This window comes from Thermobia domestica, chromosome 13, assembly GCF_964235325.1.
Source record: "Thermobia domestica chromosome 13, izTheDome1.hap1.1, whole genome shotgun sequence".
NCBI classification, from domain to species: domain Eukaryota; kingdom Metazoa; phylum Arthropoda; class Insecta; order Zygentoma; family Lepismatidae; genus Thermobia; species Thermobia domestica.
This window is the reverse complement of record NC_137466.1, coordinates 40,215,088-40,287,176: the sequence shown is the minus strand read 5'-3', so window position 1 is coordinate 40,287,176 and position 72,089 is coordinate 40,215,088. Positions and strand designations below refer to the sequence as shown.

Below are 72,089 nucleotides of genomic sequence, written 5' to 3'. Positions count from 1 at the left end.
CCATCATCATGAAATCTGTTCTCAACAAGAAATACTTACTTTAAATACAGTAGAGTGTCGATTATCCGAACGTCGGTCAACCGAACGACCGCTTAACCGAACTGTGTACTCGCTCGCTTAAAGGATTTTTCTAAACGTTAATTTTGTGTACTGTGTGTATTGTTTATGCAAAATGCGTATGTAATATGTACATATTTTTGTTTAATAAACTGTACCCCATACTATATATTTAGTGTTGCCACGAGACGAGACGGAACCCTTTTAGACGAGACACGAGACGAGACGAGTTACTTGTCCCGTCTCGAAAACGAGACGAGACGGGACGTCTCGTGAAATGTCTCGTCTCGTCTCGTGTCTCGAAAATGAAAACGCTGGCGGGAATGGCCAAGATTGAAATTGCCAGTGGTCATATAGATTGCAAAAGGAAAATCCCCTTTGTGAGAAAACATGTTGAAAAGCCTTCATAGAAAAGTGTCCTCTGTCTATTGAATGAAACAATCGTGATACATGAGCTTCCAGGAATATCATCCTTAATGTCTTGTCCCCAATTCCCCTTGCTGTAAACTGAGGAATTCTCATTTTTTTCATTTTTGGCTGGAATGATGATAAACAAAATCAAAGACAGGGAAGATTTTTACAAGGTTAAGAAACCGAACTACCACCACCATCTATTCAATTTGAAAACTGGATAAGGTCTACACTCATTACAGGCTGTAGTTAAAAGTTCTGGTTGAGATGGCGGATTCTCTGGTGGCGGTATTCTTTTTGCTATATGAACCGAAATTAACCGAAAACGGCAATTGAAGTACGTCATCTTGCAACCAGAGCCGTAGCTAGAGATTTCGGCGCCCGGGGCGAAGTAGAATTCAGCGCCCCTACACTCACCTTACCAATCATTCTCTCTCTCTCTCTATATATATATATATATATATTTTGGAGAACAAAACGTGTAAAAAGTTCCTTCACTAAGCGGAAACTGTGTTACGCGGACAACGGAAAGAAAAATAAACATTTAACGGAAAATTCTGAGTTCCGGACTACAGCGTTTAAAAGATGTTTAAACATTTGGTGAGACATATACATTACACTGTCTGCGATAAAATGTTCTTTCTTTTGTTAAATATTTCTGGACAGTGTTGACCTTCCCCAACCACTACTCATATTCACCCCTACAAATTGTCCTTAATCCTCGCAACTTAATCAAGAATCATACGGAATGTCGGAAAGAAGAAAACCAGATAGAGGAAGAAGAGAAATACGATACCGAGTTCGAAGAAGAGTGTAGAATAAATACATATCAAGATGCTCTCAGAAGTTTAAAGGAACTGGAAAAATTTGCCTTACGGAAAAATGATTCTGATTCACTTAGTATAATTTTTCAGGCTAAAGTGTATGCGGAAAGTCAAGCAGTCAAGCAGCAATGTACACAGAAAACCCTGCCTGGCTATTAGAAAAATAAAGAAGACGTGTGCATAGTATATTTTGTATTGATTTTAATTTTTTTGTGTGTATTTATTCGTAGAAGAAAGAAGTACTGTAATCGAACAATGTACGTACAGCAATATATTTTCTCAGTATGCCCCTTTATAAGCATATATATATGTATATATATATATATATATATATATATATATATATATATATATATATATATATATATATATAAAGGAAAGGGCTACCTCCACTAAGCGGAAACCTGACTTTAACGGAAATTTTTGCAAGTCCCGCTCGATTCCGCTAAAGACAGGTTTCACTGTATATATATATATATATATATATATATATATATATATATATATATATATATATATAAGAAAAGCAGCTTTTGTTGTTATGCTACGCTGAATTTTTATTAATCTTCTTGGAAAGACCATTGCAACAACAAAAACGATCATTATGTATCCTTTTTCAAATAAGAGCTGTTTTCAAGTCTTATTTTGGACTTTTTGTTAAACTTGACTAAACTACCTTTGGTTGTATACAGATTTACTAGAAAAACAGTTATGGAAAGTTACTACTATTTACAACGTTTCATACTATTGATAAGAAATGAAATTTCAATACATTAGAAACTATGTGCTTTTAAATTGTTCGAAATGGGTGACAGTATTAATTTCCAGCAATAATTGTAAACTTTTTAATTTTATTCTGTATGTGACCACATCAATAGCATTTTAATTTCGATCATTTTACGGTAAAAATATTTTGTGAAATGTAATGGAAATTCAGAAGAAGTCTTCTTTGTGAATTTCTAAGTATTGATCGATGGAGGTGAAGAATATGTTCAATGTTTGTACTTAAAATCCAAAATATACTTTGGCTACTACATATGTCTGAAATTATAGTAATTACTTAATTTCTTATTAATGAAAGTTCCGAATTTAAGATACTTATTATTGATTAACATATTAAAATGCACTAACACGTGCATGTATAAAGAATGTGTGTACTTACGTTTTGTATGTAGGTAGATAGATAAAAACATCACACAACTAGACACGTATGCACAAAATAATATGCTGGCGATACAAAAATAGTTAATGAAAAAATGACCCCAATAAATTCCTCCAAATTGGAAGCATTTGATATGTCAATGGAATTTAAAAATAAATCATTGGCAGTGATTAGTGTCTGAAAAAGTCGAATTCGTTGGGCTAAGTTCTGATCCCTTAAGCACCTATTCCACAACTGCTTGAAGTTCGAAAATGTTATTGTTCACCCCATTTACCTTTATTTTTAATATTCCCGCGCAAACAGCAGCTTGAATATGTCTCTTCATTCTCCTCATTTTCATACCTCCATTCTCACCGTCGCACAGTGGGGCCAGGTAATTCTTAGCAAAAACTCGAAAAATGAAGTAAAAGATTGACTCGATATAATTTGTTATAAAGAAACCTTAATAGTTTACACATAAGATAGTGCACAGGAAAAGAAGTGATAGCAGTTTACAATGAACTCATGGGACAAGTAAATTTGGTTATCTGCCGAAGCCGGAGAGGCGCTGGTTTGTGACAGAAGATAGGAAATTGACTTTGAAAGCTACTATTCCTACATTGCGTGTAGATATTCAGTGGCTGGTAAACATGGTGACACGACCGACATGTATGTATCGTTTTGTATATTTAGAATGTTGATGTGATGTGTAGTCAATAATCATATTTGGAATGATGATAATATCATTATCATATCCCTATGATAATCCCCTACTTAATATCATATTTGGAAAATGCTGTGGTACTGAAAGCATATAAACTATGGTCAAACGATAGAATGGCATTTTAGTAGAAAATATGTCTGTGATTTTTTTATATGTCTTAGCGGAAGCTGTTCTTACTGTATGCAAAAAGAAAACCTGCACATATTTGCACTTTTGGGAAATATAGCGCATAAAAATGTTCCGCATTCTGGATGCAATGTTGCTTTTAAATTGAGCTGGGATGAATGTGAGAACAAGTGTTAGGTTATTAGACGTGTGTTCCTCATGCACGTAGTGACAAAGTTGAGTATAGGTCGATTCTGGAAATTTTGCCCCCGAACTGCGTTAGGGGCTTCGCCCCCAGGACCCATCTTGTTTCCAACATCTAGTCATACTTCTCTGGCATTCACCAACAGAACTAAACTCTAGTCAAACATATTTGATTAATGGTGGCGACATTTGGAAACGCCAATGTTTGCTAAACAATCTATGGACCATAAGGTAGAACCAGATTAAAAATGGTGTTAATCAACTCAGTATTGTGTTTTTTGTGATGCGTGCGCAGAAGTGACATTGGAATCAACTGTAATGAGCCTCCGTTCGCTCCAGTTCAGAGTGTTCCAATCAAGCCCTGAAATGAGCTCACATAATGCACGATGCAATAAATGAAACAACCTGAACAGGTTACTGATGCTTGTAAATGACAATATGTTTAATATATCTGATAATATATTCATATCGAGAACTTGTGATGAGATAATTTTTATGTATTGAAGCATCCTTGCATCTTCATTGTCACAACGAATCCTCTACAACTTTGAAATAATTTTGAGAAGCAAGAACTTTTCTTCAATTTTATTACTCTTCAGTTGTAAAATGAATAAGTACACTTTTTTCCTTTCATGACTAAGAATGTAAGCCAATCGTAAATTGCCAAATCAAAGCATATTGCCCACTCGTTTGTTTATGCCAGTCATATAATGTGTTATATAATTTAGGCGCGAATATAAGGAATATTTCCTCTTATGATGTAAAACTCTATGTTTTTGATGAAATAATGTCGAAATAACATTATTGTAGCCACTGCACATACCGAACTAATTGGTTTTCTTTCAATTTTCTGCTTCATATTACGAATTCTTATTTTTGCCAAGAATTCAGTGCTTTGGCCCCACTGTGCGTCGTGATTAATCCGATTGGCTAGAAAAACGTTTTGAACTAAGCAAACTCATCACTTTCAAACGCCGAACACAACTTTGCTCGTTTCTGATTTTTAAAATGCTCCTGCGTACACTGGGCACTTTGTATACCACACGTCATTAAGAAATCATCTATAATAACTCTTTAAGTAATAAGTAAAAAATTGTTGTAACTTATTTAAACTCTTGGATTGCGAGCGAAGCGAGCAAGAAAATTTTTAAGAAATCTACGTATTTCATTGATAACCGACAGCAATATTGATCTAACAGGGCTCCAATACATTCTGGGGGCGACTTGTCTTTTACTCATGTCCAACATCACTTTTTCTTTCTCCTTGCTTGTTCGGCGCCCCCTTGCTATCAGCGCCCGGGGCGAGCGCCCTGCTGGCCCCCCCCTTAGCTACGGCTCTGCTTGCAACTAAAATTTTGTCTTCTCTCTCGTTCTCTCTCTCTCTCTCGTTCTCTCTCTCTCTCTCTCTCTCTCTCTCTCTCTCACACACACACACATACACATAAATATACACTTTTACCATTTTACCAATCGCTCGCTTATTATACAGCAGTCATGTTGTAAAATTCACCTCTTCGTTTGGAAGGCGGGCGAAGGACAAAGAAAGCAGATATTATCGACGAACCCTTCAAATTATGTGCTTTCAGCAAATTTATGATACTAACAATAACACTTTAAATGAAGAGGTTTTACAGGGGGACTTTCGTTTTGTTACGCGGAAGTGTTTGATCTGACCAGTGTGCGAAATTGCCTTCTGCTTCCAAGGTTCGTCGACCCTACTGTTCCTTTCCTCTTTTAAGGTCGCGTCATAACTACCCTTATTTGAAAACCGAAGATGCAGTAAAATTGTGACGTCACGTCGGGAGCAGAAACAGCTTTCGCCCAAGGTCCTTGTCATTCACCCTTGTTTGTTTCTTTGATTTTTGCAGGAAAGTGAGTGATTCTTGCTTTCCTGTATTAAGAAAACATTAATTACTGTAGTTCTCGTGTTAGCCTATAAGCATGTCGAATTCTACACTAAGTACTTGTCGCAATTATAGTAGAAATACTACGGGTTCCAAAGTTATTTATCATGTATTTCCCTTGGTTCCTTTGCGGAAAGTTTGGCAAAAGAAATGCTGTCAGAAAGACATCTTTAAAGTTGAAAATGCCAGCGTCTATTCCGATCATTTTATTCCCGAAGCTCATGGACATAATTTAAAATGTGAGCTTCTAAATATTCTACCCAAGAAAAAGTTTAAACAAGACGTGCCTTCATTAAACTTACCTTTACTATACGGAACCGTGTTGATGTAAATAATGAAAGAATTAAATGTACGGAAGTTAGGTGTTTAAAGAAAAAACAAATCAGACATTGGGGTGCAGCCTGATGAAATAACTATTGTGACTGAAATAAAAAATAACTATTTGTTTATGTCATTTTTCGTTTGTTTTGTGGAGAGTGAGGGGAATAAACAAAAGAAGAGCTCTCCTTTCTGCGTAATGAGAACGAAAAACTGAAGTCTAACAGTATGTACAAAGCCAAAATAATATGTTTACAAACGAAGTTAAAAGAATTGGAAAGCAAATATAATAAAGAATTAATTTCAAAGGCCAGTTCTAAAATATAATATTGTGATCGTTTCAATAAAGTGGTTAATAACCGATGGTGGATATATTACGAAAAAGTTGTATACAGGGCCAAGTAAATATGCTAATGAATGGCAAGAAAAAACTAAGATGGATTGATTAAGATATCATTCGTGCATTAACACAACACGCCTCATTGATAAATTATACAATTATCTGCGGTTACAAGTTCGAATCCCCGTACCCAATGTGTCAACATTTCGACGTTGTATGCAAAAATTACCGTTTTTTCCTGGTATTCCTACCCCAGTTTTGAAAATTTAGACTTAGCAAGGGCGCTACTTAAAGAGTGCGGAAAAATTTTTAGTGCTTATATTTGATGAATTGAATGTTAATAGGCGTGTATGCTATGACCAAAACGTTTATTTATTTTTAGGACCACACAGAAATGTACAGGTGCCAATGATTCGAGGCTTAATAGATGTGTGGAAACAGCCAGTGTATTATGATTTCGATAAGACTATGAAAAGTAAAAATTACTCTTCGAAATCATATCGAAAGTTGAAGTCTCAGGATTCAAGATAGTTGCGATTCTTTCGAAGTTCAATGGTGGCAATATGAGGCTATGTGGTGGTCTCGTTTCACCTTCCAGGTGGATGGAAGCAATAAAATAGTATGAAGTTATATTTCGAATATTTCACAAAAAAAACTGTGAACCGAAGAAAAGAAAAAGAATGTGATTGGCTGACCGTTTTATGTCCTAAGAAAGACACTTCGATCTTGAAACTATTCGACAAGGCTAAGACATACTTCAGAATTCGGTTTTTGAGTAGAAAAACACAGGAACACCGCAGGAGGAATGTTCTTTAAGACAGTGGATGCAAAGCTGTTCTTCAAGTGCTACTCTATGCTATAGTGAGTACATATTGTATCTGTATGTAGTCTTTAGTTTTATTGCATTTAAAAATTTGTTTTCCTTTGCAAATTGCTAAGGCGGAACATAGGCTTACCACACGATATTTGTCCGTGCTTCACCACGGTGACGTCAACTTATTTTTCGTCTCGTCCCATGGGCAACACTACTCAGAAAATTCCAAAATGGATGTTTTACTGTTGCTGTATAATAGTATAATAACATAGTATTGTTTTGTTATTGCATAGTATAATAACGTAATAAAATGAGTGCCAGTTATTGTTGGATAATAAAAACAGCTTATAGTGAAACATGCACTGTACATTTCCTCCTATTGCGAATTCAGTTTATTGCACCAAGACAAAACTTTGTTTCTTATTGTTGTACAGTATTCATTGCTCTACTTATTATTCGAAGTTTACTACGCGGTCGGCGTTCTATTAACCATGGATATAAATGTATTGTTGAATTTGCCCAATGGGGCGAAGAAAGAAGATAAGTTGTGTGTGCGCAAGCGAGAAAATATAAAAAAATGAATACAAGGTGATATAAGCAAGCGAATACGTTTATTTTAAACACATCGAGTGTTTTATATATAAAGAAAAGACTAAGTAAATAAAAAGACTGCAATTGAATTTATTTACAGCCACAATTGTGGCCTCTACTTGTCAGTTCACATAGTAGCAGTGACTGATAATGGACAGAAAAAGTGACCCTGAAGACCTCCCTGGTCCATCAGGATTGAGACGAAGGACCGAGAGACATCGTCAGCAGTTGCCTGATGAACGTAACCCAGAGCCAGACATTCCACACGTGCATGAAGTTCCAAGCGAAGAGGAAGTATTGCAGGAATTCGATTACACGTCGTTTCCACAATGTATCCGCCGTAGTGTACAAAATGTTCCAGTTACTCCTACAGATATAGTAAACGTACTTGGAACCGTTGCTACCCTGACAGGAGCAGAAGCAGCAAGAGCTGTTGCTAACATGCAGGAAGGATTGGCTGGTCCTTCTGCCGTTATAAGTACAGTTGGAATGCTGGTACTTTCTAGTGTAATGAACTTAGTTGAAGCCAGGACACGGGCCTCTATTAACAATATTAATGATGAAGATCCATTATATGTTGGAATGGACATAGATGTAGATCCTTCAGATCAACTAGATGTATATTGGCCTGTAATTAGAGAAGCATTTGAACGCAGAAGACGCATTTTGTACGTAAATCCCGAAACTCCGAGAAATCTTCTGATAGAAACAATTTTTATTGGAGATCGATACCATTGGACATCGATAACTCTTGGAATCAGTGCTTTGATGTCGTGCTCTATAGCTAGTGAAAGGAGTTTATGTTTTGGTATTTGCAGTCTTCTAACATCGGTTGCCTGCAGTGAGCATTTCAGGAACACCCATGAACCATTAGAAGATTATTCTGTTTCAGAAACTTCTGTAGATAGAGAAGTTGAAATAGCTGGTGAAGTGGTTGTCAGAAACTATGCTGTTATAGAAAGAACCCATAAGAAGATTCCGAGATTGATTATAGCAGTGAGTGCAGTAGTGCTAGGATCATACTTCTATGTAAAAAGACGGTGGTTATAATCATTTTACTTGTTGTTAGAAAGGACTAACTTTCTTCTTGGTGAAGTGGTTATGTTTACAAAAGACTTCCTTGTTTTAATGAAGCATTTCCCTTAAGGAAACTCCCAGTTGTTTACAAGTTTACATACATATATATTAAATATAAAGTACGCAAACTTCGTTGAAAAAATTATGTGTATTTATGAGCTACCGTACAAAGGCAATCAGTTTTGTATTTTAGTTACGCACTTGGAAGCATTAATTCGTCTTACTTCAAGAACACGTTGATGAACTCCTATCTAAATTGCAACTATGTATACCTATATATTGTAAATAATCATTGAAGCAAATATGAAGAACGATTTTTAGTGTAAATATTCGTTGAAAGCAAATTAAATATTGTCAAACATATATAAAATATTAGTATTCAATTGTAGCTTCAAAACAGCTTATTTATATATAAACAATATTCTTTTATAGTTACGTTAAAGTTTGCAGTCACGTTTACAAGAATCATAGATTTTGTTAAGGACTTTCAGTATGCTTCTCTCCACTTTTTCTGATTTTTTACCAAACGACTACGTAACAACATACACTCTGATTATATAATTCTGAAAAGTGGACCATTTCATACTTCTAGATTGGTACTAAAATTCTCTAATTATATTGGTTTCATGATCTTTGATAGAATGCAAAAATTTGAATATCTGACATTACGTCGTTATAAACTGTGCACCCGAATTCCTATTTTGCAAGAAAGCAAAAGAAACGGTAGTCATCTTCACTGGCCGAGTGGCTAGAGAGCGTGCCTTTGATAAAGCAGTTCCTGAGTTTTATTTCTGGTAGGAGCATTGAACGCATTACAATAACTCAGATATTTAAAACTTTGGGTCTCATGATATATGGCCTACCCACTATATATATGGCCTCATGATATATATATATACAGACACTATAAAGCAAGTGGGCTGATAGTATACGATAGTGTCGCGGATGGTGACACCTTTACATCGAACTTTGCTTGTCGTGTAAACATTATTTGACATTAGTGGCTTCATCTTCGACGTACCTATGAGCAATTTACTGTATATTCGTGTATTGAAACTGGTTAAACAAATTTCAATGTTTCAGAATGTAAAATAATAATAATAATAATAATAATAATAATAATAATAATAATAATAATAATAATAATAATAATAATAATAATAATAATAATAATAATAATAAATAAAAAATAAAAAAATAAAAAAAAGCCAGGGTCGAGAAGCCTCAGACAACTAACAGCAGAGATATATTATCTTGTAAACTATTTGTCCTTGCCTTGTGAGCTTATTTGAATTTATTTTTAAGACCTTTAGGCAACTTTGGCCCACACCGAATGGATGATAATGGAAAAATTAGTGGAATGAAGAAAGTGGTAGGATACTAGACAACTTCGAGAAAACACACACATTCGAAAAATGAAATGAAATCTTTGAGTTTTACGTCCCACGCGTATGCCAAAGGAGACGGTGATGATGAGTAATGAATGAAATGGTGGAATGAAGAAAGTGGGAGGAAACGGGAGAACCCCGAGAAAACCCACGCACACGGTGTTTGTCCACCACAAAGTTCACTTGGCAGGGGCTGGGATCGAACCAGAGACCCCAAACACCAGAGATGACCGCTCTACCACTGAGCTACCGCGGCCCCCACACACATTCGATGTTTGTCCACCACAAAGTTCACATGGCACCAACCGAGATCGAAGCGACTACCACATACACTAGAGGTGAAGGTTTCACTGTGTAGCTACCGTGACATTTCTTGTCTTTGTGTTCTGGTTAATACTTGTAACTTAGTTGTATCTTGATTAGCATGGTGCTACATTTAACTTTCGTTCCCAAGGTATGCTGCTATATTTTTACGAGACAAAACGAGACAAACGAGACGAGACGAGACGGGACAGAACCTCTCGATAAGAGACACGAGACGGGACGAGCACATGTTTTCGAGACGAGACATGATTTACACGAGACGAGACGGGACAGCCTGAAGTCTCGTCTCGTCTCGTCTCGTGGCAACACTATATATATTCCTACTAAAGTTGCCTTTGTACGTTACTTTGTAATACTTAAAGAGATGCCTGTTTTTATGAATAAATTTACTGTACAGTACTTCTTTTTGGCAAATAAACATGTACAGTTCGATTATCCGAACAAACCAGTTTTCCGAACACCCATGTCCCCCAATTACTTCGGATAATCGACGCTCTACTGTAATATAATTATGACAGATTTTGCCACCCGTCGAAACTTGCGGTCCCGTGCAAATGTACGTGTTGCACATATGAGAGAGCCGGCCGTGGAGGTGAGCGCTCTACCACTGTGCCAGTGAACACTGAGTTTCTTTTAAGAAAAAAGAGTTGTATAAACATATTGACAGAAGAACATAACACATTTTACATACAATCTTCGTATAAAATATGTTATTTTCTTCTGTAGTAGATCTACTAGTTTACAATACTAAGGTTAACGACTTTAGTGTACTCTTCCGTAACTAACGTGTGTTTCCTGTGCTGGTGGTCCCAGGTTGTCTTTAGGAATATTTCTTGCATCACTAAGTTCTGAATGGGTTAATAGAAGTATAATAAAAAGTCTTAAATTCCTTTTCATTTAAATCACAGGAAATATTTAATAATAAGGATACATGCATTGGGAAGTTATTTAAAAAGGGGGAAAGAAAGGGAAATTACCTGAGGAAAGGAAGGATTTCACTTATCTCCAGGTACTATCTATTATACAGAAATGAAAGTAACTATATTGTGAATTCGTACCTCTTGAACCACCAGACTGCTTTCGATCGAATTTTCAATATAGATCAGGTTCGGGCCTGGGATGGCTTTTTATCATTTTACTTTGACGATGCTGGTTACGGTTATGGGGCGTTTACACTTAGTCGATATAGTCGCACGACTAAAATCGACTCGCTGCATTTGCCACTAAATAGAAGCAACTAGGCCGAATCAGATTGATGTATGTGTTCAATTATTTCAACCACAGAAAATAGAAAACGTCTTTTAATTCAGTTGCCAGTCGATTAGTCGCCTTCGATCAACAAGCGATTAAGTTGAAGTCCCGTTTACACGGTCGATTAAGTTGAAAGTGACGTCAATTCAACTGAATCGAACGCAAATCGACTAAGTGTAAACGCCCCATTAGGGGGACGGGCGAGATATTTAAAAATGTTTGAAAATGACCGATATTAGTTAGTATCTGATGCATAGTTTTCGGGCTCGCTGAGATGAGCAGTGACACTTCCGATGCTGTTTACATCCAAATTCAACCCCGCAACTTGAGGGAAGGAGAGGCGGAAAATGTTTATAAAAATGATCGAAAATGATCGATATTAGTGCTGAATTCATAGTTTTCGGAGATAAGATTAGGAATTGTCCATTTAAAGTTTTTATTTCAACCCAGGAAAGCGGGTAATTGACACTAGTATACAAATACTGTAAGAGGAAAGTTCCAACATAAAGAAAATAAATATTTTTTTTTTTTTGAAAAATTATAATTCTTATAATTGCTTTATTTCTAATATAAATATACATTTGTACATACATCACTTATTTTATAATATTAGCTTTATAATTTCACTGTCCCTTACGAAACTAGATATAGAAGATGAAGTATCTCAAGCTAGCGTCTGGCACTTTTTATTATGTAATAACAACAATACACCAAACGCACGTTTTAATAATGATTTAAAATTGGTTGAAGTCTTTACTTTCTTATTTACAGCATATTGTGGTTCATGTCTACGTGCCTCAAAAAAATATCTAGTATTATAACAATAGCATTTCTTTTTTATGCACAACAAAACTAGTGTAAATTTTTACTTTTTGACCTGAAGATTTAATATGAGACTAATCTTAAGACGTAATATTTCAAGAAACAAATGTGCTTACAACATTGTGAAAGGCAATATTCTTTAATTTTAAAAAAATAAATAAGTATAGCCTTTCTATTTCAACTGTGCCCCTGCTGGCACTGCTGTCGATGTGTCCTTTTACGTATCTCCCTCGAAAGAGGAGGGACAATTTGCTGCGGCCGAGATCTTTCAATTGTTGGCTGCGGAAGCATTGCCACAATGAATTTATTTTACGAACTTCGTTGTGCTTTGTCTTGTTAGCCATTCTAAGTAACGACTGAATGATAAATCGGCAACATAGCCGAAGTTATTCACTTCTTTTCTCCTAAGTAAAAGTAGGGTTTCCTCCGTAAGACGGCGGCAGGGATAGGGCCAAATTATGTTTCACATATTTTCCGAGGGCACACTTAAAATAGAAAAGTTCTAGTAAAGTAAGGCTTATCATATTAAACAATAATCACATTTATTTAATAATTTACTTTTAAAAATCTGGAAAATGATTTCTTAATATTCAACATTATGTTCCAAAAGAAAACGATGAGACGTTTATAATGATGAAGATATACATACATTTATTACGAAGTATATATTCAATATGATACATATGGAATGAAGTGTTCTATACTTGTAGACGATGTTATGAGTACGGAAATAAGCGGAACATTTGTTTGAAAATGAAGTTGCAACAGTACAAAGTTATGAACCAATATTAAGCATACAGTAATAACACTAAAAGGAAAATATATACACAGGTAAAAAATATTGTATGATATAACCAGTGAGATCTTTATAATCTAAATGAATTTTGTTACGAAAATAGCACACATATGTATGTTTCAAACTAACTATCCATATTTTGAAAAAAAAATAGGTCACACTCACAGAAACGTCTTACATTAATATATATGCCTAAAATTACAGTAACACTATGAAATATAATAATAAAATTGAGTTGGGCATGGTTTATTGTGAAATTAAATGGCATACTAAGAACACAGAGTCTAAGTTAGCTAAGAAGAAAATTTACTCACAACAGTGTGTAATGATAAATTCCGTCATAGCAGAAAGTAAATTAGTCGAATACCAGAAAAAGAAGAAGCAAATTTAGCCAAATAAATCAAGTCAATAAATAATAGTGAAAATATTGTGAAAAAAGGCAAAAACTTACTATATGACCGTATTTAAATTTCTTTATATTGTATTTAGAACTCCGTAGGGAAAGAACAAAAGGTCTACCAGTTCATATAGGGAATTGCCACCAACAACCTTGCTTCTCTCGGAACTCGACGAAACATTGGAATTTTGGCTTTTAAATGTACCAGTAATTCCAAAATTTTAATGTTGCAGTACATGCTTTGATAAATCAGTGCGTGCTTTAAGAAGTGTAATAATATAGAGATAATATAACTTACACAATATTTGGTATATTCCATGAAATTAGAACTCACAATAATTTCAAAGATATATACCGAAGACTTACAGAAAAGGTCGTAGTACATAAATATAAGTTAGTAAAGATAATTGACAAATTTTACTCTTTAAATAAGCATGAAGATATGTAATACGTACAAATTTGTTAGTGTCCAGCACTTTATTAAAGTACAATGTGAAAACAAACAAAAGGTTTTTTTTTTTTTATTCTTGAACTAAAGTACATAAATAGTTAAAGAAAATAAAAAGTGATAGTTCTAGCATAACATACGATCCTTTTTTTATTCTAGAATATATAATGTAATATTATTCAGGTATTAGGGCTTAGACATCATTAGAAAAGTAAAACAGAAAATATTCGAAAGTTAGAATATCATCTTACAACCACCTTTTTATTTATTTATTTATTTATTTATTTATTTGGTATGTTTGTTTCAAATGTAGCAAATAATGTTCAACTCACAACTTCAAAAATTCGCTACTCATTTATCGAATGTTTGAAATTAGATGTTTCTAGCACAAATAGCAAAAGCAGCTAAAATAAGACCACTATCAAAATCGAAATATTGAAATACACTATTATTTTAGTATGGAGCAATAAGAATACACAAAGAAATTAAGAAGTTCAATTACATAAGACTGTCGAAGCAAGCAATGGTATCTTGGGTGCTAACGCATATGAAGATATACACAGATCTGTAACACATATTTAGCCATATATTTCACTATTTTATATAGTTGATAGAATGATCTATTAAATTAATGCCTAGGAATGTAAAATATTTTATCACTTGAAGTGAACCACTATAATTGGACGGTGCTATGCATCAATTGACCAAGCCCATTTTGCGATTATCGAGATTTTTTGACATCAGTGAGTAGGAGACAATGTAAATAATGTAAAAAAAAAAAAAATAGTTTGAAATCCTACTATTTGCTTAAACGTTCAGGAAAAGCTATTTGACCAAACGCCAAGCAATGGATCGTAATAGTAACTTGTTTCTGTTTCCTTCAATATCTCAGAACCGTGTTTTGGCGTTTATTCAATTGATGCATAACACCGTTCAATGAGATGTTTAGAAATGTATTCAGGATTTTAAAATACTCTAAACTTCGTAAAATATCTGAAATGCAACATAAATGCAACATAAATTTAGTGTTATAAATTCTGAACATTTAATTTAAATCCACAGACATTTCTTGCATCAGAGTAGCCATTTTCTTTTATGATTCTTGTAATAAAATAACTCATGAGTATACTTTTGTCATACACATCCCTTTCAGAAAGACTTGTCAAACAATATTTTACACGAAAATGTTGCTTTACGCGCTCCATTTTGAATCCAAACATGTGAATGATATATTCCTATTCCCGAAAGAAGACAGAAAGATATACGTATCAAATGTTCTGTCCTTATGTCTAATAGCTCAAGAAAGACAGCTAATATTAGTAAAATTTCCCGCTCTTCTCTCTTCGAGGTAGAATTTCCCGATTTGTGCAAGTAAATGCGCTATTTGTATACCGTGCGAAATTTCAAGCAACTTAAAGGAAAAGATAATACAGTAAAAACAGCTCCTCTTTTCCTTGTAATGGAATTTGAAAATATCGAGAAAATGAATGTCCTCCAATGTTACAGGAAAATCTCTAGAGGAGAAATTTTCATCGTTTACAAACGAATTGGTCAGTTTATTGAAGTTTTCGCATTGTTAGCAAATTTCTCATAGAAAATCCATGAGAGCTTCGATGGTTTGATAATTGTGTCACCAAAGTGAAACAACCGGTCATTATGAGAAAGTTAGATACAGGATTATGTGTTCCCCAAAAATTTATGTGATTCTACTCACAGCAATTTGTCTAAGATACTTGAAGCACATATTGCAATAGGAAAAGCGTGCTAAAGAACCATAAGATGGAAAGTAATGAGGACATTTAAATAAAAATGTATTTAATTGCATCACTTATTTCAAAATATTGTCTACTAAAGAATTTTCATAATTGTACTTATTTAACAATATTTACAACTAGAATTAAGTACGTTTTCAATGGTCTAGCCAAATATACATAAAAAACACTTTCAATATAAAGATGTAAACATGAAAGAAACTGGGTAATATTACCTTATTCCTAGCATAGCGGGTAATTGGGACAAGAAGATGGATTTATACCGGCAGGATACCTTGGGAGAGCTGAGTGCAAACTGTTGTAGTTACCTCCAAGGCCTCCTGCAGCTCCTCCGAAATTACCAACGGCTCCTAAGTTGTAAGTTGACGCAGCTCCAGATCCACCGTAAGTGTTGTATGCAATGCCTTGTGCAGCAGCAACTGGACTGAAGCTACTGAAAGCCTGCCCACCATAGTTGCCCTGCCCAAATCCTTGTCCAAAACCACCAAACACGGAAGAACCAGCAAGACCCGTACCTTGGGCAGCAGGATTGCCATAGTAAGCTCCTTGTGACGCACCTGCTCCCAAATTACCATAGAAAGTTCCCTGAGAGCCTCCTGCACCTCCAGTGTTGCCATAGTAAGTGGCTTGTCCCAGACTACCTTGAGCTGCAGTGTTGCCATAGAAAGTACCCTGTCCTGTTCCGGCCCCTGCTACAGGGGTATGCCCACAAAATGGGTAATTGGGGCAATCTTGAGGAGAGACACCAGCTGGGTACTGCGCTGGGGAAATGGCAGAAACCATTCCGAATATGGCACTACATATTATCTGCAATGAAATAATAACAGTGGTGTTAAAAGGTTCAGTTTTCAAGTAATACACGATTTAACTGCATTAAATATACCACTTTATCTGACAAAAGCAAAATTAAAGGTGTATATTAACTCGACTAAAACATTTGTCTAATCTCAAACTATTTGTCTAAGTCTGAACTGTGGCAGTTGATACAGTTCCATAATGCAAGACAAAAGACAACCGACTTTGGACAGAAACCATATAGGTATATATAGTATCAGGAAATCAGGTTTGAACTACACGAGTGAATGCCCTAAAACTACTATTTGTTACTTTATTTTGGGTATTTTATTTATTTTAAGACTTTTCATACTTTTAATTATTATAACAACAGTGGGTGGATTTTGTAATCTCATTTTCATATTTTAGTGGAAGAAAATGGTATCGTAGTAATCTTTTTCATAAAAAAACATACGAGGGTAAGTCAATATGTATCATCTCTCAATTTTTATTATTTACTATTACAAGAGTACAATGTTTTCATTCATATTATTTTTCAACATAGTCACCCTGGTTTTCAATTCAGTTGGTCTACCGTTGCACAAGCTTTCCGATATCCTCTGCAAAAAGGCTTTTGGTTGCGCAGTAAGCCACGAATGCACCGCTTCCTTCACCCGTTGATCGGAGTTAAACAACGGCTTCTGAGAGCATCTTTAAACGGACCAATGATATGGTAATCTGACAGGACTAGATTGGGACTTGTGGACGCATGTGGACACGCATTGTTATGCAACACAAGAATGCCTTCCGACATTCGACCTGTGCATTTATAACGATTTGTAGGCTTCAACTTGCTTACCAGCACATCACTGTACCTTTTACTGTTTGTTGTTGACTCCCTTCTCCAACTAATGTTTCAGGATTGGCCCTTCTGAGTCCCAAAACACTGAGCATCACTTTCCTGCAGAAGGTTGTCTCTTGTATTTCTTCTTGATGGAAAATTCGGCGTGCTTCCATTCCATGCTCTGGCGTTTGCTCTCTACAAATCCACATTTCATCTCCAGTGATGATTCGCCTGAAAAACGCTTCACCGTCTTTAGCATAGCGGTCCAGTAGGTGCTGACAGATTCTCACATGGTTTCGCTTGTGTTCTTATTCGAGTTTTTTCGGAACCCATGTCGCACAGACTTTGTGAAAGTTGAGTCTGTTATACACGATGACATATGCAGAACCATGACTAATCTATATGCAGGTTGCCACTTCACCAACAGTCACTTATTTGTTATTCAAAATCAAGGCACAGACTCTTTCAATAATGTTATCATTTGTAGTTGAAGCTGAACATCCTGTTCATTGCTCATCCTTCATGCTCGTTCGACCATTTTTGAACTGTTCGCTGTGATAAAACATTGTCATTCTATTGTGCCGAAAATCTTCTATGAATTTCCGCTCCGGGCACACATTCAGACAACAAAAAGGATGACAGAACGCTATTCTTCTTTGGTGCACACACAGCCCATCTTTACTTCGCAACATCCCAAAGCGGATTGACATGGTAAGGCTGCAATCTACTAGGGATGGTCAGAACTGGTTCCTCGATTCTGAACGGATCCGGTTCTAGAATATCTGGTTCCAGAACAGGTTTTTCGGATCCGGTTCCCAAGACCCGGTTTCAGAACCGGTTTTTCGGATCCAGGCCTGCAACCGGTTCTGAAAACCCGATCTCCAAGAACCGGTTCCTCGCAGAACCGGTTCCGCCGGAACCGGAAGTTTGTGGCCATGCCTACAATCTACCACAGCAAAGCCAACGGTGACACCTAGCGTCTGGTGAGCACACAATGCCGTAGAAACAGAAAAGGAACAAGAATATTGCAGTTACTTATTGACTTAACATCTTACATATCTGATTTCTACTCCACCAAAGTGAAACTAAAATGGATTTCAAACATGGAGATTAATATTAATACCAGATGTAGTAGATGTATTAGGTCCCGTTAAAACACAGGAATAAGAATGGAGATGAAAGTTTTTTCTTAGGATGATGAATCCATACCAAAGAACCCTTTCCTGCGCTATAGTCTGGAACACAACACTCTGGCATAACAGAAGTGGCAGGAAGTGTTGCCAAAAGAATATCTAAAACACCCACTACAGCACATCAAAATATACGAATTGTGTACCAAAATAACATACCGTTTTCCCATAATCACGTAGATTTCAATTCTTGAGTTGTATACTTTTGTCATTTTCAGCACAATTCCGAGAGGGTTTCTCGACTGGAAAGGTCTGTCTCGTAAGGACAGATATTACTGGAGGATAGTTCCTAGGATCAGAATGAATGAGGGACTGCTTCAATGATCTTATGCTGTAAAATGTCTTCTTCTTTCTCGGGAGGTCTTCTCTTTATTCAGCTGTTAAGGGACCTAATGTGAATCGATCCCTTTTCCGATCGACAATTTCAAGTGATTTCGATCCGATCGACAATTTCAAGTGATCTGTCAAAATTTTTTTCACAATGCAATTAGTAAATCGGGTAAGATTAGATACATCCTCAACAGTTAGCCTCCTGTCCACATGATCAGGGTCTCAATAGGAGATTTTTTTTTTAGGTGGTTACACAAATTGGCATGCGGAACTTGACATAACTCCAATTAATCCCAGTCCTCCCGTAAATTCACGGCCACACTTTTGTACAATACAGGCAGCAAAGATCGTGTCCTCTCGAATACCCCTCAACTAGTGATAAATGTCGATTACTTTTCCCACAACATGTAGACAAAATCTTAATTAGGCACCTCTATAATGAAACCCATCATTTCAGGTTAACATTAAAATAGGCTTTTTTTCACAGGTAAAATATGAAAAATGAACATAGAAACTTAAAATTTTGCACAGTTAAGCCTTAAATCCTAAAATTAATGCAATTGTAATTATATTAATCTACTATTATCAGCAGTGGTGTTATTGTAGTTCTTTAATAACCCGTTTTGTATATATGTATATATATATATATATATATATATATATATATATATATATATATATATATATATATATATATATATATATATATATATATATAAAATTTTTCTCAGTGTTCCACAAGATGACAATGTCACAGTTTAAAACCAACAAAAAATGAGCTATATACAGCTCCGTTTGTAATGTTTATAACTTTGGATTCTGTTGTCAAATATTTGAATATTTTTTATATAAAACAAACGAAAATAATAATGAAGTTTATTTGAAATTTTTAAAATACTGTAATAGGATTCCACTAATGAAAGTGTTACGTTGGTTGCACTTGTAACCAAAAAGAAGTAGGTATTTGTATAGAATAGTACATTTTATACAGCCTTATGACAGTTAAAGAAAATAGCGTAACAATCTGAAACTTTATAAAAGGAAAGAAATTCGTAATATAAATTAACTCTGATTTTCATACATTTACATTTGTAGCAGCACTAAATACAGTAGAGCGTCGATTATCCGAACTCGGGCAACCGAACGACCGCTTAACCGAACTGTGTACTCGCTCGCACCTGTTACTCTCCCACCCTACCGTCCATCATCGCCCTCACTCCCAAACCAAGTTTCCCACAGTAGTCGCCGCACTGAACCACCGCTGGCGGAACATTGCTTCTAATGGGGCCTTCATAAGGCACTGCTGACCGGTCAAGCCGCCAGTCGCTGTGTTTCAACAATCAGCACACTTCTTTTTATGAATAAATTTACTGTACAGTACTTCTTTTTGGCAAATAAACATGTACAGTTCGATTATCCGAACAAACCAGTTTTCCGAACACCCATGTCCCCCAATTACTTCGGATAATCGACGCTCTACTGTATTTAAAATTGTATCCTTTGGAAGTTTCAGGTCTGTATTCATATTAACAGGTGCTTGGGGTCCTGGGTTCGATCCCAGCCCCCGCCAAGAGAACTTTGTGGTGGAAAACACCGCGTGCGTGGGTTTTCTCGGGGTTCTCCCGTTTCCTCCCACTTTCTTCATTCCACCATTTTCATTCATCACTCATCATCACCGTCTCCTTTAGCCTAACCGTGGGACGTAAAACTCAAAGATTTCATTTCATTTTTTTTCATATTAACAGCACGTAAGTCAAATTTTTAATTCGAAGTCTTCCACATTAAATGGATGTCTATTTTGAAAATGCAAGTTAGTTCCGTTACGGTGGTTCGGATTCCACCCTTTAACTTGTTCGTTTAAGGTTGATGCTGAAAAGGAACGGTGAACTTTAAAAAGTAGCAGTGTCACGTGTACAGCACGTGAGGAGCTTAGTTTGTATGCTGTAACATTTTCTCAATGAATATTGAAACCAGAAGTAGTGGTAGATTTCTGTTACTTTTACTTTTAGTAGAAAGATTAGAGTAGAAGTAGAATATATTCTTAAGACGCTTGGTTGATTCCAGAATACCTCTTCTTGCAGAGTGTCTACCGGTCAGGGAGAGTCAGGAAATTTGTGGCGCCAGGGAAAATATCAGGAAATTTGTGTTGTTAGTGCAGAGGTGTACCCAAGGAGAACAAACGACATTCGATTTGCAACTTTAGATAGATTTAGCATTTTTTTGCGAGTTCTGTATATAGCAGCATACCAAAAGCAGATAGATGAAATGTGGTAAAGGTATCACATGCAAAATCGTATTGTCTAGTTCACTACATTTTTGCTTTTCGAATAATTTTATTTGTTTTGAAGTTATTACAGAAAAACTCTAAAATTAGCGGTAGTTTAATTTTGCTGTAGTGAAGACTTGTCACAAAAATGTTTAAAAGCGTGATTTCTTTTTTATCATTAATATTATTTATTATATCCTTAAATACGACTCATGCGATTTTGTTATCTCATTAACAAATGTTTCATAAATATCTCTAATACACGATAGTCATTTATGCTTTTAAAAGTCCACAAACGGTAGTTTACTTTTAAGACTGAGTTTTCATGCAACGAACTTATCCGGAAAAACAATTTTATTCGTACTAAAAAAAAAAAAAAAAAAAAAGGTTTTAGTATAATTACAGCATAACATGTCCAAGTTTAAGAAATTAGAGCAAGAAAGCTCAGTACGGTGGATTGTATCTTTTATTTACACACATAAAGGCGAAATCAAAAGGAAAAGAACTTTCTGAAAATAACGGTTTTTATTCTATGAATAGTTTATTGGCGCATTTCTTATAACGTGATTCTAATTTTGTTCGGAGTCAAAACTTATATTTCAACTGATAATAATAATAATAATAATAATAATAATAATAATAATAATAATAATAATAATAATAATAATAATAATAATAATAATAATAATATAATGTGTAATACGTAGTCTATGTATGGTGAGTTATTAATTTATTTACACTTTGAAGCAGGACTTTCATGTTCGTAACACTTACTGTTTCATTTGAAATCATGAAAGAAAGCGTAAGTAATATTTCAAATGCAATTAGAACGTACAAAGAAACCGCCTTCAGAGAGAGGAAAAGAAATACTGCTGCGGATAATTTGCAGAGATCTTAACACGAAATGCTTTTAATTAAGATGATACCTGGGTTATTAAAGCATTACTTCATGTCCCGTTAACGTAGATAGATAACTGAATCGTAGTTTTCGTCACGCGTTTCAGTACGATTTACTACTAATAAATTATATAGTGTTGGTTTTTCTTTTAATGGACGGTATAGAATGGTTGCCAGTAGTCTTTGAATATACTGCATTTGCCAAATCTGTTTGAAAAAATATTTGAAATTGACTAGATACCAGTGGCGTATTTACGATTTTGTTGCGGGGAGGGCTTTGCTAACTTTATTCCTGGAAATGTGAAAATTCTGCAAGATATTTCATTTACTTTATTTGAAATTTTTACTAGTAGTAGTAGTATCTAGTAAATAAGATTTCGGGGGGAAGGGGCTTAAGCCCGGAAGCCATCCCCTTAAATACGCCACTGCTAGATACAAAGAATTTTGGAGTTCCTCTCCAATTTCCACCTCCCGTAGAGCGACGAGTTTTATTTTGCAGGACGAAACACTAATTAGTACTTTAGTTTATTAGTGGTAAATAAAAACAACAGTTATTATAATGGAACGCGAGTTTAGAGGATATAGAAGGTGTTTCAAAACAACACCGACGAAGTTTAGGGGGTGATTCCTGATACCAAGATAAAACTAAAAGTATAGACCAATCTGGGTGCACAAATGCTTCCTTTCGGAGTTATAGGTTGTCGAAAACGTCAAAAAAATGAACTTTAAAGGTCTATACCTCCAATAGTATGGGACCTATCGTAGTCGGTTCAAGACTTCACTTAGGAACTAATACGTGCCCTTTCCAAAACTACATGTTTCAGAATCTTAAGGTACTCACGCAACAATTTTTGTAGGAGTTTGGCTACGAGCATATAGTTTGAAGTACTCAACTACCCCTATAAAAATGGTTGCGGAAGTATCACAGGATTCTGAAACATGGTTATTTCTATACGAACATACTAATTTCTAAGCGAAATCTTGACCCGACTACGGTAGGTCCCATAGTTTTGGAGCTATGGACCTTTAAAGTTCATTTTTTGACGTTTTCGGCTCTCATGTTCTTAGCAGCGTATAGCTCCGAAAGGAAGCATTTATGCACCCAGATTGATCTATACTTTTTGTCTTATCTTGGTGTCAGGAATCATCTCCCAAACGTTGTCGGTGTTGTTTTGAAACGCCCTGTATATTGAATTTATTGTTAAGAGGACTAATTATTATAGTACTTATGATTTGGGTGAAAAATGTTTGTTAGAATATGGTAATGCAATGAACGGTGTTGGTCGAAGTATGTATTCCAGTGTCAGGTAGTGCTATTAAAAACATGTCTTTTCAGATATCAGGTTCAATTAGGGTTGAAAATTATATTGTGGCAATCCGGAAGTTAGGAGCACTGTTACCTAAAATACTAATATATTAGTGATATTGACATTTGTGAACATGAAATAACTGCGGAAGCAGATATGCGTTTCCATTTAGTAGTCTTGTTACTCTCAAAGCAATGCTATTAAGGTGTCTTGTATAGCCTATTCATTCACTTTACTGGGTTTTTATCTTGCATATTGTTACAACTAGCAGGTATTTCTCAATTTAATGGAAAAACTTGGACACACACCAGATACATAGGTTGGGAGCGTTCAGGAAGGGACCGCAGCCCAGGGCTTTTATTAGTGATACGTTAGACTAAACTACATACTACGTAAGGAGCAGTAGAACGACCGTGTGCAGTGATGTAAAAGATGGGATACCTCTTTGACTTTGAAAAGGAGCAAATTGTTGGCGCTAGGTCATGTAGTGCGAGCGTGACGAAAGTGGTAAGATTATTGGGTGTATAGCGAAGTGATGGCATGCATTATAGTAACTAAATAATATCAGAGTAAAATGCTAATCTTTTTTGTGCAAAATCGATCTGGCTAGAGATGGGTTCAAGGGAAGACTTTGTAGGAACCTCTCTTGTAGGAACCTTTGAAGACATTACCTAGACACAGTGACTACTACTAGTAAACCCTCCCAAAACTTAGGACCCCCTCGAACATAAATTTATGGGTACGCGCCTGTAGCTGATAGCGTACTAAGTGAATTAAATAAAGTAGGTTTTAATGAATAATATTTACAGTACTATGTATCATTTTCTTTTAACAGTTTTAACGTACCAATAATAATTTATTTCTAATACGATCTGTAGCAAGAAGATAATCTAAAAATTAACGCCATCTCCTGAACAAGTTATATTCTTCTTAGTGGAAATAATTTTTTCCACTGTTAAATACATTAGTTGGAACCTGTTCACGGATAAAAACTTACACAAACGCAAGTATACACATCCTGATACGATCTTGCTGAACAGTGGCAAATATGAGTGTTTATTGTGCTGGTAGTACCGTTCAGTTCTGGCTTAAGAGTCTTGCCTTGAATACAAACCGAGCAGTAGATCGGATTTCAGTTTACAGTAGTAGGTATTGAAATGAAATGAAATCTTTAGTTTTACGTCCCACGATTATGCCGGTTAGGCTAAAGGAGACGGTGATGATGAGAAATGAATGAAATGGTGGAATGAAGAAAGTGGGATGAAACGGGAGAACCCCGAGAAAACCCACGAGCATGATGTTGTAGTAGGTATTGTTGCCCATGAGACGAGACGAAGTGAGAAATATGGATTTCTCGTCTCTTCTCGTAAATTTACTAAAAGTCTCGTTTCGTCTCGATTCTTTCTTTCTCTTTTTGTCTTAATTCTTTTTTGTCTAAATTTTTTTTTTCTCGTCACGTCTCGTACGTTTATATGTAAAATTTTTGTCTGACTTTTTTTCTTAATATCATCTAGAAGGTATCCGAATCCTTCTGCATCAAAAGATGGACACGAAAGATGTTATTTAACAGTATTCAAATCATATTTATTATACTAGTTGTATTGTGTAATGACTCGCGTACTTTTAGCTGTCAATAAATGTTCTTTATTCTATTCGTACAATCACTTTAGCAATTTCTAATATTTACACTATGAATCATGTAACAGTGTTTCAAATCTAATACTTGGATGAACTAATGATGACCACAAAGCTCGTTGTGGTCCACCACCACCAATTGTCACACATCTCGGCTAATTTTGAATTAAAAAAGTCACTTCTAGTATCGTCTAGTTCCGAATTTGAAGAAAGTACTTCTTCTTTTTTTTTTTTGTAGTTTCGAATTTAAAAAGGTACTTCTCGTCTCGTTTAGTTTAGAATTTAAAAGGCACTTCTAGTCTCGTATAGTTTCGATTTTTAACAGTCACTTCTACTATCGTCTCGTTCCGAATTTGAAAAAGTACTTCTCGTTTTTTCTAGTTTCGAGTTTAAAAAGGTACTTGTCGTCTCGTCTAATTTCGAACTTCCAAGGGCACTTCTCGTTTCGTCTAGTTTCGAATTCAGAAAGATACTTCTTGTCTCGTCTAGTTTCGAATTTAAAATGACACTTCTCGTCTCGTCTAGCTTAAAATTTAAAAAGCACTTGTCGTTTCGTCAGTTTAGAAATGTAAAGAGGAACTTTTAGTCTTATTTAATTTCGAATTTTTAAAAGTCACTTCTAGTAAAGTTTAGTATTTCGAATTTAAAAGGCATTTCTAGTCTCGTCCAGTTGCGAATTTTAAAAGATACTTCTCGTCTCGTCTAGTTTCAAATTTAAAAAGATACTTTTCGTCTTGTCTAGTTTCGAGTAAGAGACCCGGGTTCGATTCCTGGCAGGAGCTCATATGGTTCGGATTCCACGTTAGTCAATAGGTTCACGTCTCATATAGCCTAACTGCTGAACGGGGCGTTAAACTCAAAATCAACTCAACTATACTCGTCTAGTTTTGAATTTAAAAAGACACTTGTAGTCTCGTCCAGTTTCGAATTTAAAAAGGTACTTCTCGTCTGGTCTAGTTTCGAATTTAAAAAGTCACCTCTAGTATCGTCTAGTTCCGAATTTGAAAAAAGTACTTCTTTTTTTTCTAGTTTTGATTTTGAAAAGGTACTTCTCGTCTCGTCAAGTTTAGAATTTAAAAAGGCATTTCTCGAGGCAATTAGTATCGAATTTAGAGGCAATACTCGTCTCGTGTAGTTTCGAATTCAGAGAGGTATTTCTCGTCTCGTTTAGTTTCGAATTTAAAAGGCACTTTTTGTCTCGTCTAGTTTTGAATTTAAAAATGTACTTCTTGTCTCGTCTAGTTTCGAATTCAAAATGATCCTTCTCGTCCCGTCCAGTTTGGAATTTAAAAAGCACTTCTAGTCTCGTCTGGTTTCGAATTTTAAAGGTCACTTCTCGTCTCTAATTTCATTAAAAAAAAAAAAAAGCACTTCTCGTTTTGCCTACTAGTAGTACGTAATGTTTCCTATAGCCTCAGTGCAGAAAAGTGTTTCAAACAGCAAATAATCAAGCAGTATTTTGATATGATGAACGGACTAACATGAACTCAGTCAGTAATATACATCGTACCATTCAAGGCAACCAGCCAATTGCAATTTATTATTATATCCTGGCAATCTTTCAGGAAATAAATATAAAATATAATTGTTTTCTCATTAATAAAGCGATAACAATGAAATGATGAAAGAAATATTGGCTAATAAAATGTTTGGCGTTGAAACATTCTAATTATCATTTCAGCTCAAATTATATTGTAAACACATACGCCATGTCTGCCTTTAGTAGAAAGCTCTTTCTTGTAAAATGTTCTTAAGACATAAAATATTGGCAGTAGAACCTGTTCTTTAATTGCTTTGATAGGTGTTCTGCATTATCTCTTGACATAAAATATTCATCGAGTGTTATTTTTATGGTACATTTACAGCTTGTAAGGACACGGAAGTTAAACCATCATTTCAGCCGTTTGCAATATTTGAACACAACATTAAGTAGCGTTCGACATTGTCTCAATTACCTTCGGTGTCACATCAAGTGATCTATGTGATTACAAGCACTACTTGAATAATAAAATACTACGTTAATTTGGTATCATTGTAGCAGTGGAATGCATTTCACTTTCAGTATCTGCAATCATTCCAAGTGTAGTCAAGGATTCAAATATTATTTTATCCTTGACCAACAAAGTCCTGCCTGCTTGTACCTTTTTGTATACCATTCAAAAGAATAGTTCATATTTCATTTTGTTTTAAGAAGTTAAATATTTGTAATAAGAAACTGACGGATATTCCTTGGTCAGATTGTAAGGTCTAACTGTATATTGGGCTTTGTAATTCATAGTAAGCATACTCATAACATTTACTTACAACAGAGAAAAAAGTTAAAATTTATTTAATGTAAGAAAAAGAAGTATCAGGTTTCTTTTTGTCTTGTATCTTTCTTTTCTTTTCTTTTCTTTTCTTTTTCCAAATAGCCAACAAAAAGCAACAAGTATAACATAGTCGGTGAACTGGATTGAGAAGCTGCTGTTCTGCAAATTTGGTCCTGCCAGAGCTCGGGCGCCAAATATGGATATCTTCATTCCCTAAACGATGGGCTACTTGCCCACCAAATTTGGTTTAGATCCGGCCAGTGGTTACAGAGAAATAAAGTACCACATACTTACACACACACATACACTTTGAGCCAGGTGCGGGTCCAGGACAGACTTCTAGGAGGAGGGGAGGAGGCGGTGGGTTGTAATACTGCTACTTAGAGCTACATTTAAGAGCTCGAAACTCTGGGATGTGTTTTATTTATAAATAAAATAAAAAAAAAGTTTTCTCTTCTGGGGGTGGGGCGATTGCCTCCCCTGGATCTGCCCCTGCCTTGAGCGAAACTATTATGTAAGTTCTCGTATGCTTACACTGGGAGTTAATATAGAAATGTGAACTTGTATTATTATTATTATTATTATTATTATTATTATTATTATTATTATTATTATTAATTACTGAAGAATAAATCCTAAACTAAACCAAAATGGCAGTACTGAAATCGGGCCATCTTTCTTTTCTTCAATATAGCCTTAAACTAAAACCAAACTTCTAAATTTTGAACTCGTCTACTTTTCCTCTAAATAAAGAATGAAATGAAATGAAATATTTCAGTTTAACATCCCACAATTATATATGCCCTTTAGACTAAGGGAGACGATGATTAAGAGAAGTGAATAATGATGAATCATAATGATAATGAATAATGATGAAGAACTGGTAGAATGGGATAGTGGGCGTGCCAAGGGAAAACCCACGGATAATATGATGTCCACCACAAACATCTTGGTCGGGGATCGAGCCAGGGACCCTACGTACCAGAGATAAGCGTTCTACCACTGAACTAACGTGCCCTGCCTTTCTCTAAATAAGTATACAACAAAAGGTAAATTAACATTTTCATACTGGTTTTCTTCTTATATATCGCTCCGAGAAAACAAAAGGCAATTTTGAAACGTTACTTTTCTTTTTTTTTTTTAATTGTATAACAAAGAACAATATTGAATTTGATCATTTTTTTTTAATTTGCTAGCTTTAAAAAGTAAATTTTGAAGTTTGTAGTTGTTTACTTTCTTCAAAATACCATAAACTTCAAGGTACAATTGAAATTTCGCCACTTTTTTCATAATAGCCACCAGTGGCGTATTTACGATTTTGTTTCGGGGGGGGGGGCTTTGCCTGAATATGTGAAACTTCTCCAAAGTATTTCATATACTTTAGTATAGTAAATAAGATTTCGAGGGGGCTTAAGCCCGGAAGCCCTCCCCCTAAATACGCCACTGATAGCCACGAACTAAAAGTAACTTCTAAAATCCTTATCTTTTCTTTTTCTCCAAATAACTATAAGAAGAGATAATATTGAATTTATATCTGGTGGTGCACAAAAAACGGCTCGCCACAGACAGGCAGACTGTGCATTATCGTCTATTGTTGCGACCAGCGTTGCCAGATCTAGCATAATGATGATAGATCTAGCATAATTTGCATGTCTTTAGCATCTAGCATCTTGCTTTTAGCATCCTGCCCAAATCTAGCATAATATCAGCAAGTTTATCAAAAAGCCGTAAAACCTGGAGATGTGAAAGAAGTTGATCGCGAGAAGGAGAACAGCAGAAATGTATCCTCTCCCATTGATTCATACAGTCAGTAAACAATACAGGCAGTCTTATTTTCCGAAGTAGGTTAGAAACTCTGCTTTGGGCTTTTTTTTTTTTTTTTTTTTTGGCTACACCCAGGTTTTTCTAATACTTTAACTGCAAGGCATGGCCGGAGCTATGGGGGTCATTCTCCCCACAACTTTTTGACAACTTCACTATATTTATTTCTGACTTCATGACCATCTTTATTCCTGAAATGAAAGGTCCGAGACCGACCAAAAGTTGCCCCCAGCAGACAATTCCCAACTCCGCTTATGCTGCGAGGTAACTTTCTTTCAAAATATGTAAACAAATACTTTGCATTCATTTATACGATATATACGCCATTGAGTCTGGCAACGACTGCACTAGTTTAGTTGAGTTAAAGCTTTGGTGCGTGAAGCATTGAGTTCTATCCACGCATTCTTGCGCTCTGCGTATTTTAAGTTACGTTATCGTATCTCAGCTTCGGTTTTTTTCTTTCAAAACTCCTGAATTAGTAATTATGAGGATCTAGCATAATTTGCCAGAATCTAGCATAATTTCGATCACGTTTTGGAATAATTCCGAGCTGTGAGTCTGGCAACGCTGGTTGCGACAACGTTTGTGTAGTATATTGTCAGTTTTCAGTACGAAAGCCGTGAAGACTTTGTTAAGATGTTTGAAGTATATCTCAGCGAGATGTATTCTCTACAAGAAAGAGTCACAATAGTGGAGGCGTACGTGTCTACGTGTCTAAAGGTTCATTTAAGGAAACGAAAAACATCTTTACAAGGAAGTTTCCTGGCGTTTCATACGGGCAAAGAGCAGTAGATATAAAGCATTTGGTGAAGAAGTTGCGTACTACAAGTGCAGTGTGGGACGAAAAAAAGAATGAACTCCGTCTGTTTGTACACCTGCTGTGATCGCGGATATTCAAGCACGCATAATCCAGTGTCCAAACAAGTCGACACCGAAATTGTCACAAAAAGTGAACATTTCGCGTAGATCTTGTCAACGTGTCTTAAAAGATCTACGGATGAAGCCATACAAAGTGGCATGTGTCCAAGAACTGAAGGAGGTAGATAACCAAAAATGTGTGAATTACTGCACATGGTTACTTGAAATGGTCGTAATGAAATGTTGGACCAATACTGTATTTCATGAGTGATGAATTCTGGTTCCATCTGACAGGACATGTAAAAACCCAAACGAGCAGATACTGGTCAACAACCAATTCCCATAAGATTCCTGAGGAACCTTTTAACGATCAGAAAATAGGAGTCTAGTGTGCTGTGCCAGGAAGTCAGATTATGGGTCCCATATTTTTTGAAACAACAGTAAACAGTAATGTATATATGCGAGTATTTGAGGAATTTTAAGTGCAGTTGACGCCACATGATCGTTTCTATGCCTTGGTTCAACACGATGGGGCAACCCGTCATACTTCACGCTAGTCACTACCACGAATTCTTGAAATATTCACAGAAGAAAGGACTGTCAGCGAAGGATTGTGGCCGCCGCGTTCGCCAGAGCTGGACACTTGTGACTTTTATCTGTGGGGTAATCTAAAGGGAAAAATGTACGCAAATATTCCAAAAACATTAGAAGACTTGAAGGACAATATTCGTAATGTGATTTTGGCAATTAATGGGGCAGAGTTGCGCACAGTGTATAATAACATGTTAGAGCGTGCACAAAAATGCATTGAAACACGAGCCGGTCATTTTCAGCATCTACTATAAAAAACAAGATCACTTCGGTAAAAAAGTAGGTAAATAAGTAAAGTAAGTGCATTTCACTAACCAAATCTTTGCACTTTGTATGTATTTTTGTATATGGTGGTGTGGTGTGCTTAGCCGGTTTTTCGTGCGCCATCCAGTATCAGTTTTCTTTTCTCGAAACAACTATAATGCAAAGGGAAGTATTAAAATTCATACTTTTGTTCCCTCTTTTTTTTCTTTCTAAAAAGCAATATTGAAACCAGTGGCGGATCCAGGGGGCGATCGGAGTGATTGCCCCCCACAGAAGAGAAAACTTTCATATTTTATATATATAAATAAAACCCATATCAGAGTTTGAAGCTCTTAAAAGTAGCTCTAAGTAGCAGTATTGCAACCCACCGCCCCCCCAAGAAGTCTGTCCTGGATCCACCCTTGATTAAAAAGCAAAAGACAATACTGAAATTTGACTAGGTTCGTTTTCATTTCCAAATAGCCATAAACTGAAAGTAAAGTTTGAAATTTCGTAACAGCTTATTTTTTAAGTAAGCATAAAATAAAAGCTAATGTTGAAATTAGTAGTATTTGCTTAGTTTCCTAATGACCATAAAATAAAAGGCAATATTAGTACTTGTTGAAATTATTATTTCAAAGCGTACCTGAAATTTCAACGAGTCATTGAAAACGACCCCGATAAATCAGGTCAGACTGAAACTAATAATAGCCGAATGCTACTTCTAAAATGTAATGTAAACTTATTTCCATGTTAGGGTGCAGAAAAGACATTCATTATTGAAATTATAACGTTAAATTGTGCGCCTCTTTTACAACCACTATCGTTTTGTTCATGAATGCAAGGCAAAAATATTTAACGTATTCTTTCAACTCGCATCTATCGGGTGGTTCATAGGCAAAATAAAAATAAATAAACAAATAAATAGATAAACAATAAAAATAAAATAAAATAGTTAAATGGAGGTTACTGACAGTGGCGGATCTAGCCCGGGGATGGGGGGCCTACGACCCCTTCCCAGTTTTCTGAGTAACAAAAGTAATGTAAGCTATCATTTATGTATTTTTTGAAGTTTATAGTAAACTCATGATATACCTATCATAGACTGAGTTCTAGCAGCTTCCCCCAGTTTTTAACTTCTAGTTCCGCCTCTGGTTACTGTTTCAGCAAAAACTTCTTTAAAAAGAAAAACATTGACATAATATAAAAAGAAAATAATTTGCTTCCAAGTTACTATTATTTTTCACATTTTTTTCGAATATAATGGTTAGGAAAGGAAAAGTCTGTCCTAAACTCATCAATTTTATTCATATTTGCATTGGCTTATTCTTTCAATTTATCTTTTTTGTTGTATACACAATACCCTTATTACATACTTGAATACATTGCCATGGAAGGGACGACAAAAACAGTTATTAAAGTTATTAAGGATATATAAAACCAGTTAATAACGAGACACTTAATCTGTTTTAGAAACCAGAATCAGAAAATTCTCAATATGCTTTTCCTAAAGAACAACATATACCCCATTAATCAACATTTTACAGGGTTATTATAAATGATTGAAGCGATTTCATAAATTTACTGTAGCTCTAGTAATCGAAATATTGTAACAAAACTCAACAGTAACGTAGAAAAACTCAAAAAGTTTTGTTTGTTGCAGGTGTACTTCAGATTTATCCCACGAGAGCGCAGCAGTGAGGCAAGATGGCAACAGGACCGAGAAAGCATTTCATGTCATGGCCTCCACACTCTCCTGACCTAACTCCATGCGTAGACCTTTGCTTTTTGTGTGGGGTTATGTGAAAGATCCAGTGTTCACACCTTCTCTACTAGCAAACTTGCCAGAACTGCAAGCCCGCATCAACAATGCTTTTGAACTCATTGATAGGGACATGCTACGCCAGATGTGGGAAGAACTTGATTTTCGGCTTGATTCTGTCGAATCACTAAGGGGGCACATATCGAACATTTGTAATTGTTAACAAAAACTTTTTGAGTTTTTCTGTACGTGTTAAAAAATGATCGCAATGTATACAGTAATACAGTTAGTCTAGAGCTGTAAAATCGATAAAATCATTTCTAATAACCCTGTCGTAGAGACAATACTTTTATCATCATACATCTTTTACGAGTAACACATATTACGCTAATTGATAATACGAATTTCTGCCCATCCCATTTTCTATGTTTAATATTTTTCTTTCGTTTTGATTTTATTTGTTCTATTTATTTGTGTATTCAATACAGACCAGTGACTAATTGAAAACGTTTATAAAACTTGCAATTCTTGAATTTCTTGCCCTCTTGAGGCATAAAATGACACAGCTTAGTCAGAATTGTCTTAGTGGGCAACCAGTGCACTGGGACTCTATTGATATATAAAGAAATCAACGTTAAAGCCAAGCAGCTTAATTTTAGGTTTTGTCGGGAGTTGGGGTTGGACGGAACAAAATGGTCCATTGACATAAGACGTTTACTTTCTTATTAGTATAAGAGTATACAGTTTATTAAAAAGCATGGACATCTCAATCTCAGGGGACAATTGCCCTCATCCCCTCCCCAAATGTCGCACCTGTTACATCTGGCCGCCAATAATGCATTGATTGTGGCGAAGTTTTGTCAAATGTTGAAATGAAATGAAATTTTGAGTTTTACGTCCCACGGTTATGCCGGTTAAACTAAAGGAGACGGTGATAATGAGTAATGAATGAAATGGTGGAATGAAGAAAGTGGGAGGAAACGGGAGAACCCCGAGAAAACCCATGCACACGGTGTTTGTCCACCACAAAGTTCACTTGGCGGGAGCAGGGTTTGAATCCGAGACCCCTAGCACCAGAGGTGAACGATCTACCACTGAGCCACCGCGGCCCCCTTGTCAAATGTATAATGTTTGTAGCAAATCGGCAAAAGATTACATTTCACTATACTGCTACTACTAGAGCTCTCTGTTGTTCCTCTTTACAATATATCGCTATACTCTTCCTTTCGTTCATCCCAACATCGCCAATGTTTACCTGTTTTCAGCACTAGACATTCCTACCTACATAGTGTCATCATTTCACCTATCGTAGTGCTTAGCTGTACAGAATTCCACTGATTTCTATTGTGCCCATAGAAGCCATAGGACACCAGGAGAACCTCGTTTGCCTAGTTCATTTAGTCGAACATGCTTAGGTATTCTTCTTTGTAGGCTATCATCTGCTGTCCATACTGACTATGATAATGATCTAATTATCCAATACAAGTACTCTGGCCAACCATGAAAATAATATTTCAGCACGTTTTTTTTATCGCATTTATATTCACTAAGTGCACAATTCATTACAGTAGGTCCACGTCTCATATAGCCTCGCTGTTGGAAAGGGGCGTTAAACTCAAAATCAACTCAATTCTCCACCCTAATAGAGGTCAAAATCTTCGCTACTGAGCCAGCCTTCAGCTAGCATTAAAAATAAAGAAGGTTCATTTTGAAACCGAGGTTTAACAACTACACATCATCCTTATTACTCTGCATTACACTATGGCGCTCCTGTCTTTTTTAGTGATGGCAGATGTTTGTAAAACAAATTTTAGAAAACTTAAACTTCAATTTTAAACTAAAACGTATCATTACTAACAAATTCAATTTTAAAAGAACAAACAGTTTCAATTTTAAACTAATGCAAATTATAATTAATACTTGTTAATTACAATTTGTGTTTGGTTTTCAAGAAAGAGGGACGCATTGTTTCCTATTACATCTTGATTTCCATTCACACGCTTTCGTGGTTTAAAAAGAAATCCATAATCAATATTTTATTTATTAAGTATCTTCCAGCTTGAGAGTCCAGTTCACGTTAGGATCATAACAATTATTAACAAGCACAACAACAATAGAAAATTACTTATCTTTAAAGGTAACATCCTGATAAACAGGATTTGTCCGCAAAATAGTAGGACCGAATCTTTTTTCAAAAAATGTATTTGCAATTTTGACCCATCGACTTAAGTTTTCAAAATATCGTCGCTGCGCCTCGAAGAACCGCTATGTGACATTTTTGTCGAAAATGAGCTATGCCGTGCGAATAAACCTTAAAGTTGCCAGACAGGGTCCCTTATAATGTGATAAGTGAATATTCAATTCTTTCGCCACAACAATGGGAAAAAATATGTTGAAATTAAAAGCTTCAAGTTCTAATCACGTACGTATTGAACATCTATGTGCTTATAAAGGCGCAAAAGATAAACCGGCACGTGCTACGTAAACAGCAAGCTATAATAATGTCCAGTGCATAATATACGCAGAACTATTTTCTTATATTTTTCAAGTGTTTCCGTGTATATTTGGCAAAATTTTAACAGATGAATGTTTTTTGCTTTTCCTGAAAAGTTGTGCTTTTAACACATAGCGTTTTTTCCAGGCGGAACGACAATATGCTCCTTCTGCATCAACACAGCGTTTCCAGTGACTCCTCCAATCACTGAAGGCTCCCTGAAATGCAGAAACTGGAATGCTCTTCAGCTCCTCGTTACGGACTCTTGAATGGCCTGGACCAAGCCGTGGTGCTGTCCTTTCATGACTTTCCAGTCGGGGGAAGAGGAACATGTTTGCAGGAGCGACATCTCGGCTGTAGGGTGATTGGGGAAGCTGTGTGATGCCATGTTTGGTCAAGGAGTCCATGGGAGCAAAGGTGTTGTGGTTCGGCGCATTGTGGTAATAAAGCTTCCATGATCCAGCGATTGTTTGACAGACACGGATGGCTTGTTTTTCTCAGTCTTTCAAGTGCTTCCACGTACAATGCACCATTCACAGTCTGATAAGGCGGTACAAACTCTTGTCAACCACTCCTTTGCAGTCAACAAAGATTATCAACATCATTTTCGACTTGTTAATTCGGAATTGACTCAAAAACTTTTGATCGACCCATGGCATCACTCCAGCAAGCAGTCTTGATCATGTCATGGATCTCTCTGGCAGTTTTACCCAGTTTGACGCAAAACTTCACTGCGTAACGCTGCTTTTATAAACGATTCACTGGAGCGACAAGACACAATGAAAGGAATTCACTTTAAACTCGATTTAACTTCGTGAAGGCTTGGAGACAGCCGGCGACTGGTTCGCTGATAGCTAAGACCCACCACCACCCAATCAGCGCAGTAACATCCTCCTCCTTCATCACGTCTTGGCGTGAAAAAATCAGTCCTACTAATTTCCGAACAAACCCTATATTTTCCTGAGAAAACTGAAGGAAAAGCCTAGAAAATTCTGTCAGGAAGGCCAGTAACCACATTCGTGGTCGGGGTTTCCCGATTGCAAAGTAAGAACGCTAGCTACCCTTCGTCCGCTTGGTTTAATTTATTTTGGTAATATCCTCAATTCGAGAACCATTAGGCTGGGTGTTCATTTCAGTTTTCTCCTGGGGAAACTTTTAATACACGGGAGGCTGGGTACTAGTCGGTACTACCGGTACCGGTAACTCACATTAATAAGAACAGACATTTGGGTTCGGGGGAAATTTTACAATTTCGAGGAATTTTCTCCGGGCCACTGATTGGCTATAAAATAAAGGACTTATATTCAAACTACAGCGAAATACAAAAAATAGCATTCATCGTTGCTCTAAACGTTTATTTTTTATGTTCAATTCTAATTGTGCGTTGAAGAATAGATAAGTACAGAAAGTCTTATAGTGGCATCAGCCTAAACCATCTCATCCCATAGAATTCAGCTGTTTGTAGGCACAACTTACGTGAACTACGTTTTCAATTCAACACATCACAACCGGAAGAATTTTTGTATGTATTACACAAAATATCCTAAAATGCCCTTAAAATACCTTCATTATTTAGGTTGGAATAACCTTCCGATCAGGAGATAATGAACTGACAAGTGAGTCGTAGCAAGAATCGATTATTATATTATAAAAAATATAATATTTTATTATAAAATATAATTAAAAAATGGGGGGCGCGGTGGCTCAGTAGTAGAGCGTTCACCTCCGATGCTTGGGGTCCCTGGTTCAACCCCAGCTCGCGCCGTGTGGACCTTGTGGTGGACAAACACCTTTCTCGTGGGTTTTCTCGGGGTTCTCCCGTTTTCTCCCACTTTCTTCATTCCACCATTTCATTCATTTCTCATTATCACCGTCTCCTTTAGCCTAACCAGCATAACCGTGGGACGTAAAACTTAAAAGATTTCATTTTTATAATTAAAAATTAATTGTAATAGTTAAGGATTTGCTTTAATTATATGCTTTAATGATATAGTACCCAATTCACAATTCTTGAGGGGGGGATGATATGTTAAAATACATCATGGCCTCTTAAGAACTGTGTCTCCTATTTCCTTCCACTTTCTTCATTCCACCCCATTTCATTCATCTCTCATCATCACCGTCTCCTTTAGCCTAACAATGGGACGTAAAACTAAGAAATAAAATAAAATAAAAACAAACAGTTGCACAATGAATGCATGAATAAAGGTTGAGTTCACTTCAATCAAATGTAAAAGTAATCAAATTATTTGTACAGAATCAAATTGACCAGTGTTGGTAACAACAATTATTTTCCACTTTTAGAATAGTTTGAGTTCCTTACGCAGAGTAAAGTGTTTTAAATTAAGTTCAATAATTCTGTAGAACACATACTGGATATATGATAATGCAATGTCAAAGTCGTTGTTATTTGTCTGTAATATTTGTACCTCATATCAAAATTTAAATACAGTAGAGCGTCGATTATCCGAACGTCGGTCAACCGAACGACCGCTTAACCGAACTGAGTACTCGCTCGCACCTGTTACTCTCCCACCCTACCGTCCATCATCCCCCTCACTCCCAAACCAAGTTTTCCACAGTAGTCGCCGCACTGAGCCACCGCTGGCGGAACATTGCTTTTAATGGGGCCTTCATAACGCGCTGCTGACCGGCCAAGCCGCCAGTCGCTGTGTTTCAACAATTAGCACACTTCTTTTTATGAATAAATTTACTGTACAGTACTTCTTTTTGGCAAATAAACATGTACAGTTCGATTATCCGAACAAACCAGTTTTCCGAACACCCATGTCCCCCAATTACTTCGGATAATCGACGCTCTACTGTAATAGCTTCATAGTGGAAAATCATTGGAGACCCCCGAAGGTGGGGGTTGATTTTGCAACAGATGGGTGCAAAGCCGGTTTCGCCACAACTGTCGATGTGACTTTCCTCTTGTAGAACTCTGGAGTCGCCGTTGGTTATTTGTTTCTTCGTAACGGTGACACATATACAGGGTGGACCAAAAGTCCCGTAGCTGTTATAACTGTGAATAACTTGTTTTTATTTATCATTAGTTTCCATTGATATTTCACAGATTTAAAGACCAAGAATAGAGATTGTTTACACTTGTAGGTGTCTGTCATCACGGCCATCACAGATATGAGCCCTGTACAGCACATGATTTATGACAGGGGTCAATACTTTTGGTCCAAGTGATCTTGATTAATTTTCTTGGGGGCTGTCTGAAGTATAAAGTGTATGTGAACAAACTGTAAACAATACAGAAGTTCAAGGACAATATTCGTGCAGAAATACGGACACTTGGACCAGAAGTGATGATGACCTCTGTCGTGAATCATGTCCTACAAAGGACCAATGTCTGTGAGGTACATAACGGCGAACATCTACATGAGATTATATTCCACACATAAGTGTAAACAATCTCCCATCCTTGGTCTTTAACTTTGTGAAATATCAATGGAAGCTAATGATAATAGTAATAAAAAGTTATTCACATTTACAACCCCTTTGTGAATGTTGACCCATCCGGTACTTCTTTACATAAATACTACTTATTGAGAAATATGAAAGTGGAAGCATTGGAGCATGTGGTAATTGTAAAATGTAACAGAGAACGAAGAAGATAGATAGTGTACGAGTTCAGGGAAGATACAGACATGGCAAAATTAGCCCACAATAGACATGCATACGGAGATCATGCCATTCCAAGAGATGCTCTTAGTCAGAACATACAGCTAATAATGATGATTGTTTAATTTAGAAGACGAAATGTATCGTTGATATAGACACATTATGAAGGAGGTTATTTCCCTAAATGCAATAGTCAGTTAACGTTGTAAAATTGTAATCTCATATAGGTGCATAATAAAGAACCAGAAGTTAACAGCATAGTGGCTATCAAAACAAGAAAATCACACAATATCAAGGAAGTTGTCTCACTCATTTCTTGAAAGAGATGTATTTAATAAAATATTTATATTGGAAACACTGATCAAAGCAACATCAAAATGAAAATTGATTCCAAAAGCGTTAATTATAAATAAAATAAAAATGAAAAGCAAGACAAACAGGCAACCGCTTTTGAGATGTTTTTACAAGTGAATAACAAACACTTGAACGAGAAAACCAGTTTCTGGCCTTCAATCTGCTTAATTTAAGAATCCTGCTGATGGCTTTTCCCCTTCTGCAATTACGACTTTTCTTACACAAGTAGCTTTTGTTTTTTCTGTTCCCCGTTCTTTATACTGCTGAATAAAATGTGCTTATATGTGTGTGGGATTTTGCAAAACACGTGAAGGTTACATCTTTTTAAAATAAGTGACTTCCAATAGCGCCAAAGTTGACAGTTTTGGAAATGCAAGTATTTTTTAAAAGCTTTTCTCTTGTTGTTCTCATTTTTCCTTTATACATTGCCACTATCGGTGACAAGTCAAGGATATGTTTCTTTTTCTTAATATTTGTATTCTACGCTTCAATTAGTCTATTGCCTGTTTTGTCCGACAATTCTTGTCTTCCGTTTCATTTTATTTAAATATTATGCTAATGTCTTGTATTATCTTGTGAGTAAGAAGTTGTTTTGTGACACACAAAGTTTGGTTATAGAGAACACTATAAGCATAAAGCAAACTATTACGAATCTATCTATGTTTATAGACGTATCATCAATTCAGGTTATAATCTAAAGAATGTTTGAGTTTCTGCTATAGATTGACATCAATAACACCGAGAATCTGCAATAACTGTACTTTATAAGTAATATCTATTAGCAACACTTTATCTAGAATGAAATATCTTTTGCATTTTACAATCTAATGGCTTGCTACCGTTCACGCCAGTGGCGGATCCAGGAGGGGGCGATCGGGGCGATTGCCCCCCATAAGAGGAAACTCTTATTTTATATATATATAAATAAAACACATCCCAAAGTTTGAAGCTCTTAAAAGTAGCTCTAAGTAGCACTAGGACAACCCCCCCCAGAAGTCGATCCTGGATCCGCCCCTGATTCACGCTCGCATGATGTCAGCGCTCTTTGAAAATGAAATGAATTGAAATCTTTCAGTTTAACGTCTCACGTATTTGCCCTTTGTGGTTAAGGAAGACGATGATTAAAGCAACTGAATGATGATAGTGGAGTGAGTAAATGGGAAGAAATCCCGAGAAAACCCACGGACACTATTTAAAAAATGCAACGACCTGTATAGTTGGAGACTTTACGAAGGACTTTGAATAAATGCTCATTTTTCCGTCATTCATTTTCGATATAGGCTAATTGCACTTGGAACTTCCTATGACTGAAGGACACCTGCACTAGAATTTAAGGGAACGTCTCTCATTTCCTTCGAGTTCCTTGTATCAACTGGAGACAAACCAAATGCACTTATATTTTCAAGTAGAGTAAATCTGAGACTTAGAGTACGGACATGATGAGGATCACTTTCTCTACCTCCTCCCGAAAATAGCTCTGAAGCTCAGGTGCAAACATTACGTGAGGGCGGACACTACACGAATACATCTAGTAATAGTGTTAACATTATTTTCAACTTCTGTCTGAGATCAAACTATCACTACAGAGTTCAAGTCATCGGTTCCTAGCTCAACATTTGGCTCTATATCTTTGGTATTGTGTTTAGACACCTTCTTAGAACAAATGACTAATTTACGATAGCTATATAGTGCTATTTAGTGAGAACATGAAGTGCGACCTTGAAATAAAACAAGGATATGTATGGTGAAAGCAGCACTTAGGGAAAAGAAAAGTTGTGGGTTCTTGAATAAAAAGTTACGAAAAGGACTCATAAAATGTTTGTGTGGAGTATTGTACTTTATAGGACAGAAACATAGACTTTACGAAAGAGTGATGAAAAATGTTTTAAGGCTTTTGAAATGCTGATGTGGAGAAGAACGTGTGCGTGTCGCACGTAAAAAGAATAAGAAAGTGTTAGAAATAGTAGGAGAGAGAAATACAATTTTAATTGTAATTAAAAAGGATGAAAAAGCTAATTGTAATGAACTATATCACGAAGAAAGTGCTAGAAGGATGATAGAAGGAGGAAAAGAAAGGGACGAAAGGATAGTTGATAAACGGTATTAAAATAAAATTCTTAAGTAAAAACGAAGACGTTAGCTGAAGACTGTAGTACATGAAAGACTGCATGAGATAAGTTTGCGGCAAGTAACCTCCAATAATGACAGAATATCTATGAAGATGATTATGATGATCTTGTAAAGGATTTAATGAGACAAAATGAAGAAATAATTTAAAAGATAGAGAAAGTATTTTTTCTTATATTGAGTCAATTTTTCAATAAAAAATTATTAATATTTCTTATGTGCATATACAAAACGTAAGGTTGTAAGTGACAATTTGACGCCACAGATCTACGTATGTTTCTATACGTTTTATTTTGTAAGATAGACCTATTTGTTCTCCAAGTTTGGGATTAATGTGAGTAAATACAAAAAACAAGCACGAAAATATGTGTAAGTGAAATAAATCGATGCACAAATCATTTAAATGGAATGCTTCTGCTGTGTTCGGACACTGACTTAATAGTAGACGACCATTAGTCATATTAAGGGCCTTCACTACAGTGAAATTAAACTATCGCTAATTTTAGAGTTTTTCAGTAATATCTTCAAAACAAATAAAAATATTCGAAAAGCAGAAACGTAGAGAACTAGATAATACGATTTTGCATGTGATACCTTTACCACAATTCACCTCTCTGCTTTTGGTATCCCGCTATTTACAGAACCCGCAAAAACTGCTAAATCTATCTACAGTTCCAAATCGAAAGCAGATAAATCAGTTGTGATAACGGTATCACATGCAAAATCGTATTGTCTACTTCACTACGTTTTTGCTTTTTGAATATTTCTTTTGTTTTGAAGATATTACAGAAAAAAAAAACTAAAATTAGCAGTAGTTTAATTTCGCTGTAGTGAAGACCCTTAAGGGGGTAGGCGATGTACTGTTCGAGCAGTTTGAATTTTATCATGAGATGAAAGTCTGAATGATGAACTAAGCATTGTATCTAAAAACAATTCTGTATCCTAAGACGTTGCGGTGCATGAATTCACACCTGAAGCGACAAATGTTTAATGTTTTAATATAATTTTAGTTTTCAACCACGATTCTGAAAAATGAAGTGAAGTGAAATCTTTCGGTTTAACATCCCACGATTATATCCTTTAGGCTAAGGGAGACGATGATTAAGGCCACTGGCGTCTCTGGCATATAAAATTTGGGGGGGGGGGCATCAAAGAAAGTGATTTAAATGGTAGTACCTAGCACAACCTGTTTATCTTCGATTCTCTTTATTACCTTTCTGCTTACCTTCACGGACCCCCTGACACATATCAAGAACTCTGCTATAATTGTTTCACAGCCTGAATATTATATTCCAAATAAAATATTATTAATTATATGCTATTCTGTCGTTAGTAGATAAATTAAGTTAGAATAGAATATTGAATATTTTGAACTCCAAAATGTTGGGAGGGACGCGTCCCTCTTGTCCTCCCCCCACCAGAGACGCCCATGGTTAAGGCAAGTGAAAGAGGATGGAAGAATTGCTAGAACGAGAAAGTGAGAGGAAACGGAAGTACCCCGGGAAAACCCACGGACACGATGTTGTCCACCACAAACTTGCTTGGCCGAAGATCGAACCAGGGACCCCACACACCAGAGGTAAGCTGTCTACCACTGAGCCACCGTTTCCTCCAATCACGGTTTTGAGTATGTACTTCTGCTGAGAGCCCAGTTTCCATTATAAACATTAATAACTTTGCAGGCTTTTTCTCTGGTTAGAATTTATTCCTATTAATAGGAATAAGAGGGAAGAAAGTAAATCAGCTCCATCTCCAGTTTCCACTTGAAAGTAATCAGAATTCAACTATTGTGCTGCCAAAATGTCTTGAGCCGTGGCAAAAATGCAAACTAAAGCTCACACCCTAACACACCCATCCGTTGAGCCAATAAGGGTTCAGCTGTTGCTAAGCGAGAGAAAATAAGTGGAATTTCTTCAGCCGATAGCAGCACTTGCGACGGAAGACTAGGGATCAAGTCAATGTGGTATATTTATAGCACTATTTAAGTTCTCTGTGTAATTTTGTATAAAGTACAAAATACTACTCAGTAATCTACAGATATCACACGGTTACTCGTGATCTCAGTGAAAGTGTTTCCTCCTCCTTTTCACAAAATAACAGAACCGAAACACCCAACTTCTGTCACAGAAATCTGATGCAACTGATTCTAGAGTGAAATAAAGACTGCAATATTTACTTTAGCTCTCTCCACTGCCTAGCGTGTGTACCTTTAGTGGACGTGCTCCCGGGTTGGTTCCCTAGTGGGAGAATGTACAAAATTTTATCTCACACTCATTCAGATCCATTAAATCAGGCCACAAAATTTCCGGTCGCCAGATCGCCATTGGCGACTAGAAATTTAAAGCTGGTGACCGGTACTCAGTAGGAATAGTTTATAACTAAACTCACAAGGCCTGTGCAGTTTCTGTTTCGCACGAAAATAATTGTCACTGAGTGAGAGAAAACACGGAATGTGAAATCTTCACAACGAACATGGAAAGTGAAGACTTCACAACGTTGTAATTCACTCCTCCTTCTTCACTCTCAACCGAAATGGTTTGCCTCCTGACGCGTCTGGTTTTCAAATTTTAAGTCCTGATGTAATCTTTTTCTTTGTCAAACCAAGGCCATGGTGGGGGGACCTCTCATAATTTGTACATGAGAGATACTTGCGACCATCATTTTTGGATTGGCGAGTGCGTCTGACTTTGAAATTTTGCGCCCTGCATTAAATCACCCGCCATCTTTTTAGTCTAAAGGGCATAATCACGGGATATTAAACTAAAATAAATAAGTACCTTGCCTTATATCTTTCGTTAGAAGCGGGGCTTACAATTTGGGTTCAGTAAAAGTCAAAGCTAACTTAGTGAGAAATGGTCTTCGTTTTGTCCATTTTAGCGTTCAAGTCCACAACGTCATAGCTGCTTCAAAGTCGTATTCTATGTCAATAGGATATAAGTTATATCAATAACACAAATTATATAAGTAAGTCGAAATATTAGCCTAAAATCAGAGGCGGATCTAGCACCTCCCCAGTTTTTTTTGAGTGAAAAAGTAATATAAGCTATTATTTATATATTTTGAAAGTATATAGTAAACTCATGAAATACGTATCATAGTCTGGGTTGTGGTTGCACCCCCCCCCCCCCAGTTTTTAGCTTCTGGATCCGCCTCTGATTAAAGTACTTATAATTGCTAAGCTATTATCATTTTTACTTTGAAAATAGATTAAAATGAGTAAAAAAGGAAAAGAAAGAAAGAAAAGTCCAGTTTTATGGCCTACAATTATAGCTTACCTGTACTCCTTTTTAGCTAAAGAGAATGGATGAGTAATAAAGTCCCATTCAGCCTATGAAAGGAATTGGTCGAATGAAAATATAGGAAGAAATGGGAGAAGCTCGAGAAAATCCACGATGTTGTTCACTACAACCACACATGAACTGGAATCGAACCAGGGCCCCTCACACCAGAGGCAAGCGCTGTAACATTGAGCCACAGTGCCTTCCCAAAATTGTATGGGGACTAAGAGCATCAAAAAAAAAAAAAAAAAAAAGACACGCTATATTACAGTTAATGAATGTGATTTTTTTTTTTAAAAAAAAGGAAAAACGTATTTTTTTCAATGATGTTAGTAACTTTATATGTTGATCCAAATTGTTGAGGAAACGATAAAGAAGCAACTAACTCCAGTCTCAAATGGTGAATTAATGACTATCGGAACTGATATACTAACCATACACACTCTCCACCAAAACACAGTCTAAGCGTTCATACTGTCAAGAAGATTTGCCCTTCATTCAAGGGCGCCGATCATGGGGGGACCGTGGGGGTCCGGGCTCCCCCAAAGCTCACGTGGGGCTCCCCGCATTATATCTATGAATATGCAATATTTGGCATAATTTCAATGCAATTTGTCTTAAGATCCTCATATAAGCTTTCTGCATCTGAATGGGACTCCCCAAATTTACAGAGAAATCGGAACCCTTGCCTACATTATCTAACATTCACTCAAAAGACTACATCAGATTTTGCCTATTGACATATTTATGGAATTGCTACATAGTTAGTTACATAATAAAATAAATTACATTTTTATATTTATTACGTCTTGCATAAAGAGCAATAAAAGGTAAAAAGAAAACTGATTTGACACGCAAGCTTGCATGCAGTTACTCACGATTGATCGCCAAGAAACAAAAGGTGCACATACTATTAACATAAATAGTATATCTGATGTTTACGCATTGATTACGTAATCAATCACGCTATATTACTGTAGATATAATTCTTAACTACATATATTGTAACAATGAGAAAAGAATCCAAAATTACAGAGCTAACAAGTGTGAAAATTATTAATCTTTTATTAGTACATGTGAACAATAAACAGGTAATAGAAATAATTTCTTGAGTATGATTGCTGATTTTAACTAGTAATATTAAAACAGTTGTGCTTGAGAATTATGTATTATGACACATGACGGAGTAATTAGATCCATATTTCACGCTTGGATCAGTGGGAAAGCACTCAGAGTTCCTGGTTGAATCTCAGGACATGAGAGCTCGTGATGGCCAGCATTTTCTGCAACCCTTCCCAGAGAGGAGATTTGGGAGTCAGAATCAGTTTTTCTTCCAGACCTGTTTGAGGGGGGGGGGGGCACTGCCCCGCCGGAGCTCTGAGAGTGCCCCTCGGAGCAGACCAAAATAATGCGTCTATAATATAATAATAAATAGAATAGTATCAGTAGTGCCCCCCGGAGCTCTGAGAGTGCCCCTCCCGGAACATTGTTTCTGAAAGAAACACTAGCTCAGAATCCCTCCACAGAAATGATCAAAAATGAAATGAAATGAAATATTTCAGTTTAATGTCCCACGTTATGCCCTTTAGGCCAAGGGAGACGTTGATTAAGGCAAATGAATGATGATGAATGAATTGGTGGAATAATAAGGTGGGAGGAAACTGGAACACCCCCGAGAAAACCCACAAACACGATGTTGCCCACCACAAACTTACTTCCCTGGGGATTGAACCAGGGACCCCACGCACCAGAGGTAAGCTTTCTACCACTGAGCCACCGCGCCCTCCCCCAAAATTTTCAAGATTACACTGTATAATTTGGCATTTTATGCCAGTTTCACATCCTTTTAGCAGATGAAACAGCGGTGATTCAGCGGTAAAGGACTCACCTTTGCAGCATGGGTCCCTGGTTCAATCTCAGTTCCAGCCAAGTGGACTTTGTGGTGGACAAACATCAAGTATAAGGTTTATCTCAGTTCTCTCTTTTCCTCTCACTTTCGTCATTCCACCATTATTAGCTATCTCACTAATTTCACTGTCTCCCTTATCCTCTGTGCATAAATGTAGGCTTTTTCCCTTTTATTTTCTTTCTTTGACAAATTCTCTCCATAAGATTTATTTATTTCTGAATACATCACTGTATCCATGGTATTCCGTTATGTCCCATTATTTACAGTTCACCAAACTTTGGAAAAATTATTCTTCTCTAACCTGCAGCTTTTAATCATAGGTTGAATATTTCTCTTCATTTAAATTTTGTAATGTTTACTTTCTCTTTTAGGCAGTCGATCTGCTTTTTAAAAAAAGCTTGGGATATACAATGTCGTCGAAAGATTGCAGGGGTGGACCCCCCGGGAGCGCGCCTTTGGTGAAATCAAAAACACAAATATCTTATTAAAAAGCGCTACAATTTTTTCTGGAGATATGCGTGTGATGGTTAGTCTACTCGAAGTTGATATAATCATCGTCTGGCAGTTTAGAAAATTGCCACTGCAGCGCTTGTGTAAACATGAGTTTGTTAATAGTTCCAAAACCAGTCACTGTGTGGCGTTAGATGAGCTACTGTGTCAAGTACACACAAAGGCGCACATAAATTTAAGCAAAAAATGTAGCTTAACTGGATCTAAAATGATCATGGTTTCACATAGATTTTATAGTATCTGGCATTGAACGATTCTACGGACTTGCTATAGAATATGTGGCACATATCCTACAATACATTGCTTGTCAATAATTTCAGAATCAATTTTATTCTCGTCTTTCCTAGTGATGGCAAATTCCCGGGAAGATAGTCTATTTCGGGAATATTCCCTGGGAAGATTCCCAAAAATTGGAATATTCCGGGAATTTATGTACAAACACAAAGAAAATTGCATTCTATTACTATATTATGATTTCAAAGGTAAATTCGTTTTTTAATCACGGTACATTTATTACTGTTGTCTCCAGAGGATTCTTTAAAATGTATATTCTGAACGGTATTGTTATTTTATTATATTTAGAAAGTACGCATAAATGTAGCATATATTTACTTTACAATATGTTTTATGCGAGTAAATATGTCGTAAAAACATTTGGTACAGGAAGTCCACATACTTTTACACCACTAAACAATTTCCGCCTTATGCAGAGTCGTTTTGACATATGATTAGCGCCATACTAAAAGCCTGACTACTGCAGGAAACATATGTTAGTCGAACTCTTTAGTATGGCACTAATCACGCGTCATAACGAATCTGCATAAGGCCCTTTAAATTTATATGATCCTACTACTGATGTTATAAACATATTCAACTTTTATATGTTATAAACACATTAGGTTGGGTAACTGCCAGAAAATACATGTCTCACCATTTTATCAACATTTACACATACATATTTATGTTCATAATATTTGCAACAATACTGACTTATCTTTAGAATTTTGCACGTAATATTGCCACACATGATCTCTCTTCCTATTCATTTCTCGAAATTTCATGCATTAATTCACATATAACAGAAGTCCAAGTATCTATTCAGAAATTCTAGTCAAGGAGAGCAGACAGGCTGACGTCTATTACTAACGGTGGTTTGGGGTGTATTAATAGTATTTCATCTCTATAGGGTGGCCCAAAAGTAGGTACACAGTCCCGTACTGATCAGCTCACTGTATTTGATATAATTTCTTATTGTTATCCATAGTTTCTTAATTATTTGTTCTTAATGTCTTTTTACTTATATTTTAAGCTCGGAACAGCCGAAGCAAATAAACCTATAAGCTAGAACATTATACTTGATCAATGCAGGGGTGCATACCTACTTTTGGGCCACTCTGTATTTCTACATTAATTTATAAACTCGTTCCTTTTCATCGTTTGTAAGTTAGTACTTTCCCACTTTCTAGTGCAAATGGAAATGGAACTTTAAAAAAAAAATCATGTTATTAATTAGTTTCTAAAGTACGGTCAGCGAGTTTTATTTTTTAACCTCCAAGTCATTTGAAACCTAGAAGTAAATCATAATGAATGAACATAAAGTAATTAGTCATGTAGTTCTTCTAATTTGCAAAATATTTTAAAATAAAGAAATGGAAATAAATTCCTTCCCGGGAATTTATATGCCAGATAAAATTCCCGGAATATTCCCATTTTTTATTTTCCTTACCACCGGGAATATTCCCACTGCCCATCACTAGTCTTTCCTCTTTTACCTTGAATCATATCTACCACTCCCTAATAAGACAACCTTTTCTATAATAATAATAATAATAATAATAATAATAATAATAATAATAATAATAATAATAATAATAATAATAATAATAAAGCAATTTCTTGCTTTTTTCCTTTTTGATTATTGTTTTCCTTCTATATAAGCGCATTTCGACCGCTTTTCATTGCTCTTACCCAATGTTCATGTTCCCCGCTTCTAATAGTACGACACTCACACACAAAATATGTATTTATTATTTTTCATATTTATTAATTCTACATAGTCTTCGAAATAACATTTCTTTATTTGTCATGAACATTTTTTTTTATCTCCATCAATAATACCACCTTCTTCTTCTTGTTCATCTCAACCATAGGTTGGTGGGCAACATGGAAATTTTAAAACTTTTCTCTCGCTTGGGAGAGCTGTTTTATACTTTGATAAGGCCTCTTCTTTGTAACTGCATCCATATGTTCTATCCTTGGTCTTCCTCTTCCTGGTTTTGAATCTTCCTTTCCTTCTATCGGCACAGTGATCCAATCGGAGTGTCGAATAAGATGGCCAAGCATGCTCTTTCTTCTTTTTCTTATTATCTTCATGACTCTGTCGTCCTGTATTAGCTTCCTTTAGTACGTCTTCATTCCTTTTCCTTTCAGTCCATGATATGCGCAGCATTCTGCGCCAACACCACATTTCAAATGCTTCCAGCTTGGATATTTCAGCTTTTCTCAATGTCCACGTCTCTGATCCGTATATAGCACCATGCTCCAAGAGAAATAACACTACCTAAGTTCCAATTTTTTAAACAATGTTCTAACATCCAAAGTTTTCACATTTCCCTTCACTCAAACCACTTTTACATTACACTATACCCAAGTTTCTAATAGCGTTTCCTAACGAGACGAGATGAGACAAAAAATAAATTTTCTCGTCTTGTCTCGTAAATTTTGCAGAAGTCTCGATTCGTGAAGAATTTTTTCGTGTCTCGTCTCGATTCTCGAAACGATTTTCTCGTCTCGTTCCCTAAATTTATATACACAAAATGTATGCCCTATTTTTTCTTAGTTTCATCTAGAAGTTACCACAATTTTTACCGTATTACAAGTGGTCCACGAAAGGTGTGATATGGCAATGTTTAAACTATATTTGTTATTGGGGAATATTGTGTAATAACTTTAGTTTCTTTAAAGGTTGGTAAATGCTATTCATTATGTTCGTACAATGACTTTATCAATGTAAGTTTTATACTATGAACCATGTAACATTAAAACAATGTTTGAAACCTAAGACTTAGATGAACTAATGTTGTCCGTGAGACTCGTGAAGTTTCTTGTTTCACTTAAAACGAAAAAAAAAAAAAAAAAAAAAAAGAATTGTAATTTTCCCGTCTTGTCTTGAATTTAACAGTGTACTTCACGCCTCTTGATCAACAATCCTTTCTAATATCCTGTATTATCATAATTCTTGTTTAGAGTGCATAAAATATTTGTTAAATGGACTTTCCTCATTGGTTCTTTAAACCCAATGATCTAGTCCTGTGCGTCTTCATAAACGCTAAGGTATTAGCTTCTGAAAAGTTATATATTTTCCAAGAAAAATATTTTGAAGTTGTAAAAAATCTTTCTTTTTACTTAGTTACCATTGTTCCGACCTTAATAATACATAGTTATATTACAAAGGCTCTAAACTTACTTTTCTTGCGACTTTTGTGTAGAGGTGAATCTAGAAGGTAAGAACTGCGAGGAAGGGAGGTACTCAGACCCCAGACTAAGATAGGTATATCCAGGGGTAAAACTGGATCTGGAAAGGTAGGGACGCATGACGTCACACCGTCCCCCTTGCCTATCTTTGTCCATTGTAATTTTTTAGGAAGTGGGGTGACGCCATCGATATTTTATCGAAGTGGGGGAACTACATCCCCCCGCGTTCCCTCACACTTTTACCCCTGGGTATATCATGAGGTAACTATAAGCTTTCAAAAATATATAAATAATAGGTTAAAGTATTTTACTTATTCAAAGAGCCTGCGGTCCTAGGCACCCCCGGCCCCGTTCTAGATCCGCCATTGCTTTTATGCAAAGCAAAATAGCGAAAGAAACTATTATGAAAACGGTATATTACATATTATATATATATATATATATATATATATATATATATATATATATATATATATATATATATATATATATATATATATACAACATTTCTTTGTTTCTCTATTTGCGGTGACAGCATTTGTATAATTTCATTTTGTTTATACGATACTGTCTGCAGACAGCACACTTAACACATCGCTGCTTCTGTTTCACAATATACAATATACAGTACGATACATCATTACATACGGTAAATAACGACTTTTAAAAAAAATGCAATGAAGTGAAATCTTTGAGTTTAACATCCCACGAATATGGCCGTTATGCTAAGAGAAACTATGATGAAATCAAGTGAATGATGATGGAAGAATTTGTGAAACGGAAAAGTGGGAGGACATGGGATTACCTGACAAGACCCACGAGCACGATGTAAAACTCTTACGCACATAGAACCCTCTCGTGAATATATGGTTAATGTACGAACTTTTGGTGTGGGAGAATCAGAGTTGATACCTGGGTGGAAGCACAAATGGTTCGTATCTCACGTCAATCTGTAGGTCCTCGTCTCATATAGTTTCGCTACTGAAAGCAACACTAATAGCCAATCCAGCTAACGAATCAAAAATTCTATAAATCTCAAGCCGGACTGCAACAAAGATCACAATCAGATTTGAAAAATATTTGTTAGTAAATTTGAAACTGAGAATAAATAAGTGGCCTCACATAATATTCTGAATTATAGCACTAAATAGTCTTCGTAACTGTAGGCCTATCGTTACACTGCCATGGTTGCGCATGAGAATGAAACGTCATATACGTCCATTATTTTGACGAACGTGTGAAACTTGTAACAAATTCGTTTGTGTTAATTAGTGTGGTGGGTGCAGTTACCTCAAAGGAAATCAACCTTCAACTTTTACTATCTTCTACTTTAAGTTGACAGCTTTTTCCTTTCACTGTTCTTTTATTTATTTATTTACAAACAGAATATGTTTAAAGAACTATGTATATCACCGTTAGCAATACGCAAATAATACATACAATGTATTAGTTAATAGCACGCACGCACCAAGAAATGTTTAGGGGTCAAAAGTATTTTGGGGGAGGGTTCAGATGTATCTGAATCTGTCTTATTCTGGACGTTTTATTTCCTAAATACTAGAGTGACCAGATGACATGTTTTTAACGGGATTGCCCATTTTTTTTTTAAAAAAAAAGTCATCTTTGTTCCGAGAAAACTGCAAACAGAGCGCTAAAATGTTCCTTTTAAAGTGTCCCATCTTTGGCTTTAGCTATGTGGTATAATTTTAACGCTTTCTTACAACCCAGAATTAAGTTCTCTTTTCAGAAAAGAAATCAAAATATTGCAAACTAATTTAATATTTTTCGACAGATGATCCCGTAATAAACTGCATGTTTCGATGTTTAGTAACTTTCCGTTGGTCGATAACGGAAGGGTTATGTGTAGAAACTACAATGCCTATATCTAGGCGAATGTGGACGGAGTTTGCCTCTTTTTCGCCTAAATCTTATTAGCCTTCTAAATACTTAGATCATAATTCCTATCCTTGCTTTTGTTTCACGTTCACTCTTATGTATGTCATGGTGTGGTATGTCATCACCAATAATACCTAGGTATTTGAAAACTGGTTATCTAACTTATTTATTTCGAAGTGGGGGGGCGCGGTGGCTCAGTGGTAGAGCGTTCACCTCTGGTGCTTGGGGTCCCGGGCTCGATCCCAGCCCCCGCCAAGTGAACTTTGTGGTGGACAAACACCGTGCTCGTGGGTTTTCTCGGGGTTCTCCCGTTTCCTCCCACTTTCTTCATTCCACCATTTCACTCATCTCTCATAATCACCGTCTCCTTTAGCCTAACCGGCATAACCGTGGGACGTAAAACTTAAAGATTTCATTTCATTTTTATTTCGAAGTGACTGCAATAGGTAATACCATAATAAGTTAGTATAAGATATCCATCCAGCTGGACCAGGTAAGCTCTTCCAGCTTACTTTTTTCAAGTTTAGCGTTTCTTTAAGCACCGAGACCATATGGGAAGTGATCCTATATTTTAAGGTGGAATGAGAGTAAGAGTAATTGGATTTATGCTCTCAAAACGAGGATCAAACCCAACATACCATGCACCAAAGGCATTCGCGGAGTCCATTAAACCAATGGTTCTCAACCAAAGAGCGTAAGCTACTGACTGACACATACGGAGTCAGTAATTCAGAAGGAGCAAGGGGGCACAAGCTCTGAATGTGACTTCATTCGTAATTAAAAGCATTGCGAATGTTGTAAGAAAGAGGCTTTAAGTACAAACACAGAATAACTGTGATTCCGTTCAGAACATAGTTGCTAAAAAAAAATAATACTGGACTAACATAGTATGCAGTTTTCCTGGAAATAAGTATAAATTGGTGACAATTATTATTATTATTCAATCTCTCAACATCTCAAGATTCAATGTCGCATCTGAAATAGCAAAATAGGTAAGACTAACGAACAGCATGGGGGGAGGGAACAGTATGTAGTGTTCACGAAGGAGGCGTGAATTATGCAGGGTTCACGAAGGAAGGCATTAGATAAAAAGGTTGGAAACTATTGTACTAGACCATTGGTGCGGGTTGGTAAAGTATTTGTGTGGATGAAGAATTATCCTTAATATAATCAGATGATAGCTGGGAAAAGTAATTTAATTAAAAGATAAGGAACTTTTACAGTCTTGCGCATTATACTAATTAATTCTAGATGGATGTGATAATTGCTTGCAGAGCAATTATATACATAATTAATTTTAAATTTGCTGTAACACATGCTAAAAAAAATCTTTTGTTTATGGGTATTTCATCCAGACTTTTCCCGTTTCCTTTCGTTTTTTTTTTAAAGTATTAATTTAGTCGCTATTGTCGCCCGTTTTTTTAATAATACCACATAAGCACAAGGATATTAAGCTTTAAAAACAACTTTTTTTTAAACACTTTAACCGAAACATGGGTCTCGGAGACCCAGTCGTAAATATTAAAACACAATGGTGGCAACCCTGGTTGCGCGTGAAGGTTTAAATTTATTTGGCCCTTTTATTATAAAAGACCTTAAATACATTTCAAAGTAAATATAATACAAAATTGACTTATGGGTCTTTGAGACCTTGTATTTCTCATAACGTTTCTGAAACTCATGTTTCGGTTAATTAACTTCAATGACAAATTAACACAAGAAAAGAATTCAGGAAATTGTGCACTAGAAATGTTCCATTAATAACATAAGACTACACGGGGCACCACACTGAGCTTCTTCCCTCTGATTTCTTGACTTACATCGTACCATGCTGTAATTATTATTAAATTATTTATTTGTGAATATGAAATGAGTCGTTTCGGAGGAAATCGTTCCAAAATGAGCTGAAACTGAAGAGTAAATTCAGGAGTAATATCTTATGCCCAGGGGTGTCATTTCAGTCCTCGCTTCAGGGGGGCAAGAGTACCACTGACGTAAGACTTTCACGTTTTCTACTAATATATTAGTAGACAATCGATTAAAGTATACGTAAACCTCAAACTCTTATGGGGGGTCAATTGCCCCATTCTGCCCCTCCTAAATGACGCCTCTGCTTATACTATATTGTATTTTTTAAATGAAACATTTATTTATGAAAAATGAATAAAATTTATCGAATTTCTGAGTCTTTTTTTTCTTCTTTTTGAAAATTGTGCGAGAAGGGTTTCCCAAGACTAATTACTCTTCTCGCTTTTTCCCGGAAAAATTACTTATACCATATTATAAGTTTGTTACTGAATTATCGATTTATAGAATGTACACAAAACTGTTTGAAAAGTTTCTGAGAGCTTCACAAACGGTCAAGATTTTCGATTTTCACCCTCCATTGAGCTTCCTTTATTGTTGGAGTTAGAAAACACGGGGTTGAGCAAGCGCGGGTATAAAACAGGTCTTAATTTCAAACTACATTCAGGGCAAACAGCACGATCCAAACTGCTGAAAGTTGAAACCGCCGCGGATCATAGCTACGATAGTGCGCGTATTTTCAGAACGCGGCAGTTAGAGGTTCGCACCGTCGAAATAGGAAACACGGCAGCTGAGCAACCGCTACTGCAGCCACATGCATAAAACGAGCCTAACAATTTATATAATAAATGGGAAGTCTTATTAAAAATATACTTTTCAAATTTTGTCTGAATGCGATATAGCAAACGGAATGGACCCTAGGTGAGTGTATAAACAAATAGACGAACAGCCATCTAAAAATCACTCTTTTGGTATGTAGGACTCTGAAACGTGAGAGTCCGTTTAAATCTTGAATTTGATTTTTCTTTTCTTAATAATTATCAGACTTTCTTTTCATTCATCTTAGCTCAAAAAGTAAAAAAGAAGTTTGGTTGATTCGTCCCTTTCAACACCGAGACTATACGACTTGGGGATTTACAGGTTATCGTTGAATCCGAATCACATGAGGTCCTGTTGGGAATCGAAATGGTACTTCCTTCGCCAAAGGTGCGTACGCTAACCATATAGCCACGAGGAGAACCTTAAGAAAGAAGAAGAGTAGATGCATTGAAGAACACGTAAAACACTGTTATTTGCTGTTTCCTACAACTATTTTATAGACTACAACTATTGCATCGCATTACCTGAATGCGTGGAGATAAAACTCCTTCCGCCTTATGCAAAATCGTTTTGACGAATGATTAGCGTCATACTAAAAGTCCTGATGACTGCAGGAAACATATGTTAGTCGAACTCTTTAGTATGACACTAGTCACGCGTCAAAACGACTCTGCATAAGGCCCATAGACAGTAAAATAAAAACTAAAAAAGTAAAAGTTTTCATTCTTTCATTACCGAAATTTATCATATAACGGTTGTAGAAAAGATCATTTAATTCACTTCGTATTGTCTGCAAGATATTTTTATACAGAATAGAGTACGTTGGTTATCAGGTTCTTCTTAAAAAGGAGTTTATCAATGAAAGGTTCGTACCATACTGCCCAAATGATTGTTAAAAAGGTAGAAGAATACTTAGTAGCAGAAAAAAAAAAAACATGCCATTCCTTTCAAAAAGATTTTAGTTTAATGTTTGTTGGCTGTTTCCGGTAGGTTGAAGAAAAGTAAAATCTCCATGGATACTTCCCTCATTGCTGGTACAGTGGCTAGCGTGTGTCTCTGATGGAGGTGTCCTAGGTTTGATTACCGGATGGATGCCCTTGACATTTGAATCATTTGGATGGTTTGTATTCTACCTTAAATTGTGGGTCTGCGTCTCATATAGACGTGTTGTTGAATTTATGAGACGTTTAAATCTAATTCAACCAGTAGTGGTTTCTGAGGAAGTTTTATTGGTAGTGGCTAAGGGGAAAAAGTATACAGTTTCTGAAAGCTATATACAACAAATATTAATATATAATAGATGTATTTTAGATATTTATTATCAGAAAATCCATATTAGTATTAGAATTAGATACGTAAAATAATATTAGATAAATTTTCTTCCCTTAGTTTGTATAGATGATACTCGCGCATCCTGAATTTTTTGCTGCGAGCATTCCAATATTACAAGCTACTACGTTTATGTAGTATTGAATTGGCATTATTCTGCACCCGAAAAGACGATAAGCAATAATTGCTTATATTGTAAAGTACTTTCATTTATATTTTCAGAAAGAAAAAATGACAGAACGGGATTGTTTTTACGTATAAGAAGAGAAATAATACAGATGAAGTGTAAGACCAAATCTTCATGCTACGTTAATCATTGTTCTCCTACACAAGCATAGTTTTAAGAAAATGTACAAATGTATATTTATTAGGAACAGGGAACAGGGGCGTCATTTCGGACTTCGCTTGGGGGGGGGGGGCAAGAGCACCACCGACGTAAGACTTTCCCGTTTTGTACTAGTATATTAGTAGATATCCGATTGAAGTATATGTATTCCTCAAACTCTTGGGGGGCAATTGCCCCCTTCTGCCCCCCTAAATGACACCCCTGTTTAGGAAGTTTTCAGCGGAAGGGTCCGGACCTAGTGGACTCCATATGGTTGCGCCTCGATATATACCGTATATTATCTATGTGGCTTCTCTCAAGAACCACCATGTATACAATACACTAAATTTATGGTGTTACAGATCACGGAAAGCTTTTGGCAGCTTCACTACTTTTACAAATAATTGGGAAACGTGTAAATAACACTTTTACTCTAAATGCTTTTCTTTCTGGCTTTCTAGACTGCAGTTCGCTAAATCTGAATTCAAGTATCTTTCTAACTATATGGTGTTACTAAGTTAAAATCCAGAAATTCTGTATTCGACCACGAATCGAACCCGAGACCGCACGCACAATCGTTACGCGTGATAACAGTTCGATTACAGGAAAGAACGTAGGTAAAAGGGAAATGGGTGATAAATACAAGTGAATGTGATAAAAATTTGGGGAAATGAGAGAGTAGAAGGAAAATAAACAAAGTTCATACATATATGATATTATGATATTTATCTGAAAACTCTCATGATCCAGAATCGAACTAAGATCATCCGTATAAGAAATTAGCATTTTATAATGTAACCGTTGTGTTTCCTCTTTCATATCCTATTAGTAAAAAAAAAAAAAAAGAAAAAAAAAAGAAAGTGTGGTCAAACCCGAGATGCTGCTGAGCGTTCTTGTGACTATGTGGTTCGATTCTTGATGAAGACAGCAACGCAAATACGCTAGTTGTCGCCCGCAGCAAGAACTCTCCTTAGCGCCCCCTGACCAACCAAACCAAAATGTTACCCCCTTGCTTAATTTTGCACCCTCCCAATTCGGCTTCCAGGTCATAAGCCCCATTTTCTCCCTAGTTACGTCACTGGGTGGAGATCCGAGTTCGATTCTCGCTGGGAGTTCGTATGCTTTGAACCGGGCGTTCTCATCTCAGCCTCAGTGCTGAGAGAGAAGTTGAACTTCACATCAACGAACTAAATCGAGATACTGCCGATGAAAGATATCACCATTTTGTGTTGCTGTACGTTTGATAATCCAAACATTTTTTTTTTCGTATCATTCAAATTTGTCATTAAGTTAAGATGAGTTTTCGTTTAAGTGTTTGTCAGGAATCATGCAAGTATAATAACAAATCTTCATTAAGGCTTTTGAATTACTGTTTTATAACTTACCAGTTTAATCATGATGTTAACACGAGATAAACACTAGAACTCAAAACGAAACTGATATATCCAGAGAGATATCAAACACTACTAAAGTATTTTGCAACAATCGAATGAATTTATATCACATTCTACGTCACGACTGTCAAGTCGGTTGCTCTTAACAATTGAGAAAGACAGAGAGAGTGAAGTCGAGGGAGGGGTGATTGTAGGTATTTGAGAGACAGAGATGTAGAAACTGCATTTTTCGTCTGAAATAGCACAATGCCACGGAGTGTATAGTACGGAGAAGGGAGCAGGGGAGAGACGTCTACACTCCACATGCTTTGGGAGAGACCTCGGAGAGAAAAATATTCTGAAAGTTCTCACGGAATTAAGTGTTGCCAACACATGCTTTTGATTGTTTGACAACGGCGGAAATACAAACTACCTAGTTATAACATGTTGACAACTAATTTCTGTGACAGTACTAGGCTACTACAGACATTTGTTTTGAAGGTTCCCAATCAATATGTTCCAAGAATAAATCTATAGTGAATAAGAATTACACCTATTATGTAATGTAATAGAACTCTTAGGTGAAACTGGGGTGGATAATGATATTTGGCCAACAATATCTGAATTCTTTTATTTATTTTTCTTCATTGTTAAATATTCTTTTTTTTTTTTTTTGGGCAGGTCCTTGGACCAAGGGCGCCGATTTCTCTGTAACTTTGAGGTGGGGGGGCATTCATAAAAAATACATATAACAGTATATGTAACAATAAAAATACATATAATATATATATTCATAAAATGCTTGAGGGCCTACATGAGCTTTGGGGAGCCCGGGCCCCCAGGATCGGCGCCCTTGCCTGGGAAAAAGAAGTTTTCTTTTTGTTTTAACTTTAGATTTGGGCCCAAAATGTTTCTCCCACATTTCTCTTTCTTCAGCTTTGTCTTTTTATATTATTAGAATACATACTAACAGAATACCCATTCTTCGCACGAGGAGAATACATTTCATTTTGGACATAAAGGGCTGCTGAATATCGATTTAAACGGCTTCGGAAGTGTCACTGTTCATCTCAGCGACCCCGAAAACTATGGATTCGACACAAATATCGCTCATTTTCGATCTTTTATTTAATATCTGCCTCTCTCCATCCCCTAAGTTGCACCGTCAAAGTCAAACGACAAAAGCCAACCCAGGCCCAAGCCTCATCTATGTTGAAAATTTGATCGAGATCGGTCGAGTGGTTCAAGAGGTATGAAATCACAAACATAATCATTTTCATTTTTATACGAGGGTCATTTAACTCGAAATGGCAACATAGTTGTGAAATGGAATGTAGTGAATCACTCACCTCAAGAAACTTACAGTCCTTCGATGTAGTCTCCGCCAGCCTGTTAAACCCTTCGCCAGATGTCTGGTAACTGTTGATTAGTGTCAAAGCCTACTTTTTGAGAGGCTGTTGACAGTGCGCCCTAGAGCACGAACAATGCGGGGAATATCTCTGAAATTTTTGCCCCTGAGAGGTTCTTTCATTTTTGGGGAAAAGATCAAAATCGCAGGAGCTCATATCCGGGGAGTATGGCTGGTGTTCCAGTACCTCCCAACTCCATTGTCGTAATGGGGTCTGTGCTGGATTGGCTGTATGGCATCTGGCATTATCGTGTAGGAGAATTGGTCCGGACTCCAGGAGGTGTGGACATTTGCGACGCAATGATGGTCGCAAATGCTGACTGAGATATGAAGCATAGTATGCAGCATTGACGGTAACGTCAGGTGGAACTTCATGTGAGAGGATAATGCCTTCGTGGTCGTTTGACGTTATCATCATCACCTTCACGTTTGCTGGCTCTTGCCTAATCTTTTTCGGTCGTGGAGATTCTGGGTGGCGCAATTCACTCGACTGACGTTTCAATTCAGGCTCTTAGGATCTTCCCCACGTTTCGTCACTTGCAATAATGCGGTGCAAGAAGTCATCACCTTCCTCACTGTAACGTTGAAGGTGTAGGCGTGCACATTCCCACCTATGCCACTTTTGAACCTCGGTCAGAGTATCTTGCTGCAATTTTCCGCATGCCAAGATCTTGTGTTAGCATGCGGAACACTGATCCGGAAGAAATGTTCAGCTCCTGCGCCAATTCACTACAAGTACAGCGACGATCACCGTCAAGCAGTGTCCGTAGTCTTGCAAGATGAATTTCGTCCGCAGCCGTTCGCATATGGCCTCCACCGTGCATTTTGTTTGACTGTCGTCGCGCCTGAAATGCTGCAATCCATCTATCCGATATGGTAGAGCAGCTTCACCAGAGGCCTCTACTAATCGACTGTGAATCGTCCTAGCATTTTGCCCTCGTGCCGCTTGGAATTTCATAAACACACGCTGTTTTCTGCACTAATATAACAGATTATTATAATTATTATTTTAATAACTGAAAAGGAAAATTAATATTAGAAGTTGGATTGTGTTCCTACATAATACGTACAAAATGAAGTAGCCTGAAATAATGTAGTAAGTATATTGAAAAATTCCGATACAATAATATGATATACATGGAATGATTGGCATGGTCAAATTATGCGTTCATAAAAAATTTCTCTAATGATTCCTTGGTTTGGAGTTAAATGTTCCTCTCAGCAGCAAGGCTATATACAAAATCAATCTATAGCTTAATAAAGAATACGAACTACGTGAGCTTCCGCCAGAGATCGAACTCGGATTTTAGGCATACAACGATGAGGAAGTCGAGTTCTTATTGTATTCTTTTCTTTTTTTAGTTTCCTTTATTTATCTTTTATTAAAAATATAATGGTTATTTGATTTTGGAGTTAAACATCCCTTTTCAGCGCTGTCAACATGGCATCCGAACCGTCATTGAATCTGAATTGTTTATTTAATTATAAGCTTTTTTGGGCACCATCAACGATGGCCTTAAGCCCGTCACATATGAGGGACGACGCCACTTGGCGAGCACCATTATCCGGGGAAAGAAAGGAAGTGATCTGGGACCTGTATGTTCGGTACTATCCCATGATTGCCTTGTAAAAATGGGGAAAATCAAAGAAAAGCCTCAGTTAGGGTAGTTGGCCTGAAAAACTCGTTACACGTTTTCGACTAAATGTTCCCATCGGGAATTGAACTCAAAACCGCTCGCACCAACAGCTAGAGCGTTAACAGCTACGCTACGTGGGACCCCATCATTGAATCTGAACTATTTTCAACGATTTCATGTGTATAGGATGGAATTATTGTATACAATGTTCCCCGGATATTACGGACCTCAATAACCTTCTAATACCAACAGGAGACCCGGGTTCGATTCCCGTCGGGAGCTCATGTGCTTCGGATTCCACGTTAATCAGTAGGTCCACGTCTCATATAGCCTCGCTGCTGAAAAGGGACGTTAAACTCAAAATCAACTCAACTAATACCAACAGGATATATGTGTCTTCAAACAATAATTTCCTCTGCATAGTACAAATGATTCCACTGTCTCATTTGCAGTTCCTTCTCCCATGAAGTCTCCCATTATGACGTTGACTTTATCTCTTTCTTCCTGATGCAAAATTCTCTAATCTCGTCGTATAGTATTAATTCCACTTCTTTATCATAGGGGTCGATTTTCGGCACATAGACTTATATTATCAAAATATCCATTAATTTTGCACTTACGTTTACAAACATCAACCGGTCCATTTTGGCTACGGTTTTTGCTATTTCGCTTCTGCAATCTCCGCGCTGCTCTGGGAAGGAGATCTAAACTCATAGAAATATATATATATAACATCTATTTATTGGCAATTCAGTGTAAATAAACTTACATAAAAACTCCTATAAAACCTTTGTACTTCTTTTCTACCATACATTAAAATATTTAATTTTTTCAGGATATCACTTCCGGGTATGCCTGGTTGTAGTACTACACATGATGAATATTAGCATCATCCTGAGAAACGATATGAATGATCTATACGCTAAGTGAAGTGTGACTATGTCCAATGTAGATCTACTATAGTATGACCACCATAGGTAACAATAAAGGCTTCTTCTTGGAGCAATAATCATATGTTTAATTGAAATCACATACATGGTCTTTCGCTTATAAAAGGACAGTCAAACTACTTATCACAGCCGTGACATTTACGTACTACTATAGGAAATACTCTATCAGAGCAATAGAAAAAAATAATTCGAGCATATCTCACTGAAGGCCAATGAATTTTGTTTATTCAGCAAATTCCTTAATATTTTAGATCCAGGGGCGGATTATGGCTTTTGTTAACTGGAACCGACTATTTTAAGGGGCCTCTATGTCACGAATAATTTCAGCGCTTTTTTTTCTCCCTTCAACAGACTCATAGGCTTATCGGAACACCGAGAACTATGCTGTAATATTTTAATGTGCTCCAAGTTTACAATAATTAATTTAATCACGTTCATTATTAGCAGTTAAATGCTCATATACTGTAGTGTAACACACAAATGCCAAATACAAGGCAAATGGTCAACAGTCCCTGTAAAAACACTAATAGAGTAAAGAAGATTTGGAAAACCTCCTAGATTTGCTCTAAGTAATGACAGAGATATTTCAAAGGAATTGCCGGAAGCTAATAATTTGGTTTGTAATAGAGGCCCAAAATTGCTCACTCCCTCACAAAACAAATATTGTGAAGACACTGGTGGAGAAACACTTCATTCTAGCGATACCGCGAGCGCAGCGAGCGGGAAAAAATTTGAATGGGTCTGAAGCCTATAATATAATAAGCTGTTTGCTAAATTTTAGTATTAAAGAGAGGGATTTTTTTGGGTGTCCCTGAACCTGGGGTCCCGGAGCCTACTCTCCATTGGCTCCGCTCTTGATTAGATCAAATTGCAAATTAATAATGGCATATCGCGTTCGACAATAGAAAATGAATCTGAATTAGCGTAGCATTTCATCGTTTATCCCCAACTGAGATAACATGCATATTTCATCCATACCAAACGAATTTTCAATAACATAGGACATAGAATATATGGGTAAACAGATAGTTACATAAGGAGATTTACAACCTTCGTTACGTTATTACACGATTGGACATTTTGTTGGCTGATGTGAGCGGAAGTCAGGGAACCTAGACTTCTTAGCACAACATTTTGTGCATTTCACAGTTATTAACAGCCATAATTATCATAAAAATCAATTTAGAGCCTAAGTTACGTTAATATGTAACGATAACTCGTTATCTGAGGTGATTTTCAACAAGAAAACTAAATATTCAAATCACTGCGAACGTTTTAACAGTTTAACCAAAACATGAGTCTCAGAAACGTTATCAGAAACACAAGGTCTCAAAGATCTATAAGTCAATTTTGTATTATATCTTCTTTAAAATGTATTTAAGGTTTTTTAATATACATGATATATGAAAGTATAAAATAAAAGAGCCAAACTAATATAAACTTAAAACGAGCAACCAGGGATGCCACTATTGTGTTTTAAAATTTACCACTGGCTCTCAGAGACCCATGTTTCAGTTAAAGGGTAGTTTACATATATCGTAGATACACACCGTATCTACTCTCTACCGTGTATAATTTTTCTTATTGTTCTAGCAAACAAAGTTTCTAGATTACATAACATTATATCAGTACAGCTATTTAAGAATGCCTATACATATAATTAAATCATCATGTGCAATTAATTTTATATTTTCACATACGATTATTTTTTCTTGATTAGATCTTATAATTTATTAAAATGAAATAACTGTATTAAATCATGCGGCTTGATGACATATTTCCCTTCTTAATATAAATATTCTTTCCCATTAACATGAGAAAATAGAAAAATAAATGCGACAGAAACAAGATGGCACTGTGTCTACACAATCATATCGAAACAACTCCTTTTTTCTTTAAAAAAAAATAAATTTTTAAATTGGAAAATTTTGCATTCTGATTCATCTATTTTTGAAGTGATTTTATTTTAGATATTTTTTATATCATTACATTCAGCGCCAGAATATTAGTAGTCTAACAATTATTTACTAATGGAATACTTAATGTAGAAAGTGTTGATTTCAGCTTTCCCTGCACCATTTTGTGATGCAGTAAAATTGTAAATGTAACATCTATCTATATATATAAAAGAGAACGCACAAATCCTTTGTTACCTCATCACGCTAATACGGCTGAACCAATTTCTTTTATTTTTGGGGGGTTATTAGGATTTAGACCCTAGATGGTTTTTATCATATCACTTTAATTTTTAATTACCAGTGTCTTGAGATAATTGACCATTCAAGTGTCCATAACGTACAAATCCTTTGTTAGTTCATCATAGGTAAAAATAAACGTATTTATATGCAACCCGCATGACCGTGTCACTCGGCGGGTTAACATAAATGACAGGCGATATAATGTTAACATTTACTGCAATCTACTATGGTTTTTATCATATCACTTGAAAGCGAAAACTTCCGGGGTGACCGCAGCGAAGCGGGGCGGGTTAACATAAATGACAGGCGATATAATGTTAACATTTAATGCAATCTTCTATGTTTTTTATCATATCACTTGAAAGCGAAAAAGTAAAAATTATCTAAGTAACAAAGTTTATTGCGTTCCGGGGTGACCGCAGCGAAGCGGGGTGAACGCTGCTAGTATTCAATATGCTAAAACAAATATTGCTTCATAACAATTTCTAGTGATGTGGTCGATAAAGCCATAATGCGGCGACCATAGTTAGCGTTAACCTGTTATATGTTTCAGAACAGACCAGAAAAATAAATACATAAATTTCAATACACATACTGTGACTTCAAGAGATTCAAATGTATCGGTTTGTTACGACAAAAACTATTTAAGACTGTAATGGAACATGAACAACGAATAAACTGTTTCGTTACGCAACGACATATATTTTGAAGGTAGCTCCATTGGATTCAGGATCTTAAAATTAGTAGGTTATAAAAAGCCACAATTAGAAATTTATATTTTTCAAAAACACCAGTTCTGTTATTATAGTGCAAAAAGCTGTTCCACATAGTGAAAATGTTCGTGATCGGAAGAATATCTTGCACTGGATCGAGAACTTCCGAACAACAGGTTCACCGTTGGATTATAGAGGCTGTGAGATAGTCTATTTTGTAGTCCGCAGCACGTTCTGTAAGGAAGCATGCTGCAGCTGTTGGGCCTCTTAGGGAGAGTGTAAGGACAGAACAAATCAGAACAAAGTAATTGCCCTAATAGCAAGGTTGGTTGGCCCACCGTTGGGGATTGAGTGGGATTTGGTGGGTAATGGTCGATGTGAGCCTATAGCGGAGGAACTTACGTTGGCCCAACGTTGCTTAAATGTATGGTTGACCAACTAACTTTTCTCCCGATCTTCACTCAACGATACTAGAATTGAGTGTTTACCCAACCAAGAAATACGTTACTTTAGAGTTGGCTAAATGTCGGAGAATCGCTCTTTTGGTTAGGAAATGACTGGGAAATGGTCGCTGAAGTGATCACAAATGACGTTGGGCCACCGTTGGTATGTTGCATCGCCACCATTTTCCCAACGTTGGGCCAACCGATTTTGCTACTAGAGTACAAACGTGATTTCAATGTTATTTTACATTTTTTTTAAAAAAATGAACAAGTTTCTATCTGCAATACTTTACATTTTATTCGCCTTTCAAATGTGGAAGCTTGTTTTGGGTCACTCTATATATCTAAAAAAAATTAATGACATCTTATTTGTTTCAGTATGAATTATTAAGAAAAGAAAGGAAAACGGAAACTCTACGTTTCATCTGTACAGTTATTTAAATTACTTGTTTACGAAATAAGTAAGATAGTTTGCAACATTGTGTGAAATTGAATATCTTTTGTTTTCCTTTTCTTTCTTCGGAAACACTCTTCTGATTTTTTTCCAACCTTTAAAAAAGGAAAAAGTGAAGTCCTAGACATTTTGCCGATATACTTTCTCTTTCAAATAACCAATTATAAACTAATTTTGTATATATAGATATTTTTTTTTATCCTTGTCTGACACGCTTTGGAATTCCTTCCGTTTATATGCACATTTTTATCACAAAAAATTTAATATTGCTATGATCTTTTCGTATTTTAAAAAAAGCAAAAAAATATCTAATGTCTCCCTATGTGACTTGTGTATGAAAATATACAAAAGTCACGATCACTTCTTTGCTGCAATAATGTTATGTTTGTGTTGCAATTAATTACTTATTATGCACGCCTTTTGTTTTTATCCTTCAAAAGAATAAACTTACACACTGATACAATTTCGTCTCTTGTAACGGTATACAGCACACACGTTCCTGTTAGAAAAAAGAAAAGTAGCGTCAGAAGTATAACGCTAAGCTATGTCAATGTTACATAACCATTTATTTCGTTGTGGTAGCCAGCGTTTACGGTGTTCACGTTTCCGTAAAGCTTCGCTGCCTGCACAGTCATCTGTTCTCTGGACTTTTACTTTTTTTTAAAAAAAAAGTTTTTATCATTACAACATTGTCTTTCATTCAATCAGTCAACCATACAAGAGTTTACATGTGTTCATTGACATAGTATATCAGTAGGTTTTTTCACTTCGTTCTACATGGAATATACTCATAAATTTAGATTTCTTGTTGCACGTATGAGATCTTTTGTGTTGCAGTTTAACATGACGGTACAATTACTCTAACAAGAAAACTTATATTTATATTGAAACTATATAGACAATTTTCTGCACCCGTTTGTTTGTAGAGACTACGGCGGCTCAGTGGCAGAGCGCTTACTTCTGATATGTGGGGTTCCTCGTTCGATCCCAGTCCAGATAAGTTTGTGGTGCACAACACATTGTCCGTGGGTTTTCTCGGGATACTCTGTTGACCCACCAATTCTTCTATCATCATTCCCTTGCCTCAATCACCAGCCTCCCTTAGTCTAAAGGACACACGTGGGACGTTAAACTGAAATATTTAATTTCCTTTCACTCGTTTGTGTTGTTTCTGTGCCTCTTTTCAGCACTGAAGCTATATGATACGTGAACGAACAGCTTAATGTGCATTCAATGGTGTCCGAACGGGAATCGAATCCTTATCCTACGTGTCCGGTGAGGAAAGTCAAAGATTTTAGGAGGTGATAGAGGAGGTCATTCTAAGCAAAAATGCTTATGTGAACATAGGGTCTATTCTCCCTCGTTCCGGAGATAGCGGTGGGGGTAACTTTTTGCCTCTTGCACTTGCCGATTTTCGATTGAAACATTCTAGTACACCCTATAGTTGGGGTTAGGTTACATATTATACCTCGTTTGAAAGCTAATCAAACATGCTTGCAAGATGGTATACAGATTGCATACGAGAGGGAAGAAATGAAGGAAAAATTTTCGAATTTCCCTATAAAATTCCCTTTTTTAAACAGTTTTTCATTGTTCTTGAGTGGAAACACTGTCGCTATAGGAATAGTATCTGATTAGGCGAAAATGATATTGTATAACAAAGATCCAGGTGAGGTGTCAAGTTTATAGCTTCATCAGAGGCCGTAATAAAAGCATGACCTCCCCTATCACCTCCTAAAATCTTTGACTTTTCTCACCGGACACCCTATATACATATATATATATATTAAATTTACATTTATTTTAGAATTCGCTCCAACCTGAATATTTGTCTCTGGGACATTCCATGTCAAATCAACAAGTCATCAAGATTTTGTAAAAGTTAGTGCACAGCTTTATAACAACGGGAGATGAAAAAATTCCAAATATTACCTCTCACCCCCTGAAAGTGTCCCCATTCAATGTGTTCAAAAATTTCAAAAAAAGGGCATTTTTTTCAGTTACAATGATCATTAAAAATTGCCATAAAATTGTTAATATGTGCACTAGAAACATGGAACAAACACCATTAGAAAGCCTGAACATTGCTCTACAAGTTGTACTATATTAAAGAAACCTGTACAATAAAAAACAACACTTAAAAAATTCAAATTAATATTTGAATTTTCAAATTTCGTACAGAAATATCCCTGTGAATTTGTTCTAAATTATCCAGATTGTAGCCTCATATGTGTACTAAACCACCACAAAGTTGCATTTTGGACACTCAAATGGGATCCGATTTAAAATTCAACATAAACCAAACATTGCACGATATTGACCATGTGAATATCTGGGTTCAGATCGATAACCATTTGCCTGTGACTATTTACCTGCAGCATCAAATGAATTTTTATTCAACTTCATTTGTTTCTTGATGTATTCATTTGAATTTACACAATTATCCACCTTTCGAGTTATTTAGACAAGTATTACGTTCCCGAACATTACTCAATACAGGTCATTATTCTTGTTAGTCAGTAGACTATGGATGTTTCTAAATTTATATTGGGTACATTGATACATGTTATTTTCATTCCTTTGTTTCAGGATTGCTGTTATAGACATGGGGAAGTGCATCGTTGAAATAGGGAAAAGAATTTATTGACTAATTTTTTGTGCTGAAAGTGTGTGAAGTGATTGTGAACAGTACCACTGTGTTTCGTAACACATTTGATACAAATATTGTGAAAGGGAGGGAAATATATCTCTCCCTTTTATAATAAGTTCTATAATCCCTGCCCCTAAACTCATGTATGTTGAAAATTTGATTGTGATCGGTCGGGTGCTTCAAGAGCGGAGAAGTCACAAAGGCAATCATTTTTTTTTTTACATATATATCTCCCTCTCCCCCTCCCCTACGTTGGCTCGTCAAAGTGAAACGATAAAAAAAACACCCAAGGTCCGGCCCTCATGTATGTTGAAAATTTGAAAGACATTGGTTGAGTGGTTCAAAAGTTATTAGCTTTTATTAGTTTTTATTTATACGTCCCCCTCTCCTAGGATCTACCGTTAAAGTGAAATTACAAAAATGTTTCCAGATCCGAATCTCATGTATCTTGAAAATTTGATTGAGATCGGTCGGATAGTTCAAGACTTACTAAGTTACAAAAATAGTCACTTTCAGTCTTATATAAATTGATTTTTATATATATATATCTCCCTCCCCTACGTTGCTCCGTCAAATTTAAATCATAAAAACGATCCCAGACCTGAACCTCATTTATGTTGAAAATTTGATCAAGATCGGTCGAGTAGTTCAGGAGTTATTAAGTATTATTTATTTTTATACCCCCTCCCCAACCCTCAGTTCTACCATCAAAGTGAATAGCCTAAAACCAGCCCAGCCTCGAACCTCATCCATGTTACGAATTTGATCGAGATCGGTCGGGCTGTTCAGGAGATTTAGAGTCACAAACATAGTGATTTTCAATTTTATATATGTATAGATAGATATTTAATGAGAATATTTAATTTAAGCAATAATATATTTATACTAATAGTAAACTTTAATAGCTTTTACATTCTTTTCTTCTTTGTTGGAGTCGCGGTGCCTTAGTAATTCCCTCCTACCTGATATAGTGACGCCCTCTCCGCTGGTCTATTGGCTAGCACGTGCGCCTTTGGTGTACGAGGTCCTGGGTTTGGTTCCCGGTGGGAGAGCCTTTGTGATTTTAAATGTCCTCGATGATTCTGTGTTCATGTCCCTATTGTTCTAGGTGATTGAAAAAGATCGAGTAAAGCAAGTAAAATTACGTAATAAGTAGTTCAGGTAAGTTACTGAGAAACGTTCAGTGAGTCAGTTAACTTTTAGAAAACAAGTGGCTAGCACGTGAACCTTTGGTGTACAGAGTCCCGGGTTCAATTCCCGGTGGGAGAGCTTTTGGAATTTTAACTGTCCTCGATGTTTCTGTGTTCGTGTCCCTATCGTTCTAGGTTACTGGTAGAGCGAGTTGAACAAGTAAAAAGCGAGTAAAATTAACTAGAAACTAGTAATAAGTAGATAAGCAAGTTAATGAGACACGTTCGGTGAACCAGTTAACTTTTAAAAAAATGTGGAAGAGAGTTCACCTCTGGTGCATAGGGTCCTTGGTTCGATCCTCGTTCACGCTAAGTGGGTCTTGTGCTGGGCAAACACCGTATGCTTAGGTTTTCTAGAGGTTCTCTCACTTTCTTCATTTCATTTATTTCTCATCATCATCGTCTCCTTTAGCCTACATAGCATAATCGTGCGATGTAAAACTGAAATATGTCATTTTCTTCTTTTTTGTTGGTGATTTCTTATACTTCATACCCATACTTTAACACTTTGACTACCATTTTTTTTTAAAATTTGACATTCTTTTATATGTGTGACTCCTTTAATGTGGGATATTCCTGACATCTGTACACAGTTTTGGAAACTAAACACGGTCTCCTGGTCACATCTGAACCGATGGGAGAACAACATACGTTTTATTAGAATTTTCTAAAAACAAATTCCCAACGATTTTTGAATTATTCGTATGGGACACATGTATCCCGTTGCTAGTCAAAGGGTTCAAAGTGGGTGAAATTTATGATATCATCACCGGACTTGTAATATTATAAAAACAACAGCAGAGTTATCTGCAAGTGTTATCAACTTTGGCGTTCATATTGCAATAACTATTTAAATTGTTAACATAAATTAACGCGGTATTACTTTACACATGATAATTTTATGGTGATTTTATCAAAGAAATGATAAGTGATAAATGACGTAAATTACGTAGATTTTCTAGGAAATAGTCTGAAAAAATATGTAAATCTCCCATCATTGAGAGCAGGATATTTCACAGTAAGAAAACAGTTTTCTTGTCTTTTTTTATTATTATTAATGATAGACAGTAATATATAAGGAATAGGAAATACAGTAAATGTTTACGATGACAATGTGCCATGTGATAACAGGATATCAGATTTTCACACTATTATTTTAAGATATCAGGGTAGTGTTATTAGTAAAGACATGAAGTGCAAATGGGAAATTAAAGATTTGTAACGACGAAAGATGCATTTACGAAGAAGGAAGTTTTATTTTGTAGTTTCCTAAATAGTTAAGAAAAAGAGTATCAGTATGTTTCATGTGGAGTATTACAGTACATTCTATGGAATAGATCTATGGAAACTGTAGAAATATCACCCCTAAAAATGAACTAAGGCAATAGAATGTGGGTGTGAAGAAAAATGTGAAAAATAGTTGCGTCGAACGGAAAAAAAGTGAGAAAGTTACAGGAATAACAATGAAAAACAAAATAACAATCTCAGATCTGAAAACAAGTAGCACCATCATGTGTACTCCACGTCAAAGAATTTGATTTCTATCTCGTAATAATTTTGAAACTAATATTGAAATCGGAAATGGTAGGTATTTAATCGGAACTGTTCTATAAATTAAATGTGATTTTCTAAGTATCTTCGCACTAGTATTAGGTTGGTGCGAATAACATGCACGTTTGACGTCTAAAGGGGAACTCACCTCATCAACACAACACAGGGATGAATTAACATCACGCGCCTAACGTCACAAACTCTATATGTGTGCAGCAAACAGGCTGAGACACCCAAACCGTAAGGAGGCATTGTTTTGTTGAACAGATCCGTATGAAAGTACACCATAGGAGACAAAACAATTGCGAGTGATTTTACGGTACGAATGCATATTGGGAATTCTGATCGGCAAGAAGAAAAAGAAAAACAAGTGCATTTGGGCTAGAAATGATGAATCAACGCACCATTCGTCGTTGGGATGTCACTTTCGATCCGGTGACACAGCATTGTAATGTAAGTCTCGTGGGTCCGACCAACGTCATGTTTGGATGAGCTATTTAGGAACACTATGGAAGTGGGTCCTCGGAAAATTGATCCCGACATTGGAGACAAAAATGAAATGAAATCTTTTAGGTCAGCCTAAGGAAAACAGATGGTTAAGGCAAGTAAATGATGATGGAAGATCCAGTGGAATGACAATATGGGAGGAAACAGAAGTATCCAGAGAAAACTCACAGATACCATGTTGTCCACTATAAGCTTATGTGGCCGGGGATCGAACTAGGGACCTTACGTACCAGCGCTCTACCATTCCCAGATAGTTACGTACAGTGGCGTATTTACGATTTTGTTTCGGGAGGGGCTTTGCTAGGCTTTGCCTGGAAATGTGAAAATTCTGCAAGATATTTCATTTACTTTACTATACTAAGTGAGATTTCGGGGGGGGGCTTAAACCCGGAAGCCACCCCCCTAAATACGCCACTGGTTACGTATATGGTTAGCATACACGCTAAGAATTTACAAGAGCTAATTCAAGTCTCGTGGGCTACACGCACTCTTTAAGTCGATTGAACATTTTTTTTTATGTGACATT

At 36.2% G+C, this 72,089-nt stretch overlaps 1 protein-coding gene across 1 annotated transcript; it reads right to left on the bottom strand.

The window, feature by feature from the left end:
- Positions 1-12,035: 12,035 nt before the first annotated feature.
- On the bottom strand, positions 12,036-57,945 carry LOC145669172 (uncharacterized). The gene is made up of 2 exons (XM_081737502.1): positions 57,875-57,945; positions 12,036-16,515 (listed from the first exon to the last, which is right to left on the bottom strand). The coding sequence occupies exons 1-2, from the start codon at positions 57,884-57,886 to the stop codon at positions 15,931-15,933; spliced, it is 597 nt and encodes a 198-aa protein (XP_081593628.1). The 5' UTR covers positions 57,887-57,945; the 3' UTR covers positions 12,036-15,930.
- Between the last annotated feature and the right edge of the window lie 14,144 nt (positions 57,946-72,089).